This window comes from Manacus vitellinus, unplaced genomic scaffold (genome assembly GCF_001715985.3).
Source record: "Manacus vitellinus isolate BGI_N305 unplaced genomic scaffold, ASM171598v3 scaffold_3_pilon, whole genome shotgun sequence".
Classification (NCBI taxonomy): Eukaryota; Metazoa; Chordata; class Aves; order Passeriformes; family Pipridae; genus Manacus; species Manacus vitellinus.
Genome location: NW_021940535.1, coordinates 35,791,292 through 35,863,380, shown reverse-complemented (window position 1 = coordinate 35,863,380; position 72,089 = coordinate 35,791,292). Strand labels below are relative to the sequence as shown.

The window sequence follows — 72,089 nt, the reverse complement described above, 5'->3', positions numbered from 1 at the left end:
ATCATTTTTATCTATGAAGAAGTTAAAAAGACATTAGGAGAAAGCTATGGTTTGCTTAAGCAAAAATTTAAAACCATAGTTTAGAAACATAGCAAACGTGTTTGTGTCCCTCCCCCCCAAAAAACCCTATTTGTTCTGTGCATTGAATATTGATCATCAATAAATATAATTAAAATAAATTTTAAAAATGTGAAAGAATTCAAAACTATGTTATTTGCAAACACTTATTTATGTGGTGACTGTAAACTGTGCCATGACACCACCTCTGACCAGGGCATCCTCCCAGGTATAGAAAAGTCTCACAGATTTGTTCTGCAGAATGACATTACAACACAGCCCTTCTTATGCTAGTCCAATCGTTTAAGTTCATCTAAACTTACAATAAAATTATGTCTTGACTATTTAAAACACTATTTTCCTTGAGGCTGATAAATACAATTTTTTTCCTCACTCATCGTGCTGCTGTAAAGGTCATTTTACTAATCCATCTCTCTGGATCATGTCTCCTCTCTTTGAATACCTCCCACAGTTCCCTGAAATAAACAAGGTCTTTGTCTTCTCTTTCAAGGTCTGTGTTGGCCTATTCCCAGTCTTACCTCTCATCCTGCATTCAGCACCCAACTTTCGAATTCCACAATAACTCAGGGGAATAAAACCAAAACAACACAAAACCAAGCACCAGCCTCCATCACCAACATGCTAAATTTTCAGGGAGTAATTTCATATCCTCTCCCATAATACTTTGCAGTGCTTCTCCCAGGGACAAAAATTCCTTTACAGAAATCTTGTTGTTCTCCTTTAAATATATAACAACAAAAAAAACACCTTAGTGTATCTCAAAATATCTTACTAATAAAGGAGATTATTTATCCACTACTACTTCCTAGGATCCCAAGTCCATGCATCCACATCCTGCTGTTGACTTTGGTCATAAGCCGCTCTTGGTCTCAGGTTTAGACACAATGAAAAAATGATGATCAGCTTACTGGAGAACATGGCTGTGCATGCATTACAGCACAGAACTCCTGATAACCTGGCCCAAATACAGCAATACTCTGGGATAAAACCCTGCCTGGTGCATAAGGTGTGTCCTTCTTCCCTGGGCCTGAGCAATCTTCAGAGCACCATGCTAAGCTTTGGGCCTGAGTCCTCCGGTTCTCACGGTAGGGAAGGATGGGCTACCGTGGCAGCTCAGAGAGACACTTAAAATCTCATACTGGCAGATTTTTCAGATGACTTCAAAATCTGAACTGTTGTTCTTAGCAGTAATAAGTACGGGAAATATGATGAAATATTTTGCTATTTAAGAGTAACTGAGGAGGACAACATTTAGTCACTACAAACTTCAGATCATTTGACAAATCCCGGTAACTTGCCTCCAGTTGTATCTGGATCATAAGTGTTGGGTCTAGGCAAGTTTGGAGCACTGGTTGAAACAGAACATACCAATCTTTTAGAAAGGATGTCTCAAGCAACAATAGTTCTGTTAGCCTGACACTCTCAGTAAAAAAAATATCTGTTATGTCACTGACCTAACAATGACCTACAACAACAGCAATGCTTTATCCCTAAAAATACAACTGGTAAAGATATTTTGCCAAGCTCATATGATTTTTTCAAAACTGTAAAACAGCCACGTAAGACATTTCTGAAAGGCACACAAATTGATTCTACACATGCTGGTTAGGGTGGAATCATAGGAAGATCAGCATGTTACTTTCTGAAGAATCTAGAACTGTAACCCAGCAGGTCTCAAAATGTAAAATTAAATTTCAATGAGGATTGCATTTCTAAAAGAAATCTTTGATAATAGAAGAACTTTTTGATAATAGAAAGGTCTTCATAGATCAATAAGAATACAAAGTAGGTTGAAATCCCCATTACCAGCAAATTCTTCAAAATATTTTCCAGTTACGGTTAGAATAGACAGTTCTATCAGAACCATCTTTTTTGCATAATATAATAAAATATTTCTCCTTATATAATATAATATTAAAGCACCTAAAATATATTAAAAGTATCTTTAATAGCAGTAGTTCTCACATACAACAACATCTTAAAATCAAAATTAACTCTTAAAAATGGTTCTTATTGAGGTAACTGACTTTGGTCACCCACAAACATTCTGAACCCCTTTTCTACAATTTTTGTGGAAGTAAATAGAAATGTACTAGGGAAAAAAACCAAAGAATTTTTAACATTCACAAAGGAGCTTAAGAACATAAAGCATTCATATAAACATCACACTATGCAGGCAATTTCGTAAATGGTGTAGAGCATAGTATTGTGTGATTCCCAAGGAGATACTAGAAAAAATGTACACATATTCTCTTTCATGTTTTGTTTGTATTTGTCCCCAGTTTATACAATATTATTTTATTTAAAGTGTCATAGTGTTCACTTTTATAACACAAAAAATTATGACAAAGGCAAAAGAGGGACTGAATCTAGAGTGATGAGGGTAAAACAAAGAGCAGAATAAAACGGTGTTACAAACACAGATAAAATGCACACCTCTCTGTCTGCATAGCCATGACTAAAAGCATTTATTTCTGGAAACATCACACAGCAAATGCAACTTACACTGAAACTCACCTTGATTTTTCAGTTTGAGAAGGTTTTTTTTTGCATGGCAGAACATATGTTTTTGCTCTAGTCTTCTATAAGTGGGAACTATTCAGAAGCACAAGCTAAATACTGACCTTAAATACAAAAAACTGTTGACATGATGGCAGGCTGTGGCTTTAGAGTGTAGACAAAGTCAGTTTTACACCTGCTTCTTTGCACAGACTGATTCTCAGTCAGAGGAAAGGGAGACAACTTTGGCACAAGGGAAAACTGGGATTTGATGACTCCTTTCATTATTTTAAAAGCATGCTAATCAGGGACTACATTTGTCTTCTATGCCTTTCAAGCTTATTCCCACAGTCAAAAATGCATGAAACTGTCTTCTGAAAATAAGTCTTCCGTAAACAAAACAGTCTTATATATTTTTAAAAATTATTAACTATCTCTGTCATGTGGAGACTCATGAATACTCATCCTGTCACAGTCGTTATGTTTTGCTTTTTTAAGTGTATTTTTTTTTCCATAAGAGTTTGATGTGAGAACAAGACCTCTGTACAACAACAACAAAAATCTACCAGTTATTTTCAATTTTGGAAATAAAAAAAAAAAAGAATTTCTTTTAACAATTAAGCCAACATGTTACTGTGATTTTCATATTAAAATTAGCTGCCTTATCTGTGTTCTGTTCAGCAGTTGGCTGCAATTTAGTAACTAAAAATAAAGGGCTGAATCATGATGCGTGGACATTGGCCAATAAAAGCAATAACACAAGGCAATTGTTCTTAATCTATATGGTACCCAACAGACAACCATTGGAGACCAAATGCTTCCACACCCCAGTATACAGTGCCCAATGGTAACAATCCCAACATCCAGCAGAGGCGGGTGCCTATGGTAAACCAGCATTTGCCCCAGCTAATTTGAACACAACTGGATCCAGTCCAGCAAAGAAGCCTGTTCATATAAAAACTTTACTGACAGGAACATTCTCACTGGATTTTAGCAAAACATCTTACACAAACATAAAGTTATGTATACATTTAAGTGTTTACATGATCAAAACTGTAGCTTGGTTTATTAGTCAGATCTGTGAAATTCTTTTAAAATTGTCTGAGCTGCCAGAGACAAGAAACAAAACACATACATTTATGTTCTGCAGCTTCTCAAAATACCTGGCAAACAATGTGAAACCTCACAGAAAAAAAAACAATAAAACAAAAAACACACAAAAAAACCCCCAAAAACAAACCATCAAAGTAACTTTGTAAAAAAAACATTTCATCAACAAAGTCTTTAGAAAGCAAAGTCTCTGCTTTCCAACTCTGACTAGAAAGTACATTGTGCAATCATTATTCAACCCATGTAATCAAATTAAATATGGGAATCATATGAAGCGTTAAAGGCATACATAGCAGTTTTCAGACAATTAACAGTTTTATACACATTTACTCATTATTGCAAACAGATGAGATCAATGTCACTCAGTGAAACCCTTTCATACTAATGAGGTCCTGCCTCAACACATGAAAAGCATGCATCTATAACATTTAATCCTCTAACACACATGACAAGCAGAAGGCATGGTTTATCCCTGTAGGCAAAATACTATCATCTGGAAGACGAAATATAAAACATTTAAAATTACCAACTATCTACATCCAGGGAACTGATCTTCAGCAAGAATTTTAAAATGCCCTTTACCAGTAACCACTCTCATGGTATTTTATATTAAAGTAGAGTGAGCTTGAACCCTTACTGTTTATTATAGGTAAAATAGCTCCTTAAAAAATATCTTACTGGTCTCATTCCAAGAATGATGAAAAGATATAGAAGATATAGGTAGTAGAGTCACTGATGTCAAGTCAGATCTTTAAACAAAGATACAAGACAGAAATTGGAGAGAAAAAGAAAAAAAATCAGAGCTAGAATGTATCTTACATGATCTCAGATGAACAAGTGACCAATTATAAAGATCAAGAGAACACCTAAAGGTAAAGAGTGACCCCCCTAAAGGATTAGAGAATTGCTAGAAATGTCAGAAATGCAAGAATGAACTAAGTATTTTTCCTTCCCAGGCCAAAGCTTTGAAAATAGTTAAAAATGCCCATGTTCTAGTAAAAGGATGCAAACCGGGATAGTGCAGAACATACATATCCAGCTCTATCCTCCCCTTAGAAGAATAAGCCATTGCCACTTTAAACAATTCCTTACAACAAGGCAACAAATGTTTCCGTAGCTCAGCCCCCCTGAGCCCTCTCTGGTCCATGGCCAGGCTTGTTGCCACTCAGAAATTATACCCTTCAGCTACTGGACAGTGTAGCCTCCAGCATCAGCTGCGTGGCTGCAAACCCCCACATCCTCACTCTACAGAAAGGGGCATGAATATTTCTGATCTTAGCACCACAAATCATACTAATCTCATAAAGGAGATGAGGTCAGCCTTCTGACAGCACAGCCAAGGGCTAGAAGTTGAACACAGACCTTGATGATGAGCTCCCCAGCACTCCATAGCTCCCTTCTGTGATGGGAACTTGGAACATAGTAAAATATTCTGGGTTGCCTCCGTCTCAGGGCTGGGGTTTCAGGTCATCCTACATGGTAAACATTAGTGCAGTTCTGTGACAGGCACTCAGCCTTGTGACATACCTTGAGCAAAGAAGTTGCCTGAGTAGCACAAACTCCTGTCCCCATAGCAGAGAAGAATCCCCAAGTTAGGTTTCAAAACCTGGATTTCTCCAAACAAACAATATTTGCTATAAGGACACCACTCAGAAAAGACAGGGCTTCCCTCCAGGAATCCTATCAAACTGAGGATCTCCATATACAGTCATCAAGTTCATGCAAACTACAGTGATAAGTTTGCAAAGTCCATTCCATAGACATTTTAGAAAATCCTCCACCTACACCAAAAAAAAAAAAAATCCATAGAAACAAACAAACAAATTATTTATTTCTCCAAACTTGCATATATAACACACAAATAAGTATTTGACACATGCTTCTTTTTCCCCCATGTAAAAAAAACCAAAACAATTTCTGCTGAGAAATCTGTAACAGAGAAATCTTAGATGCTCTTTTCTGCTGGCCTGTGATAAAGCCTTTCCAACACTGCAGCTAGAAATAGCCCTATTCTCACCAACTCCTACACTCCTAAGCCATCTCCCAGTGCTCTTACCCTGGCCTGAGACCAGGTCACCTGGCAGTTTCCATCTGCCAGACAAGAAGCTGGGAACTTGGCTTGCTCTCCTCCTCCACAGTGTCTTGGAAACCCACCCCAGTGCAAACCTGTTGCACATGTATCTGTAATGCCAGTGATGAAGATATCAGCTCCCAGTAGCAGAAGGTGCTGAAGCTCATGCCCAAACCGCTCTGTGCTTCCTGCAGCTTTTTAAGATTGGCAACTACAGTTGCAGGCCACGTGCCTGTACATACCCACCTGCTCTCCATGGATCTCTTCATTTCTCTTACATGAGCAAACAGAAAAAGAGATCTGATTCTATGACAGAAAGTTACTTGGAGGCAATAGCCAACTATGGGGCAAATACTGAGGACCTCTGCTAAGGGTCTGTTGCCCTGGGGACAGAAACCAAGACCTTGGAGGGCAGAGAGGGTGATTTTCATTGCTTTGTTTTATTTGGAAGCTCTTCTATCCTGGCATAGGAAAGAACTGAGTAAAAGAAGCAGAAGAAAAGTAATCGAGACTCCAGAGAAGCCAGCCTTGGAATAGTATAGGAACTTTTCATCAGTAACTGTCTGAAATTAGAAACATAGAGACAAAACAAGACAAATCCAGAGATTGCCTCTGGAAGACAGTTGCCAGACACAGAAATAAGTTAGGACTGAAGCTGCTGAATTATTTTTGAGGGATTTTACACTCTAAGAAAAAGTAAAGAAAAATTATTATAGCCCATATATGCTAATAATGTGCAATACCCAAATGGAATATGTCTCAGGAAGAGATGAGCATGCAAAATCACTTTTTAGTGGTAGAGTTCAGAACAAATAAACCCAAAGAGCAGAGGAAAATCATCAGAAAAGTAATAGCGGAAATCGAAAGGGCTTTCTTCAGTGAAGGACTATTAAAATTTATTTTTGTCAGTAAGGAGTACAACACTGAAAGGAGATTACCACATTGGGAGAGAAAACACCACCCCTTGCTGAGAACCATGAGAAAGTCCAATGAATGGAGGATTTTATCTCTGTATATATTCCACTGAGTTGCTGCTACACTGGATCTGGATTCCAGGGATGCTGCCAGAAGAGAGTAAAACCTTCCATGCCTCTATAATGAATGGGTACTGTTATTATTTAAGTAATAAAAGTGACATAATTCTTGTTTGTTTATGGCTTACAAAGTATTCTTGTAAGTCAGTACTGGGAAACACACTTGCAAAATGTTTGTTTGAAGAATTGGTAAACACGCATGAATTGTGATAGGTCCGGCTGAAAGAAAGCAGCAGAGGGCAGTGTGATTAGTTTGCTGAGAACAAATCTCTGGGTATTCTTTCCATTCCTCATCACCACAATACAGGTAGTGAAGGGATGGTGCTATGCAACTGGGAAGGTAGCTGGAGATCGAGGAAGGACAACAGTCTAAAGGCCAAATAACTAAGCTGATATTCTAGAATCACCACATGCACATCACTCTAAAATTTATACTAACATCAACTGTGTTTGATACAGGAGGAAAACTGAACAAGCCTGTCCCTAGCCCCATGCATTCAGTTTACCTTCAGCAGCGTAACATGAAAAACTAGTCAAGCACTTCAGGGAGAATGAAACCTTTAGACTTGGAAGGTAGAAGCACTTAACAGTACCAGTTGATGGAGGAAATCTAAATGCAAGTGAAAGAGCTGAAGAAAACAATCCAGAAGAGAATTGTTTCCATTTAAAATGTGTCAGGTTGTTAGGACCTGCATCGACAGATGATGCATAAGAAGGCAAGAAAAAGAACAGGAAGGAAATAATAATGAGGAATAGGGAAGAATTCATTCAGAGTAAGATACCTTTTCCCTCCACAAGATAGTCTGTAGTTGCTTGATAGAAGGTTTCATTATATTTTCTTTGAAACATCTTGTGTAATTTGCTGATCTGATTTGCTATGACTGTTTCTAATGCACAACACAGGAAACTTTATCATAAGAAAATAGCAATAGAAATTGAATCTAATGATTTCTGGGGACTGAGGGACTTTGAAGTAGGATCATAAGAAAATTACATGGGAGGGAGAGGAAAAAACAAGAGAGGCCAAGAGTTACCATGAAAGGCATTAATATGCTATGTTATAGTATAAACAAATCAACATAGCATCTGGGTTAATTAAAATTATTAAATAAAATATTCTACTAATTCAGATTCCTCAAATAAAGGGGGGTTCTTGAAATTAAAAACTAAAAAGAGGAGTTGAGTTGATTTTGTTTAAAAAAGATACTGATCATCAGTGATGCTTTTGAACAGTTTGCTTCTTTTATGATTTTAGAAAATCACATATGTTAATTTTATTACACCTAAAACTACCACTTTTCACTGACATATCCCTGAACATTGTGAATAATTCCACAGTGTAACTGTTAGCGTGTACATTTGTCTGAATAAAACTGGACATCTGAAAATATACTGCAACCCCATCTAGACTAGGATCACAGTGAGTACCTAGAACTATATTTTTATAGTAATATGGACCTAAAAGCCACAGATAATAATAATACAGAATAATGCACCAATACCTTGTCCCCATTGCAAAGAACTTCCCAGGGACAATACAGTATTACTGTAATGATCAACACCCAAGGAGATTTTACTTTGTTTGTAGATCTTGTTAGGAAAATGCATTATGAAAATAAAAAATAGATTTTACACAGGGGCTATCTAGGAATATTTCACACATTTATCTACCTTTTAAGTGTAATAATTCCAGAATTTTAACTACGTTCACTCCTTTTGCCACAATTTTAGCCAAAATGGATGGACAGGCACAATCAAAGACACCAACCATGATGTACAGGTAAGCTAAAAGAAATCTCAGCTTTGCAAAAGTAAAAGTCTTGGATAAGAGAAATTTTGAGGCTTGTTACAACTTTACAAATGCTCTTCAATTACATTTTGCTAAATCGTAATTCCCAGAAGTAGTACTTTAGAGCAAATACTTTTAGGAGTGATATCACTCCATAAGCTCGCATACTGAGGTTTTTTTCCCTGACACATTACTTGGCATGAAATGTTTCTAGGATTGCTACTCAAGTACCTTGGTGAAAAAGATAGTGGTGCGCATAGCTGAAGTACCTGTAGGCAATCTACTTGATGATTCACATGTCCTTATTAAGCCTCTCCTTGTCACTGGGAGTGTGTTCTAAAGCAGCAAGATTCTGCAATATTGATTTTTTTAAAAATCACGTTAATGGAGCAAAAATTCAAATAAAAATAATTATCTCTCAGTGCAGTGTCATGCTAAGGAATTTAATTCCATTATTATTCAGACAAAGGGCTCTTTTTCTTCCATAATCTTATTTCCTCTATACAAAAGGTTTACGTATGACTAAAATAAGTACCTATTGAGGAGATATGATTCCTGTTTTGCCTAATATCTTTGATTCCAAAACTGAAAAGCATTCCTGAAACAAAAAGCTGCATTATTATTGTCTCAAGAAGTGAATCTTTTTGACTGTGAGTGTCGTGTTCAGAAACCTCTTTTATAAAACAGAATCTAAGTTTATTACCTGAAACATAAATAACATGGGTGTTAGCAAACTATTCTCCCTCTCTAAACAGAGGTTTTTTATGCCTAGTTAAAAGATGGGTGAGAAATCAATTTATGATCAGTATTTGACATTTGTCCACAGCAGAGAGTCACCATATGACTTGACAGTTGCCGATTCTGTGCTTAGGGCTGAAAAGATATAAAAAGAGGGGGATTTGTAGGTCAAAAATTAGTTCCCTTGCCACTGCTTCTAGAGAAGCTGGCAAAGCATATGGCCCTCTGAAATGTCTGTTCTGTGCTTGGAGGCTGCAGACAAATTTACATCCAAAGAGACACTTTTTCTTTTTTAGCTTAACCTAGTCTCTGCTTCAGTGTCTGGATTTTGTTCTATTGTCACCAATCCCCAGTAAGTAAAGATCAATCAGCAAGTCTTTTGACAAACTGACAGCATTTTCCTCTGTCAACGGAGTACTTCTGGGATGAAACTCAAGCACCTTCTCAAAGAAAGCATCAGAGATAGCTGTGGCAGCAACAGTAAAAACTGCCGCCTCAAAATGAAAAAAAAAACTGTGTCCTAAAAGAACATGCATGTTTGTAATTTAAACTGCACACAATCAGATTTTACCACCCTTTTACTGGGTTTAAAAATAGCACCGTTGTCTTTGTAGCCAGCTATTGCAAACTCAAAGAAATTGTACATTCATTTAATAAACAGGAACAACCTTTCAAAATATAAAGTCTTTACCAAGTGTGCAAGCATCCATACCCTGCCTCCCTCACATCATCCATCCACCTGAACACTGTGCACATGGACCAACTTATTAAAATTTCAGAGATGACTGTACAACCACCCTTCTGCACAGAAATCGAGCAGCTTAAATCTGCAGTGTGCTTAACACCTTCAGCCTTCCCAAAATTCCTGCTCAACAATCGGCGTGAATCGCCTATCCCCACCAACGCAGACTGTCACCAGCCCGTGTAACAGATAAGTGAGGTTTCAGCAGCGCATGGTAAGCATCAGGTACAGATACAACAGGTTACTGAAACAGGGGGAAATAGCCGTAACCCGTGAGCAATACATGCACAAAAGAGCAGCTCAATAGCACCGTAGCAACATACCCACCCTCCAGACAATCGCAAGGTTTTTTGACTTACGACGCTTCTATGGCACAGAGCACCCCATGTATGTTAATTACCAGGCATTTGGGGGTGGGGGCGAGAACAGGGGGTTCGGGTGCCTTAGGGGAGCCGTGTGAAACTTTTCTGACGGCGGGGACCGAAGTTGAGGACGGGGAGCTCCGGCAGCCCCACCGCCCCAGGGCGAAGCCTCCGAGCCCAGCCGGCCCCGCCGCCCCCACCCCGCTCCGGCCGCAGCCGCCGCCGAGCCCCGCGGTACCTGCGCTGCCGCCGCGCGGCAGGGGTTGTCCCAGCAGCTCCATCTGCACCTCCTGCGCCGCGGGCTGGGAGGCGATTTGGACATGTCTCTCTGGACCATTGGCGAGGAGAGCGGGCGGCTGGGCGCCGAGCCCCTCGGCGGGACAGAGCCGAGCCGAGCCCGAGCCGGGGCGGAGGCGCCGCTCAGCGCCCGGCCATGCCGGAGCGGGGGCGGGCCGGCCCTGCCCTGCCCCTGCCCAGCCCTGGCTGTGCCGGCGGGGAGCGCGCTCGGCGCCGGGGGACGGGGCAGCGCCGGCGGCGGGCGCGGGAGGGCAGGGGGCGGCGCTGGGGAAGAGAGAAAGTGACAGCGAGCATCTCCCTCCCGGCAGCGCAGGGCGGGGGCGGGGCCGCGCTCCCTGCAGGGCTCCCGCCGTCGGCCCGCTGGATGCGCGGACGCGGCGGAGTGGCCAGCGGGAAAGTTGGAGATGGGGACAGGGGAGGGGTCAGGCCCTGCTTGTCCTTTCAGCCCTGCCGGACATCTGGACACTGGCCGCAAGGCATCGCCTACCTCAGCCCTCGTCTGAGCCCAATCCATGGTTTTAGTGGGGAAACCGGCACTTTCAAAGATAAAGTTCTGTAGATCTGTCGTGTTGATACGGTTTTTGCCTGTACTTGGACCTTTCTGTGCACATATCAACAAGGGATGAGTGAGATGAAACCCACCTTCTAATTTTTTACAACCTATAGCAGCAAAATCTCAGTCGTGCCATCGGTACCCCACAGGAGGCTTTTGAAAGACCTGTTCAAAACCTGACCTGGGAAAATCACCTTCCACCGCTGAGATGATCTGTCATGCCTAAGAAATCTTTGTGACACACAACTTAATGACTGTCCTGATAAACACTAAACCCTCTGACCCCATAAAGCCCACTCGTAATCTTGGTACTTTTCCTTTTGATCACTGGGTTGGACCTAGCTGTGCTCCACGCAGCATGAGAGGGAAACTTAGGTTTACAGTATCCCTTCGTGATAGCTTGTGAAATCTCTTATCAGCTGATTGTAAACAGTGAAAAGGCAATAAAGAAACTAAGTTGACTAATGTTATATACTTAAAATCACAACCATTACTAAAAGCAATATAATAATCACTTACAGGAAAAGAAACCAGTAAAGCAAAGCCAGCACAAAAGCCAGATCAGTTTCAAGACATACTTTCATGCTTTGTCTCAATTGCATGGTTAATTTATTTCATTTTTCATAATAGCTAATAGATTTTGTGTCTGAATTAGCTTACTCCTATGGATTTTCTCATATGAATAGCGAAAATCCTACAGGAACTGCCCACTTTTTTGTGAAGAAATTGGCTTTCTCTGCAAGCGGAAGCACTCCAAGGTTTGAAGAAGCTTGAGAACTTTCACTTGTCCAAAAAGTTTCACATTTCATTTTGAAATGTTGTAGTAGTATTCTTCAAAAATAATTTCTAAAATTTTGTTCTTGTCCATGGTAAAATAGAACCTTAATTTTAAGTGAAAAGAATGTCTTTTATGTGCTTAACTTTCAAAAGATGCATACTTCACCTTCTAATAGAGGCCTCAAAGCACTTCTTTCTTTGTCACTTCAAATTAGATTGTTTTAATGGAATTACTTTTTGTGACCGTCATCATAATTAAGGAACTTACTGAAAAACCTGAACACAGTATTCCTGTTAATAATTGCTGAGTGGGGTGTTGTTATCGAAAGATGTTGTCTTTGACTTCTAACACCTTGATTGCTTTGGAACCATTTACCCATGGCACTTGATGATCTGCCATGATTCAGTACCTTTACTTGGTAGATTTTCAGGCATCTGTCAGAGATTGCCTGCTCTCTTTCACAAAGAGAAGGGAGTGGAAGTTATTTAATCATGTAACAGTGGTCCTTCATATTCCCTTCTGGATTTTCACTTTTTAAAGGGTATATAAGCGACAGTATTTTTTTTTCAAGCATACCATCCTTCTTTAAGAGTAGCAGTGACCATTTGGGAAATATTATTTTTTTCTAAAACCATAAATTGCACGTCTGGATTGAAAGGGTATTTCTGCTCCCTTATAAATTAGAGCTTGAATATATCAAACAAAGGTAATTTTTTGGTGTGCTTTCTTATATTTTTATGATTAATTTATCTTTTTTTCTTTACTTTATAAAAATATAATGGCTATGATTTTGCTTGTTTATATACACACATACACGGGCTGCAGAAAGCAGGAAAAAAGTTTTTAAGGCACAAATAAACAGAAGGGAAATCACTTACTGAAAATAAATATAAATATTTATGTTGTACATTTTTCTCTAAATAAACCCACAAGAACCCCCTCAACACACACTAATCACATCTGAATTTCTAATAAGTTTATTTTGCTCTTCTTCCTGAGGAAAAACCTTCTACCTAACTGCTCTTTAGCAGCAATTATAGTTTGTTACCTTGATGTAATGAGTGGCTTGAAGATTAGCCTAGAAATACAATTGTAAGTGTCTTACTCTGCTTCACTCCTTTTGTCTAGCAGTTGACCAGTGTTCTCTAACCTTGAAATGTGCGGTGAACACATATACATATAGTCATCCCTCTGCATCCTGTTTTTGGCCACATCTGCTCCAGGATAAGGATCAGTGTGTAAAAACAATATGCAGAGGTCCTAAATTGCTTGTTCTTTCTCAGGGGGAAAAGCAACATGGTATGCCTAGCCACTTCTCAACAGGAAAACACACTGCTGCATTTATTTACACTTTTATCTGCAATGGAGAGGTGTTGTGCATGCTTATTTGCACTTAGCTAAACATGTAAATTTTAGAAAACCAGACAAAAATAGAAGCTGTTTTGTTTGAAGTTGTTTGTTTGTTTGTCTGGTTTGCTTTAAAAAAACAACCCCAGACCCTAGGCTGACAAAGAAGATAACATGATTGGGGTGCCAAAAAATAAGTGGGTTTGTTGCATGAGAAATTAGATATTATTTTAGAGCAAGGAGGACTGCATTACTTTGCAGGTTTAATTGTTCTTTACCACCAAGATAAGATTGTGGTGCCAGCACCATGTCCTAACCTTGTATGCATGTACAGCAAGTATAGGTTTGGTTTAGTCTGTAACTATCACTTGAATGTGCAAAAACAGGCCTAGGAGGGTTGGCTGATATTTGTGCAAATGCAGCTAAAATCTTATAACTTATAACCAAACGGATTTCATTTAGAACTTACATAAATACAGATCAGTGAGCTTACAATGACTCTTATGAAACTACTAAAATGTTTCTAATTGAGCATATGTTTAAAGCCCTGATACAGCAAATTTCTTTAGGACTATCAGTTAAAAAGAAATGCTGGCCATCTATTACTGTGTGTCACATCCTGCTTAAAATCCATTGTAGATAGAAATTCAATATCGTAAAAAGAAGAATTCACTTGATTACCTGCTTTTAATATCTGAAAACAGACATAGTTCATCTTCTTCAATGATAAACCAGGAGCTGGCTGTCACAATTGCAAACTGAAGGGATTTTTCTTATTTTTGTACTTTATCTTTCACACAAGTCTGAACAAAACCACTCCAAACAGGCTCACTTATGAATCCGTTATCAGTCTGTATCAGAGCACAACATCATCTGGCTGAATTTAATGAACTGATCCATTCTTCCACCTTGTGTTTATTATGTTTTATTATTTCGGATATAGGTGTCATGCAGCAAAAAAGTCTTTATTGATATCGTTACAATATATTCAAGGGAAGGTGGGATCGGAAGGAGTAAAATTTCTACATGATGGAAGATAGAAGCAAGATATAAACACTGGCTAAAATGCTTTTAATGCACAGAAAGGCTCATGATACTTGAAAAAGCCACAACAACTACTAAGCACATATTTTCATCCCTTTGCAAAACATAACCAAAAAAGGCACACTCCTGCTTGCAAGCTGTTCACTTTGTTAGAGGCAAATTTGCTGTCAATGGGTTGTATACAAAGTTCATGTTTGATTAAGCACTTCTGCAGAAGTTGCTGGTTTCAGCTGATATTTTCTTTCCTTTTTCTTTCCCCTCCTGTCATAACTGAGACTGCATATCTCCTTTTGTATTCCCAGTCCTTACCAACTATGGTGTTCCTATTTATAGCATTATTGCTCTCTTATTATTAAATACTTGAATCACAAGAGCACAAAAATCTTTATAGCACTCTCACCCACAAATATGCTCAGCCCGTGTGACTTACAGACATGAGAGAATACTTTTAATAGACCATGCGGCCTATGTCCAAGGGCAGCATCCGAGGTCTCCTCATCTCCTTGAGGGTTGCCTTTCCTTCAGCCTTCATTAAGCCCTGAGCTCAGCTTGGGCTTCTCTGCTTTTGGGAAGATATTTTTTTTTCCACCCAAAAATCACTTATTTGTGGCACTGAAGCAAAAATTCATTCACAATAAATGGTGTAAGAAAAGACAATGACAACCTCTAATCTGTGTGAGGATTGGAAAACCTTCAAGGTGGTTGACAGTTAACTCATCATTACCAGGTTGTTGGCAGTGCTAATATGCCTAGGAGTTTATAAATTCTTTGCCAATTTAGACATGCACAGATCTGAAGTGCAGATCGCTGATGGCACTGCTCCATGTTACCATCAAGTCGATTTTAACAGTGAATATTTGCCAGATGTCATTCCCCTCCCTCCTTGCCTTGGCTGTGTTAACCTGATCTTCCATGGCACACACTTGTGTCTCTGAGCATGAGGGACTCCACTCCAGAACTAAAGGTAAAATGCAGCAGAAAATTAACTACCTTTCCATAAGGTATGTCTGCTGCTTTACCTCCACGAGCCATCCTACCATGAAGACCGAGTAGTGCAACTGCCAGGGTGAAAGGGGGAGACAGCAGGAATACACAACTCAGAGCAGGGCTGAAAAATTCCTTCCTGGCAGCACACCAACCCTTAAAGCAGCTTAGCTATAAACATTAAACTGCAAACAGGGTCGGTTTTGAGAACATTACTGCAGAATAAGGTTCATTTGATTTCACAAAAGTAATTTTTGGTAAGTACTTTGAGTTTATGTAGCAAAAGGAGGGCAAAGAAAGACAAGTCTTCAAACTTTAGTTTCTTCCTCCTTTTTCTCCCTTATTGCTAAGCCTCTTTTACTCATCTTTCCCCCAATTTTTACAAAAATAAAGATTTTAATTTTGTAAGAAAACAATTTTCAATGAAGCACCCTTCAAGTTTTATAAGAAAAATCATTCTGAAAAATAAGATAACAGCAGTCACATTAATACCATGATGTAAATTCTTTAATAGCCACAGTCAATTAATTGCCATCAAAACTATCTTATCTATTTCCAGAGAAAAATTTTGGAGGGAAACCTTTGTTCCTCTGAAACACAAGATGGTGCATAAAACTTCACCATCTTCTCTGACTGTGGTGCCCTAAATTTTAGTGAGATAAGTGTCATTGAAGTGTCCTTCAAAAAGCCTAAGAACCAAGTTTTTACTGAAATAATAATTTTCTATTGTAACATTGCAATGGTATTCCATATGACTTCTCTAGAAAAAAATACCAAAAGCCTAATAGCAACATTTTGATCCCAGTGCCAAGAAGAAAACAGTGGCAGTATCAATAAAATTTACTCTATATTTTGAAACTAAATATATACTTTTATACTATTTTGAAACAATGTGTTTTAAAATACACTCTCAAGTACTTCCTATGACATGTTTCTCAAATCTGTATGGTTTCCTTGTATCATGAGATACTAAGAAAATGAATTTCCTCTCAAATTTACCCTGGTTTATTTTTTGGAGGAAAAGCTCGAAATAGACATAGTATCTTCTTTTTTTTCCCTTCATGATGGAATTACACTGATAAAAATAATAGGAAAGGGTCAACTTTTACAATGAGTATCTATTAAAAGAAACAGCTAATGTACTGGTGTCTAAGCCTGTGCCACCCAGGACATTAAAAATCAAACCATGCTGTACTACTATTGTAGTCAGTGCATAAGCTGCTGCTTCCAATGAAAGCTATGGTGAAACACATCCGTATTCACTCTTGGGTTAGTTTTCTGAATTGATATTTCTGAAAAAGGCAGCAAAGAACACAACTGATGAAGCATTGCTCCTTCAAGGAGGGCATTTCAGGCCATCAGTGATCTCATAAAGCATCTATAAAAACCTGAATCTTTAGTATTACTCAAAATAATCCCTTAATAGGAAATCTGATCAGCACCTGCTTTTCCTTATGGCGTTTGTGAAATTCTGTGGTCACTGAAGACACGTGTCAGTGACAGGCTACATCACCTCTGGTGTGCCATCTGAAGTCTGCCCAGGTGAATTCAATAGGGAGAGCCAGCTCCATGGCAACAAATACTAAAGAAACAGCCTGTTAGCCAGAGACCTAATTCTACAAAGATACGTGGAGCATATTCTAGCACAACAGGAAGAAAAATACATTTCAGAGAGTGATAATGAGCAAAACCTTAAAAAAATTTCCTCCTGAAGAAAAGAAGCGTATCATGGTCTCTGGTAATCAAACATAAGGGATTTTTTCTGGGAGCAAAATATATCCAGGATGAGATTTTACGGCCTTTGTTTGGACAATATTCAAATAAATTTCACACAGTTGTTTTGTTTCCTTTCTTTTCTTTTTTTTCCTGGTATAATCAGTGTGACTCTGTTTATACACTCAAAGCTCATGAAGTCCTACAATTTTTCATGCTCACCTGAAGCATCAAAAAACAGAACTATTCGTGTTCAGCTATTACTTAAGATCAAGTTTTCCAAGATTTGTGAATGAGCTTTATATGAAGGCACCAAAAGGACTCCTGAAAATCATTCATGGAAGTAACTTCATTGGCTTCATAGAACCTTTCATGAGTTACAAGGTGTTCTACTTTAGTCTTGAACTGGGTGCCAGAATCCCACACATGTTTTCTCACATATTTCAGTATGGCTTATAAACGCTAACGAAATTCTTACTTCATGAAAATATTCCCTAGCACTTTATACAAATTAATGCAATATTTACTGTAGCAAATACAATTGTATCTTCCAAATGCTTACCTACTATTCAACACATAGCAAATACCCATGTTTTCATTTCTAGAGGTTGACACAAAATATTTAGAATAGGTCAAACACACAAAAAAAGACATGACTGTGTATTAAAGTAAGTCTTGTAACAACTGAATAACACATTGGTGAATGGCTGCTTGCATAATTAATAAGGCCAATGTCATAAGAATTAGGTATTAGTTTGAATCTCAAGGGTTTGCAGTTCGGTTCACTGTGAGGTTGTTTCTCTCAGAAAAATCTCTCTTGCATGGTCTTACAAAAAAACAATACTGTTTTATTTAGTTTTGCTATATATGTCACCCAGCATAAAGGAAACAATGACAGTAAACACAGTGAGATAGTCAGAACAGAAATTTTAGCTGTTTGTAGCCAAACCATTGTTTGTGAATCAACTCCTGAACTCCTGCTGTTTTAAATCCAGTATGCTAATTTAACACAAAATTAGTTCTTGGTTCTCACTTGTATGTTGAGTGTAATAGTTCTCCAAACAGTAGCCATTTGGCCATCCTTTTTTTGCTGAAGCAGCAATGTCCTAAAGCAGCAAAGTGGCCAGCTGAGTGTGTCCCACTCAGTGATTCCAAATTCATTTACTGTGTAGTTCCTTCTGGAAGAAACATTAATTTGTCTGCAGTGTTTGTTCAGCCACTAGTGTAAACTAAAAGGGCTTTTATTAGGAATCTTTGCCAGAGTAAGTGTACTGGATAAACTTTATTTTTTTCCCCTAATTAGACAAGATTAAAGCTGTAATAAGGGCTTTTACATGTCATTTTCACCAATTAGCAATGAAAACAGACTTCACACAAACTATCTACATGAAGATCATGTAAAAGAAAGAAATTTCTTATATCCTTCTTGCTCTGAGATTTCAGAAACAGAAGATTAGATGCGGTTCGTAAGCGCTCCTTCACACTGCAGACTTAGATCACTAGCTGAGTGTCTGCTCTGTTTTTCTTGGATTGTACATATGCTGTTGTACAACAAGCTTATAAACTCTTTTTAATTACCATTCATGTTGCTGTTTGCCACTGAAATAAAAGTTTATTTATCACAGTCTACTATACTGTTTATATATAATCTCTTCATGTGCATAGCTACATTCTCTGTGTTGTGAGAAAATTCACCCCTCTTCTGTATTTGCTACTGTGCTTCAATGAGAAAGGGAAAAACCAACCTTAAGAGAGGTGTCTCTCATGCACAAAGATGTGTTCCAGTACATTTAATGTTTTAATTATTCTGAATGTCTTATAGAATTAGTAATTTTGCAAATGTCTGGCACTGTAAAATTTAAATTTTTAAAATATTTCTCTATATAGTGTTGATTAGAAATAATACTTTAATTAGCCAGTGAAATTATAACTTACAGATCAGGAAAAAAAGTACAGAAGAGTTCAGTGTTTCCAAGGTGAGAATATTCTGGTTTTTTAACCAAAATAGCCATTGGATAAATTAAAATGTCCTTTAAGAAAAGGAATCAAATTTCAGGATATTGCAAACTTCTTGGATTATTCAACCATCAGACTAAAAATCAATATTTACTCTTCCTCTCATTCCTAGTCCCAATAAAAAGTGTTTTCAGTACAGACCATTCATGATCAGAGGAGCATAGAATAACAGAATGGTTTAGTTTGCACGAGACATTTAAAAGTCAACAGATCCACCCTCCTGCAATGAGCAGGGACATCCCAACTAGAACAGATTGCTCAGAGCCCTGTCCAATCTGACCCTGAATGTTTTCAGGGATGGGGCATCCACTGCCTGTAATGGTTACAGGAACCTCCTGACAGAGAAATGATGTGACTCTAAGCAACCTTATAGCTGTTTCTTTGGCAAAAGATGTTATCTAGTCTTTGTTCACAAGTGTATCTTGAGAAAGAAATGCGACATCCATCGAGTGCCTTTGAGATGACTTGGCACACCAGCAGAGCTTTTCAGGTTTGCTCTTTATTACTGCTGAGTTTCAATTCAGATCCCATTTTAGGAGAGTAATCCTATTTTTGGATCAGCCCATACATTTTAGAAGTACCTTAAATTTCAGAGATACTACACAACATCTTTTAGAAGAAATCCAATCTAATTGTTAAAGAAACCAAAAAAATTCAATTCTAAGCAGAAAAACATGACAAAAGTATTGAAAACACAAGCGGTAAACAAAGCTGATATAACACACAGAAAAATGTCCTTTTTTGGCTTTTGGGTAATAAAACAAATATCAGATTACAACCCAAAATATCCTTAAAAACAGAAACAAAAACTCATTCAGCGCAGTTACTGTTTGCTCAGTTGGTCTATACATCAAATTTTTTTAATTATGAACATCATAAATATTAAAAAGATAGATTGGATGTAAATTTAACATACAAGGGCAAAACTATAAATGTAGAATATTTTAAAAATAATTCCTTTAACAAAATAAATCTTGAAAATAAAATGTCCAGGAAGTAAAATGATGTATTGCAACTTACCAGTGCAAAGGAACATTGAGCATTCATTAATATTTTCATATCTTCTTTACTAAACATATGCTTCAGTAAGGTAAACATGGAAGAATAAACTTAGGTATAATATTATGAAAACGTAGTTTGCTTGTATTTTCAGAGCTCAGAGAGTTAGAAGTAGCACTGCATTACATTTAAAATTAATGATCAGACTGGGACCCATTTGCAACTAGTGTATAGCATCATTTTATTAGAAAATGAAAAACACCCTCCCACTCCAAACTAAAATGAAATCTTTCAAGGTTTAGTATCTTAAAATTGTTTGCTGCTACCACTGTCATTGCCCAGACAGGTGGAATCAAACTTCTTTAAAATAATTCAATGCCATTACTTTATAAATGGGTTTAGCAATTGTACAAAAAAGGAGGACTTGAATTGACTGCCCAACTTTATTGGCAAAAAAAACACATAGTAAACCCTACTTGTAACCCTTAGTTCAGGTTCACCTACCAGTGATCCAAGACCAAGTTTGGCAAAAAAAAAAAGGAAAAGAAAGATGGAAGAAAGAAAGAGACAAAATAAAATTGCTGGTAAAGTAAAAACAATGAAGACCTTAAAGACTTGAGAAGAGAAAGCACAGACAGAAAGACATTTGATAAAAGGCAATTGTTTTCTATAGAATATAAAATAGTTTCCAAGCAGTTTTAATATTTACTTAGCCATTCAGGGTAGCAATAGGAAAATCAGATTGTTAACATGGACAGGCCATAGACTTCATTAAATTTTCTCATTTCACTGGTATCAGAGTAGTCCTGTAAGTTCTCAGAAAGTGTGAAGCCCTCAGGCTGCGCAGTACAGAAGACGTACATCTGCTGCAGAAGTAAAATCAGCAGCTTTCATTGTTTGTTAGGTGACAGGGACCACATGACCTTTGAATCATATCTTTGTCAGTAGGAAATTACTGTTCTCTGTGGAACCTTTGATTAACAAGAACCAGCCTTGTCAAGAGGCATTTTCACAACCTTTATTTCAACTTCCCTTGCTCTCTGAAGAAAACCTCAATATGTTAATGCTGTGAATAATTACATCTGCAGAGAGATTGCATTTTTGCATTTCTAGCATAAAACATTTGAATTATTAAGTGTTTGTCAGTCAGTGGCTTTGCTGAGAGCAAAACAGTGCAGATTGGGAATCCAAATTATTTCATCACCTTCTCCCCTGCTTCAAATTTTTTTTTGAAACGCTACTGCTGATCCACAAAGATTTATAAAGCCTAGGGTAAACGAAAGCTTGCTCTGGAACAGTGGCTCTGTGACAACATGGTTTAGCAAAGTGTGTAAAGGTGTCTTGCAGCCTGTCCCTGGCAGCCAGAGGTCTGTGCTGCAAACAGCTGAAGTGAGCTGGCATGGAAAACAGGAAAGCATTGGGGTTCAGCCAGGGCTGCACATTCCGCCTGAGCAAGCTGGTGGCTGGCACATACTGCACTCTGTCCTGATGTAAGCATGCTTCTTCTGTGCTAGCCAGCTCTTATAAAACTACCTTTGATTTATGGCTTCAGCCTGTGTCATCCTTGGCTATAGTGAGATATGAGGTGAAACTCATGGGTTAGCTAAATGTAGGGCTTTCAGAACTAATCTAACCCTTCTCGGGTTCATTTGCCTTATTGTTTCAGAGGGAAGATGATTTAACTGAAGGTTGCTCCATGTGAATATGACTTCATATATGGAAACTCTGAGGCCAAAATGCCGTAAGATAAACATAGCAGAATGTCATGAATGGGAAGTGATGCCTGGCTACTCTCTGGATCCTGTGAGTGAGTCTCACATGCAGCTTCTTTTAGCACTAATTCCCATGCATTTAGAGCACGGACAGGTCAGATTCCTGTACTGGTACTTTCCAGATTGCACTATCTAATTGAGAGAAACCATACAAACTTCTGATATTTCCTACAGCCTAAAAAGGTGTGCAGTAAAATCAGTTTGTACAAAGAGCCACGTAACTGCAGCCCTTTCAGCCCTACAGGAAATAATATACAGTGCCAAAAAGGCAACAATCAGATATACCACAAAGCAAGGACATCAGGACTGACTGGACTGATAATAAAGTTTCTTGAACATCTTGCAATTAATCTTAGCTTGGAAGGATTTTAAATTTTTACTTTTATGACTAGTTCACTTTCATTCTAGTAAGTATGTATATGCCAGGAGACCTTTGTTTCCACAGTTCCTCAGTTGCTTTTCATTAAGTTTAAGAGAAAAACGTGTTGAGAGCTGTACATGCCACTTAGAAAAAGGTCAAAATGCCGAAAAGTTACACTGTGCTGAGAGGTACCACAGAAAAACTTTTAGCTGTAAGCAGAGCACAATCAAAAAATAAGATTCATTGACACAGAGATTAAGTATGATTCTGTATTTCAAGGTTTGGAATTCATCTGACTGCTTATACATACCTACCAGGTTGACATATTGAGTACCAAGCAGCCGTGTCTGTGGTTTTAAAATGCTGTTTGGTCCAACACCATTGAAGCCACCATATAGAAAGAAAATAATTTGTTAATTAATAAATCTTATCACTTCCTTGAGGCTAAAATTCCACAATCTGCTCTCTGGTGTCTCCTTACCTTTTCACCAAAGCAGCAGTTTCTCTACTGCTCCATGTTGTTCCATATTATTCCATGCCCTTGTACTTTGGTATTTATTCTGATTGTAATTTTTGTTATCAATGCATTTCTACCTGGCAATTTTATTACTAGAGTCTTACAGCTCTTGTATCCTGGTTATTTTAAGCATACATTGGTTGTAGCACTTACAGAGGCTTCTCAGATTAACAACACACATGCTCAAGAATGCTGCTAGTAAAAACACTTCATATGATAACACTTCCCAAAATAACATTTCACCAGTATTACTTGTGAGCAACAAAACTATTCTGAGAGACTTGTAAACATCATACCTGCATTATTAGTTGTGTCACAGACAATCATATCACACTGCATCAGGTCTAGGCATAATTTTTTAAAATTCAGTATTTTATTTCAGCTCCATAAATATAAGTGCGGTCTAGTAAAGGATATCTTAGCAAGCAGGCTAGTAAAAAAGTAGTGATAATTAAAACAAAAAACCAAACCAAATAAACAAACACCCCCCAACAACAAACAAACAAAAAACCCTGAAACAACCTTTCTGTGACATCAGATGTCCTAAAATGACTACAGCCAAGGAGGTATAACTTACTGGGATAACTTATTTGTTATTTTGATCGATGAACTCCTATAGAAGAGCCTCTGAATTGAGGCAGAGGCCAGGCAAGCTCTAGTTATTTAAATAACAATTTAAAACTATCAATTATTCTCAAAAAACTCTTCTTATGTATTTTGTAGGGATGAACAATTTTGAAATGATTATCATAAACCTCTAAGAGAAAAAGAAAACAATCACAATATCAATACGCACTCTTATATACAAAGTCATCTCATTTAAGTGCAATGGGGAGTGTTTCAAGCTACTACAGAATGCACACTTTAAATTGCAATTGTCTTTAAAATGATGAGTCATTTGTGATCCAGCTAAGACAGCTCAGTTTGTAGAGTTGCCTGCTGGGATAATGAGACAGGATATGGCCACCTCTTGCCCCTGATATTTTATCAGGAATAGTTTTTAAGTGCTTTTGTCACATTTCATATTAGCATGAGTGCAAGAAGCGTAGTTCAAATTAGGTCAGGTTCTCTGACATTGCCAGATAAGTCACTCCAGAGAAGAGATCAGATTTTTCTAGTTTGATTGTTGCAGTGCTCTGGGCTTCTATCAAGTATTAAAACTGCCATAAAATGAAGCTGGTTTATTGCAGTTCTTTAAATTTGCTAAAACTATTGTTCTTCAGAGAATTTATAACACTGACAGCTATTAGATAGCCCTTTTTGCATAGTAGCCTGAAACCCAGGTCGAAATATTGAGTGTACGTCTCTCACCTATATGGATGCCACAATGTCATACCATTATACCAAAGAATCCAAATTTGAGTCCTAATCAAAAAACCTGAGTGACATGTTTATCTAATTCCCATTCTGATACAACTCCCCTGTACGTTGTAGCTGGTGGTGTTTTGGGACCTGGGGAAGTAACGTAGCAGTGCATTACCTAGTCATGAGCTGGACACTCCAGACAAAGCCACTACTATCACTCTGATATTGTCTTGCACTACATAGTGACGAAAAAAGCAGGGAATGCTATAGCAACACTTATTACCATCTTTTCCATTTCTCAGTAGTAATTTTGCATGAATGCAACCTAGCTTACTTTGGTAATAAATAAATAAATAAATAGATACAACTCTCACTCCAAGATTTTGTACCAGCCACTGTTTTAAATACACAAACCTTTAAAGGTGAATCTGTTCAGAGAGCTATTATTATTTCCTTGCAAAATGTAATCGCTGAAGAGACATGAATTAGCCACCTAAGCTGCTGGACCTCTATAAGATCTTGAGTAGAAAACAAGCCTCACATGACTGTAATCTATTTTTCACAGCAGCTCCCAAATCTTCTCTTCTGTTATTTTAAAAGCCTCAGACAATTTGATCTTGCTAGGAATTCCCAAATGAGAAGCAAAAATGCAGTTAAAAGAGAGGAATGCTTTAAAATGAGAAAAGATAAATATTGCTTCAACATTTTTTGAAGGTCTAAAGTCTTTTTCTCACTTGGTCTTGGTACAGTAAAAGAAAACAAAATAGAAAACAAAACTAAACTAAAAAAGCACCCCATAATCAAATGTCAATATTTACTGCAAAGCCTGGTTTTGTGTATCCACAAATTTTAAGGATGACAGCCAAATGTCTTGTCAATTCACTGGGAGAGCCCACATAGAAACAGCCCTTCTTTGTTGTGATATCTAGTGCATATTAAGGGAGTAAACTTTCCTGCCAGAAAAATACCTCTTAATTTTCTTTTCTACTATCTTGCATCTGGCCCACGCCATAAATAAGGGGTTAGTATGAAGTATACAGTATTTGTGAGAATGCATTTACTACCACTTTCATTATCTCCAGATTTTCTTCAGACCATAAATGTGTTCTCAGGGCCAACATGCAATATACAGGTAGAGTCACCACTAAAATTGTTAGTATTTTTGTACAATTTATGATATGCACTGTTATTTGGTATGATTTTATGACCAGAAAAAAATTACAACATTTAGAAAAGAGATATTAGTTTCTCTAGAGCATCCATATCATCTACTTCTGTTTTGTATTGTTTATGATTAAAAGATGTTTATGACTAAAAGATGTCAAGAAACAATATTTAAAAAATCCCATGGATTGCAAACCAATGAGCTTATAACAATGAGAAGGATTACACTTCTCAAGGAAATGCATTTTAAAGATTTCACATTAAAAATTTACTTGGGATTAAATATTATTGAAACATAGCCTTCCTTGGGTGAATAGAATTATTTTAGAATTACATTGCTATTTACAGCACAAGAGATTGTCTTTCATTGTATCACAGTAAAATATGAATCTTAGGGTGAATAAAAGAGCTTTCCCTGGAGGAACCACATGTTGAACATTTTGGAAAAATTCAACAGGAGTAAATATTACTGCAAATCCAGTCCAGTCCAGTGATTACCCTCCACTTTACCTTGTAGCACCTTTGTGAAGTGCCAACTAGTTGTAATTGCCCAATAAACCTTTGAGAAAGTGTGTGACTAAAGCACTAAACGTATCTGAAACAACACAAAGGTGTATATTTGTGAACTTTCAAAGAACACTGTTAATGAAATTATTTAATTTTAGTTTTCCACAGTTGAAATATTTGGTATGTAGCTACGATTGCAACTATATGTACTGATAAATTTTTGACAGCAAGAAATAAGCAATTCAATTTTTTTTTGTGAATGGATAAATTTATGAACTGAGTGCTACATTTAGAAAGAAGCAATGTTTTCTCTTAATTTTTTAAATAATCTTACCATTTCATTAGTCTCATAATTTTCTACAACAAAGTAAAACATCTTTTCCTGTCTGTATAACTACAAAGTTAGCTAGAGACATCCAACTCATCTGAGAACATGGAAGACTTCATAAAGAAAAAGTGATTTAAATTTGCTCAGTCTACAAAATACAAACACAGTATCAATACAGCACAATTCTTCATTAGAAGTTAATCAAATAACTTAATCTTGCTATTATATTTTAGATAGCACTTCCCTTCTAGGCTTTTACCAGACTAGATGGGCCTCTCAATTCAGGAAGGTAACTGAGGTGCTGGAGAGTGTCCAGAAAAGGGCAAGGAAGCTGGTGAAGGGTCTGGAGCACAAGTCATATGAGGAGTGGCTGAGGAAGCTGGGCGTGTTTAGCGCAGAGAAGAAGAGGCTCAGGGAGCAATAGAGACCCTATTGCTCTCTACAACTACCTGAAGGGAGGGTGTAGCCAGGTGGGGGTTGGCCTCTTCTCCCAGCCAACAAGTGACAGAACGAGAGGGCATAGTCTTAAGGTGTGCAAGGGGAGGTTCAGGTTGGACATCAGGAGGAATTTCCTCACAGAAAAGGTGATTAAACATTGGAATGAACTGCCTAGGGAGGTGGTGGAGACACAGTCCCTGAAGTGGTTTAAGAAAAGATTGGATGTGGCACTTAGTGCCCTGTTCTAGTTGGTGAGGTCGTCAAGGGCTGGACTTGATGATCTCAGAGATCTTTTCCAGCCTGGTTGAGTCAGTAATTGATTCTGTGATTTTTTTAAAATTTCACTTGAACTTTTAGTTTGCATTTTGAGAATTGGAGTGTTGGTTTGGATATTGTCACATTTGAGTAGTGTTGTAGAAGCCTGACTTGCATTTAAACAAACTTTCCTGAGTAGGAAGATAGTAACTTGGAGCTGCTTGTTGAAACTCAAACTTCTGTTAAATCTTTGAGAATCAGTGTGAACTGCATCCTACAGCGATCCTTTTAGTTTACTTTTCAGGGGCTGTGTGATCAAACAACCCAATAGTCTACCGTTGCTTCCTCTCTCAACTAAATTTTCCAAGTTAGGGATAACAAAGTTGCAACATGCTTTATGAACAGACTGGAGGAGCAGCACTACCCCCACCACGGCTCTGTCAAAGAACAATCAGCCAGCGCAGTTGAATTTCCACGACTTAAAGCAGGAGTCAGTCCTGAAACTGCTAAAGAAATGAACCAGGGGCTCTGAAAACTGTTCTAATTAAAGGGTCTCTGATTTATGACATTTTTATTTAATTAAATTATACAACCAAAATGTGTTGAGATCATCTTTGAGATATATTCAGTGCATCATTGTAATTCAGTCACATTTATCTTTAATTTCTTCCCCATTTCTCTTAAGGTGATTTCTGAAATATAAGGGGCTATTGCTTTAAATGGGGACACATTCACTTAGATAAAGAGACATCTTATTAACTTGGCTTTTTAAAGCTCATGTTCCAGAGTTATGAGCAACTTTGGAAAGACAAGAAGTGCTATCCAAATAGAAAATTTTATCTGATGGGTACATTTTGGGATTAAAAAAAGCATTTAAAGCTCATAGTACAATCAAATCTGTGCAGCATAGGAAACTGAACAAGTTTATTGATAGCAAGGAAACTGTTAACCTATGAAAAGAAAATGTTATTCTTTGAATTTCAGTTTTCAAACAAGCTTATTAATGAGACAGTGTTTGGGTACTTTACATATTGACATAGTTTTGGCAGAAATGAAGACAGTTGTAAGTAGAGTTTGCAATTTTTATTTAATTTTTTCAAAAATGTTTATTTGTTTAAACTTTTAAACATAAAAATCTGCAGCTCTAATGTTTCTTGTGCAGCATAAACTGTACTAATTTGAAGGGATGGGGACTAGCTGGGAGTGCTAGACAGAATGAAATAACTATGCAATATCTGTCTCATCTCATCTCCCTTTTCTAGAGTCTGTAGCAGTAGTTTGACAGAGAACACTACACTGTGGGGGCTCTATAAGGCTCGATAAAGAGGACAAAGTCAGGGTAAAGTTGTTATATATGCATAATTTTTAGAGTTACATAAACTTGTTAAATAACTCCTTTCAATTTGTAAACTCCCTAAAATTCATCTTCTGTCACAGTCTGAGCAATTTAGAATGTATCTTTCAAGGGTTCAAGACCTAGAAATTAAGCATTTTCTACAGCGCAGTTAAGATATTGCCTAATGTGTGAACAGTCTTCTGACAAAAAGTATGATCACTGCCTTTCCAGAGATGGTTAAGAGAGAAACACAGATCCCTATGCTTAATCTAATGCATGAAGAACTTTGCTGGAGATAGTAGCTTGTTGCTTTCATCAGAAGGAGGTTGAAATTCCAGTCTCCTACTCCCCAAAGGACTATGTTTACATCACACTTAATGGCAATGCAGAGGAGCGACACTCCTCTACTCTCATTAGAATTCCATAAGAATTAATTTAAGGTAGTAGGTCAGATAAAAAGAAAAGAAGGAATGTGACTTGCAGGTGGGTTGTGCTGCCATTCAGAGGGACCTTGACAGGAGAACGGGAGTCTCATGAAGTTCAACAAGTGGAAATGTTAAGTCCTGCCCCTGGAGAGGAATAACACCACGCACCATTACAGGCTGGGAACAAGCCTGAAAGTAGCTTTGCAAAGGAGGGTTTTGCCCTTATTTACTTTAAGGACATGTTGCTGGCTCATGTTCAGCTTGTCCATCAGCATTGCCAGCAGGCTGAGGGAGGTGACCCTTCCTCTCTACTCAGCTGTATGAGTAGATGAGACGCATCCAGAGAGCTGGGCCCAGTGCTGAACTTCTCAGGACAAGAGACACTTGCACATATAAGGTCAGCAAAGATCTATAAAGATGGTTAAGGGCTTGTAGCATTTGCTGCATGAGGAGAAGCTGAGAGAGTTGGGACTGATCAACCTGAAGAAGAGAAGACTTGGGTGCATGATATTGATGAGTATGGATACTTGAAGTTAAATAGTTCTTGTGAAGAAGATGGAGCTAGGCTCCTCTCAGTGGTATCTAGTGATAGGACAAAAGGTGATGTGCACAAATTGAAAGAGGGTGACTGAGCACTGGCACAGGTTGCTCAGAGAGGTCGTGCAGTCTCCATCCTTGGAGATCGTCAAAGCCTAGCTGTACAAGACCATGGACAATCTTCTCTATCTGAGCCTGCTCTGAGCAAGGGTGGTGGGACTAGAGAATCTCCAGAGGCATCTTTCCACCTCAGCTCTTTTCTGATTCTGTTACTCTTCAGCCTAGAGAGCAGTTTATCCCTTGTGGATTCTAGTGTTTGCTTGAAGAAACTGTAGGACCTGGAGAAAATGCGCAAACAGTCCCTGGAATTGGTACTAGCTAGTTTTGGACTAGCTTTTGAGTATTCTGATCTGCTGTTAGGTTTTATGCAATTTGGCAGAACTGCTTTCTTCAGCCAATATCTAAAAGGGAAGAGTGACCAGATTCAGATCTTCGATGGAAATGGTGTGTGCTCTCAGGAGAGGATTAGATCCAGTTCTCCAAACGCAGACTGGTTGAAGGATTATCCCTGCAATCTCAAAGGCCTGTGAACTGTAGTGACAAAGGTGAGACTGAGATATTTTGCTCTTTTTTGCATTAGCCATACTTAGAAACAGATGGTTTCTGTACAGGATATTTGGGGCTTTTCACTGACAGTTCTTTTCTGTTCTATTGCCCTTGCGCTTTCTTGCAAAGTTTAGTGCAGAGGTAAGACCATACACATAAGAGAGTTTCTTTTGTTGTATATAACTACTGATAGACAAATTGACAAACTTACCAAGCCCTTTCCAAAGTGTTTGGAAGTCTCTGGGGTTTGTATTCTGTTGATCTGTAGTAGAAGTCTTTACATTTTCTCATCATTCTGCAGAACTCACCTGATGGGATAACGTGATAGACAAGGCATGGCAAAATCTCATTTAGGAAGGAACTCTCTTCTTCATCAGATTTTCCCTGAGAGAGTTTGATTGATTATTTTCTCATTTAAGTAGGTAATATGGAACACTGTATAATTAGAGTGAAAAAGATACATGTAGCCAACATAGTAAAGACAAGCAACCTAGTGCCAAACTGTTACATTATCATTGATGATTATTATCTACCATCACAGAGATACCAAACACTGCTTCTTCCCTGTCACTGCATGGGGATTTGTTCTGTCTCATTTGTCTTATCTTCATAGACCTAAAAACTGCAAGGACCCATTCACACTGTAAGGTGCAGTACCATGTCATTTAGAAGCTTACTTTCAACTCCTTTTTCTTTTCTTCACCTTAGAGCAGATTAATTATGGTAGAAGTATTTTCAGCAGCCTATCCGTCACCAGAAAACAATAACACAAGGTAGCTAGAACTGTAGGGGCAGACTTACTGGAAGGGTATTACATGATCTGGTTAAACTTAACAAATCAAATTTGCTTCTATTTTGTTAAAAATCAGTTCCACAATGGATTAGCTAATGAAGTGTCATTGCAGTGACTGAAGGATGTAAACCAGATATAGGTTTTTGAGTTGGTCTGCAGAAGAGATGTTTATATCTTACATTTTAAGTAGACATAGGGGATAAATGAACATGCAATGTGTTTTTCATCAAACTTACTGCCTAAGAACTTTTAGTACTTGAGAAACAGTGCTGGTTGCCAGCTGTATTTCAGATGATCTTATCATGTAGATCTCAGTAACAGAGGCACTGTGCAGACTTGTGGGTTTTGTTATAAAGAATGCAAAAGCCCATGTTTTCTTTTGTTTAAAATATCACAAAGCAGAAATTATTGCTTTTAGTAAAATTTTGCTGATATAAAACTAACCTGAGAATTCAGAAATGGTTTATGCATTTACAGGCTACAAAGTAAGCACTGATTTTAGGAGCATTAGGGAGCAAAGTCTGAATCTGATATCTGATGCTATTTTGTAACCATAAGTATAGTGAATGCGAATGTGTCTTCTGCCAAGAATCTGTGTGTCTTACCATGTGAACCACCATCTTCACTGGGGAAAAACTTGGCAATTCTTTTTAAAAGGTGGTTATTCCTGAAATATGTAGGACAAGACTGCAGAGAGAGAGACTATTTACTATTCAAATAGCCATTTTGAACATACAAAAATGTAATTCTTGAGAAAGCCAAGGGTCTGAAGGTTTGTTCTTCCTGTCTGACATACCTTTTGTGCTGTGAATTCTGAAGGAAGAAGGAAAGATATGGAATATCTCTTATATGACATTAATACGACATATTCAAAAGCAACTCTTGATATTGCTGTGGTTTGCATTCATACCAGAACTATAAACTGCATGAACATATTGCAAGCTCTTATCTACTTCAAGTCCTTAGAAATTTTCAGTTTATATTGCCTAAATCAAATAATTATCCATAACTAGAAACCATTTTTCTATGGCTTTTTCTGCAGTACTAGTAGGCTATAAAAGTGAAAGTGGTTAGCAATTATTTTACTGAGAATTTGCAAAACGTCAGGCACTTGCCCAGTGTCAGCAAATATGTCTCAGCTGGGAAGGAATAACTTTAAAATAGGTGATTGAAGATGTGCAGACCTGATCACTTGTAGTCTGGTGTAAACTGACTGGTGAACACCAGTGTTGGTATTTGCACCACAACACCACAACAACATGAGGTTTAGAGAATTTGTTGTGGGTTTTTTTGTTATTTCTTTATTTTTTTGTTTTAAAGCTGGAGTATGCTTTCTGATAACCAAAAAAAAAAAAAAAAAAAAAAAAAAAAAAGATAGGAACCTCTTCTGACAAATTAGATTTTTTCCAAGATTGAAACTTAACATGTAGAAGGAATTATACTGGGGGGAGGAATGAAATGAAAGGAAGCAAAGGAGACAAAGAGCACCACTTCACTCAAATGAAATATATAACAACTACTTCTAGAAAATACTTCTATTCTAGAATTACTTCCATGAAAGAGAATTAGGGTCAAGAATAAGGGGTTAATTATGTGCAATCCAACCTAAGAATTTTTATGGTGTATTAAAATATTACATGATAGAAAGGAATTTACAGCAAACAGTCATGTGCCTTCTTAGTCCACCCTAATAATGCCAGAAACACCAGATACTCAGCTACTCTGTTGTCTAGAGAGAAAACAAATGGCATATTTTTGCTAATTACAAGTAAAGAAAGCCAAATTGAAAACTAGGTTTTATGGTAGTAGAAAATGATAGAAAATGGTCTGTGCTCTCATAAGCTTATTTTGCTTCTCATTACTTGAGACGGAACTGAAATCCTGCGCACAAAATTATACTGATTTCATCAACTATGAATATGTATTTTCCAAACTATATGGCTATGAACATATGGATCATATTTTTTTCAATGCCTGTCTCAAGTTTAAGAGTTCTTAAAAGTCATCTGTTTAGTAATATGTGAACTATTTCCAGTATTAAAGCTCAACTTCTCAGCCATAACATTTTCCAGAAACATTTGAGAGAACTGTGGGGTTTGTGTTTGCCAATGAGAATGGACTACCATGAGGAAGGAGTAATATTTTTTATGTATTTTTTGTTTGTTTTGTCACTTACACGTTCATCTACAAGAGCTTTCTCTTGGACACTTCCTAGTTCTGGCTTTCTTGCTGTGTATCTCTTTTACCCTATTTGTCTTAAAGTGAAAAGGGAGATGCTTTACATTTGTGCAGGATGATGAATCACTGTGCAATTTAGAGTGTGTTACCACTTGTGTTCATTTCTTTACCATATTAAAGAAGAAACCTTATTCTCCATTGTGTCTTTTCCTCTGAAGCCTTGTGCAAAGTGCACAAAAAATTATCATTAGTAAAGTTCTGGAGTATAACAATAATTCTAACGTGCTTGGGACTCCTCATGTGGATTGTACCTGAGAAAAGAATTGCATTCATGGGTCTAGCTCAGTGTGGATGTCACATTTTCTGAACGTTGCTATGCTGTCCTGGGCATACTACACTATCATACATATATTGTCTGCTTGCAACTTTCTAACCTTGCTGATAATTATAGCTACTTGCTACTGAGTCACTGTACCATGTATATAGCTGATATTAGGTTGTATACTTAAGTGCAATACCCACCCACTTCTGGATTGGGATAGCAGCCATAAAGTAGGTGTACTCTTGCTTCAGAGCTCATACTACACCTTTGCACAGTAATATGTAGATGGTCTTTGAACTCCTGAAATTAGGACACACTACCAGTTGTTAATGATGAAACCACCCAAGACCACCACGACACCACCAACACACTTCAGTGTGGAATCAAAAGACTGATTTACTTGTGTTCAGTACAAACAGCAGTGTCTCTCCAATAAGAGGTGTATTGCTGGTACCACTGTGTAGATAATATCTCTTTCTGTGTGATCCTCAGTGAAATTTCCAACATTCTGTTTCCCTTTCAGAGCATAAGAAGTCATGAATAGTTGCAACACAGTGGTCCAAAACCACCAGTGTGGGTGGCAGAGGAGAACAGTTCATATCATATGGGTTATGGCATTTGCATAGCAAGTCACAGGACAAATATTTGAAAGTCCTTGCCAGAAAACTTAAAATGAATTTTCCTCCAAGGTGGTGTGCTGGCAGATACAATGACAGGGACACCTGGGACACTCTGAAACAACTGTCAGGCCTGAGCTATGGCTGCTATTCACCTTCCATGTGCCCCAGAGAGGACAGCCTGGGCATCTACCCAACACACCAGTGCAGGCATTGTCCTGGTGCCTTCCCTGAAGCATGAGAGTCCATGGAGACGAAGTTGGTATGATCTTAAATTAAGACTGGAATATGTCATAATAATTGACTACTCTACTCCCCTTTGCATATCTCTTGTCATCTCTCTGGACAGGTCAAATTAGGTCCTGCTGACCCCTGGGAAAAGGATGAGAGAGGGTTCCCCAGCCAGCTACAGTGGTACAAAATGATGTCGCATGTAGAGACATCTATAGCACTGCATTAGCAGTTGGTTGGCGTTATCTTGGGCCAGTATGTAAATGGTTGCTAGGTGCATTTAGGGTGACAGGTAATCCTGTGTTTGATGCTCTCTGGCAGTGTCAGAGTTGAGACCCTGGGGCAGAGAGACTGCCTAGACGCGCTCCCTTTAGGTGCCCTGCAGCTGTAATGTGGAGTTGGAGCACCCTGGGAATCCCTTGGGTCGCCCTGGCTGCTGGGGTCCTGTGGATTATTGCACTACGGGAGCCTGCACTCACAGGGGTATCAGTCAGACTGTTTCCATGGTATCTTTTACATCCAAAGCCAAGACAACATGAACCGTCTGAGCATTTGCCCTGAAGTGAGCTGTTGCAGGGTCCTACAGAGACAGCTATAAACCCTTTGATCATCCTGCTGCAACTGCTGAAGTGCCACGCTGAGATGCCCCCCTCTAAATTCCCCCTGCCTGCTCTGTTTCCTGTCACCTCTGCAAGGAGAAGCAGCACCAGCCCTCTAGATTCCTGCACCAGGATGCTGTTCTCCACTGACGGAAGCTTGGCAGTGATTTCAATGCATCCAGACGTCTACGCAGGGTCTCCCATTGTGCTTGGTCCTGTTATCAGGGACATAAAAGGAAGGAGGCACTTCTTACATTCCCCTACGTGACCCAAAGCAAAAGTTCCATGTGTGGATTTTTTTGTTCTTTTGGGGAGAAAGGAATGTAGGTGGGTCTAGTAAAATAAATTGCAGGACTTTTTGTTTTGATTAAAGCTATTGTGTAACAACTGCTTGTATTTTCTGTAGTCACATTCCTACAGCTACACTCACAATAGAAGGCAGCTTATTTTCAAAATGAGAGGAAGACTTGACAAAAGGTTACAATTAAGAAAGAAAAGCTAACAACATTGATAAAATATGCCCTTATTATAAAATTATTAGCCCTAATCCATACTTCAGACAGCTATAAACCTGGTTTTGGTTTCCAGCTGCAGGCTAAAAATTGTTACAATGATAATGAGCTTTCTCAAATGCAATGCATGGTGATAGAAAACCAATCCAAATATAAATAAGAAAAATATTTTTCTTAAATGAAAGAGGTATTTTTTTCTCCAGAGAAATGCCACATTCATGTTTAAAGCATAAAATAGAGTAAAGGAATAGACAGCAGTATTTAAAACATGCAGATGAGCTCCAGAAGGCATTAGCATAGCTGGCTGCAAAGAAGATATTATTTATCTTAGGAGTCACTGGGTAATGTGTAACATATACAGAAAAGAGAGGTACAAGGTCAGCTCTCATGCTTAGAAGTGATGGTAGTTTGGAATTGGAAATATTTTTTATGAGGCGTTCTGCCACTTAACTTCCAGGAAAAAATACTGTGGCAAATGAATTTTTTCAACCTTTCCTTTTCTCTCTAATTTTCTGTGTAGGAAAGCAAGATATTTTCTATATTTTTATCTTGAGAGTTCCTGAAAACTAAGAATAGATGAAAGGGAGACATGCTAACCAGCTTCTTCCAGAAAAATTCCTATATCTACAGATTCATGTATTTTAGGGTTTCAAAGGAACATTGTGATTATCTAGTCAGAACTGCCTGAGAGGCTGTAAAACCACACCGAGTAATCTCTCCATCTCTACATCTGTTTGAGTAATTGCATACCTCTTAGAGAGATACCTAGTCATGATTTAAGGTCTGCAAGTGATGAAGTTCTGCAGTCCTTACTCAGGATTTGACTCAGTGAAAACACTGGCATATTATGCTCACTGTCAGTTAGGTTTGAAGGAACAGAAAGAAATTTAACTTGCTTTAAAACAGTTCTGTTTCAAATCTGTATGAACAAACTCTGCAGAACTTAAAACAAACTGAAAGAGAATGCATAATAAGAACACTTGTGCACAGCCTTCCCTTTTGTAAGGACACAAAAACATATTCTTTTTCTTGGAATTTTTAAAGAACATTGACTGAAAAGATGAATTCTGCAGGTGGATCTCTTTGGTTTTAAACTTTTTTACTTTTCTATTTTAGTGATCTCTAGGAAGAGTTTCCAGCCCTCTGTATGACATATTGTTCCTAATATACATTCTAACCTTTTTTTACCTTCAGTATCTTTTTAAAGACACCAATGTAAAGAGATTTACAGTAGAGGCACTAACTGTAAGTAGTGAGATAAGTTCTCTCACAAGTGCCATAGGATTTCAAACTTCCATAAACTAATGAGACTTCAGGTGTTTGGATTTGACGCCAGAGCAAAATAATGACTGAACTGCTCACTTACTGACAAACACCACAGAAGCATAAGAGCTCTGTTGCAGAAATAAAGACTAACTGGCATTCTGATCAACATATCTGTACCTGTGGTGGGAGCTGTATAAATATATTTGGTTGTTAATGTGACCAAGCTACCTGAAAAATACATATAGACAAAAGATAGCATTTTCTGAACAGATGTGGATACAATGTGTTCACAGATCATGTCAGGATGTGAACCTATGCTGATATGCAACTTTAAAGTACACAGTGCCAGAAATTACTTTCCCTATTTCAGACATATTAATAAATAGTAGAAAAATATTTCAGAATATAATATTATCAAAACATGCTCGTATTGGTAATCTTGTTTTTTGTGGTAGTGAACATTAGGTCTACATAAACATTCAAACTATGGTAGCTCTTCTCTTTGAAATAACAAATGTTTCCAATATTCATTCACACCATCTGATACAAGAATAGATTTTGCTTACGTCCAATGATGCCCTGCTATTGCTTGAATTGACTGCCACAGCTGAAGGTCATGGAGTGACTCGGTGCCAATAAAAACAGATGAAATACTGGGAAACCACTTTTTAAAAACCTTACCTTGCTAAAAGGAAGCCCAATTGCCTGAAAAAAATGTAAACTTTGAAAAGATAAGCATCAGTCATGGCTTCTCAGCTCACCTTTCAAAGTTACATCAACAGAAAAAGCAGTCAAAATATTTGCACACCTAAATAAAAAAAAAAAAAAAACTAGGATTTTACTTTGGAGCTTAAAAATAGCTCAGTTCATTCCCCTAATCAGATAGAGACTTCCTGTGTGACTGGGAGTAAATTGCTTGGGACAAGGTTTCTGAAGGCATGTAAATGTCTACATTTAGATGCGCACTGGAGTATTTCCTGCAGATTTTCGTAACTAACAAGCACTGAAAATCTGCCTTTACATTGATCTTTAAGTGGTTTTTTCCTAATGGTTAGTCTGTGAGTTATTAGGATCATCATGAATGTGGGCTATCATTGAATCATAGAATATTCTGAGTTGGAAGGGACTCATCAGAATCATCGAGTCCAGCTCCTGGCCCTGTGCAGGACACCCCAAGAATCACACCATGTGCCTGAGAGCATTGTCCAAATGCCTCTTGAACTCAGACAGGCTTGGTGCTGTGTTTTCACTTTATATTTTTTGGATAAGTAAGCTTGATGCCTATGAAGATTTTGAGAAGTGACAGGTTTGACAGTTTACTATAGGAGTGTAGACTGTTCCCACCTATAATATGAGAATAATTGTACCTTCACTAGGAGCTATCAAATAAACACAGGACACATTGTGAGAAAATTATTTTGTGTCATGATGTAGCCATATTTCAAGCTTGACTTAAGACAAGGAAAAGAAAATTTCCAGTTGCTGCATAAAGAATATGTTTTTTTCTATAACTTGCTCTCCCTATTTCCACAACTCATCAAAGAAGAAAGAAAGAACCCAACATACAAAAGTGTAAACTAGGTAGGGGAGAAGTCCTCAAATCAGAATTTGATAGCATGTAAATACCTGAAATCACACAGCAGAGTGCTGCTCAGTACATCCTGGTAGTTTCTCAGCACCTCAGAATTAGGGCAGATTTTGTATATTTGTTTCAGATTCTTGCATACTAAATTAAATGAATCATCTCAACTTATGTAGAATTTCCTTGAAATCAAGAGGACTAATTACACAAAAATCACTCACGATTGGAGGAGTTGCAGTGAGGCCACATGCACTTAAGCCAATTGAAAAAGCTCTTTCCAGAATGCACATTGCATATGTATGAATAAGCTAATTGCTGACAGGAAGGCACTAGTGGTGTTTATTAAATGCAATGTCTCAGAAGCAACATTTGGCTCAAGAAATTCCTTCATTTAAGGAGCTTGGAAGGGATATCAGTGAAAAACAATTAAACCTATTTCTTATAATCCTTCATAAGCATTTGCTATGAGCAATCATCAGGGGTGAGATAATGCAAAAGGCAGTTAGGTCAGTGCTTGACTGTCATAGTTTCCATCACAACTGTATTGCAGTTTGAAAAGATTTCTACATCATAAACTTTTACACTTGTAATTTTTTTCCTACCACGGTGGACCAGTAAGATATGACTGCTGAGGATCTTTATGTTGACGAAGTAGACAGTGCAGATATTATGAGATTGGTACATGCCATTTAGCAGTCTAGTTTCCCTATGCTTTTTAGATTTATAGAAATGCTTTAATTTTTTGTACTAAGAGGCAAAAAAACCATTTCTTATCCAAAATATTCAACTATGGTTAGTCCACTTTAATTATTGTATACAAAAGTGTTTTATTCTTTTCTTCAAATCAGACTGGCAGAGATCATTTAGAGCATTCAACTAGAATGGTCTCAATAAAAACTAATCAAAAGCTCCTGTGAGTTTGAGCATGGGATCTGGTAAACTCAGTAACAAATAAAACATAATTCTAAACATTCATGTTCACAAAAAAAAAATAATTACAAAATCTGAACAATAAGTTAATAAAGTAAAATAGTTATCTACTCTTCAGATATAAAATCCCAGCAACTTAATTTATATATCACTATAGCAGATATGATAAAATTATGAACAATGCTATCCACTGTCATAAGTGGTACTTCAAGATTTCCAACAGAAAACTTATATTTTAATTTTCTGTTCATAAATAGCCAAAAGTAAGAGGCAAAGCCAGCCTAATAGTAATCCAAGGTTCTGTAGGAGAAACATCAACCAGGGTCGCCGCGTCTGAATATGAGTCATTTCAGGAAGCTAAAAAAAGAATAAAACACCAGAATGAGAGCCAGATACATTCATCTGTGGGAAAAAAAGTTATGGGAAAACAAGGCAAACTTCATTTAAAAAAACAAAAACTTTTCAAAATGCTGAGCTTCTGAATGCAGTTATTAATGTGTAGCATTTTCTGTACATTGTAACAAAGCTGATCTTACAGTGAAATATTTAAATTAACCAAATATATGGGCATTTAACCAAATACCCATTTTGGTTCTTTTACTAGCACTGACAAGAATTATAAATGAGATTCTGAAATTTGTTAGCTTCTCAATAGTTTGTAGCAATTTCATATAGCTGTCTGCAAGGAAATGCTTATTTAGTAAAATTAGTGATTCCCTTTTGTGGGAATAAATTAGTTGGAGTATTTTTTGTTTGAGTTCTAAATATAGGGTCAATCATGCTCTTTCTGAAATAATTGGCAACACTCCTATTTACTTGGGCTTTAGTAAATGCACAAGAGGAAAAGAGGATTTTTTAAATATGCTTGAAAAAAATGTGTTTAATATTTTTTTCTGTGAGTTTTAAATCATATAATCATACTAAAAACTACTTCATTCTAAAAACCTTCCACTCTACATGGTCTCTTTTATCAAAGTTTTAAACTAAATGTATGTCTAAACAGAGCCTGTGAAAATGATGCCTCAGGCTCAAATTCTCTTAATATTTTTGCTTTATGTCTTATAGACACCAGGGGAAACACTAATGACTGCTAATACTTTCACATCAACTCAGGAAATAAATATAAAGCAATGGTCTGGTGCTGACCTCTGGTTTTGGTTGGGATTTTTTGTCTGCTCCACTCGCAGCCTGCACTTGAACAAAGCTGCTGAGTTCCTCTGCTCTTTGGAACCTCTTCACAGTAGCTGTAACAGCAGCAGCCACTGGGAGACAGTGGAGTGGTGCTGACCAAGGAGGCTAACAGGAGTGTTTGCTATGCTTATCATTCCCTCTGTTCAGAGAGGGGGGGTCTCTGGGGCTGCTTCTTTTGTGCTCTTCTTTTTCTGGAAGTTGTCATGGGCCCAAAAGAAAACTGTAATGGAAAATCAGCCGCCCCTTTAAAGTTTTGTTTGAAAATAACAGGCAAACCCAAATGCCCTGGATCTTCACTACAACTAGGCAGTGGTTTAAATTATGGTACAGAAACTCATGTAGTTATACTTGATCTGTATTTAAAGATAATTGGAAACTTTTAATCCAAAGCAAGTGCAAACACTTCAAAGTTCTGGATGTAAATCAAAATCTGAACTGACATTTTGTAAATGCCCAGAGCACATGCTTTTTGTTGTGTATTTAAGCAAAAACTGGTAATTAGGACCTAAGCCTGAATTCAGAGTTCCAGTCTAGACATTTGGTCTTTTTTATTTATCCTTATAATCAGTCTCTTTTGTCCTCTTCTCCAGTGCCTGAGTGAACAAGTTCTCCAAACTGGAAACTTTTCCTCCTCCCACTGCAAAATTTAGTCTTTTCTCTTATTGCTGTCAGTGACAATTTCTGAGTTATACACAGTAAATTTCTAAGAGAGTTTTTAAAAAGAATTCTCATCAGGTAGTGCCCTTCCCATGTCCAGTGCTGCTGTCTTCTCCCTCCATCTAACCTATGTGCGTATTATCAACACACAGACCATTTCTATAACCATACCTAGTGTGACATCCCTGCTTATCTGCAAAAATAAAAGCTGATTGCTGTCACAATATCAGCTATGGTTCCCCAGTTCTCTCTGAACAACAAAGTGTGCGGTACAGCAGAGTGAATCACATTTAGGAAGCATAAGCCTATTCAAACAGCAGATGCAAACCACTTCGAAATTGAGGGAATGTAGCACCACATCAAGGGACTACTCTATTCTCACTCCAGCTCATGTTATCATGACCACACAAAAGATAAGAAGAAATAGGAAGCAGCATGCTGAAAGGAGGCATGAGGGGTCATGTACTGGCTAAAGAGTTCTACCAAGCTGGGGCATATATGGCATGACTGTTGCACTGCAACAGCCAAGTAAATCACTTTAAACACTTCTCCTTTATTTTCAAAATCAAAAATATTTGTAAGGTTAGTCAGAGTAAACATCACTTTTGCATAATTTCTTGGTGAAAAACGATGAAGGATATAAATGATTTTATCTTTTGATTTTTTCAATTTCTAAAATGATTAGTCTACCCTGCTTGCTAAAGGAGCTAGAATGCCATTTGTCAAAATGAAAAACCTTTAATCAACCACAGAAATAATTTTGTGCTAACTTGACTGCAGCAACTGTTTCACAGTGCTGTTCTGTCAATAAACCTCCACTCATACCCCTCAGTGTTCCTCAATGCAGAAACCAGTGAGGTTGTTCAGTTCTACTGAACTGCTGCTCTGACAAGCACATGAATATGTGAAAGCCCATGAAACAAGTACCAAAAATTACAGTCAAGCTTTGTATTCCATTAAGTGTTTGTACACCATTGGCAGGAACACTGATGATTGCTGTTTGTAGATGAAAATGCAGCAGAGAATAGAAGCTACTTCTGAGCAGAAAGTTGAAAAATACATAAAGAATGGCTCATTTTCTTGACATGTACTATACAAACATACAAAACTTTTCAGATCTATAGATTCCCTTAGTGCTACATGAATAATTTTTTAAAATAAAATAATCCCTGGGATATTTGACACTTCTGACAAACATAGATGAGCAAACCAAAGAGAATATAGAGAGAAATAGATACAGAGATACAGAGAATATATAGAGCCTATTAATAAAAGGTATTGAGAGAAATAAGATCCTCCCTTCTCTCTCCCTTCTTTCTCCACATCAAGACCAAGATCACAGTGACAAGCTGAGAACAAGGGAAAACACGTCCCTGTCTCTGCCTGGAACTGTATTATCTCTTGGGATTTACTGCTGGCACAGTGCTTTGAAGACTCAGGGAAAAACATGGTATTGTTCTAGAAGCTTGTGGATCCCTGATCCTACAGTGATTGCAAAATATGTCTATATCATTCTTAGCCTATTAGTAAAACCATGCCTACTCAGTAGGTAGGCAGCCTCATTTCCAAATTTTGCAGTCTCAGAACAAGCTGCAGCTTGGTACACAGTGTTCTTGTCTGTTATTTACCACCTCAGTCAAGACTGTTGACACATCCACAATCCTGAGGCAGTTCCCTCTTAAGCTCTTAGGAGCACTTTATGTTCACTTTAGTTACAATATCAAAAATAGGATAAATACTACCAAGGTCTGAGGTCAATTATTATAAGCAGGATTTTAAATAGGTTTTAATACTGGAATCAGGTTTAAAGTATTATGCTTGAACCTGGTAACTAATGTCTCAGGCATAAGGTGGAGGGTAGTAGTGAACACAGCTGAGAGACAGCCAGGCTTGGGGAAAACAGTAATAATTTATGAAGTGACATTTTTTTTTCTCCCTCTTCATCTAATCACTCAAAATATTCCATCTCTGTTCAGGAGCTTGTAGGCAAGTTCACAACAACACATGAGAGTGAAAGACCATGTGACAAAGCTGGGAAGGCAATCAAGTTCTGCGCTGCTACAAGTGTAACAGTTAGCCATCTCTTCAATAAATGATGGGGCCCGAGGCATCTGCATGAGCTAGGATACTTCTGCATTTTTGTACAGTCCTTAGACCTTTCTCCTACTGCATATCTTCACACTTTATTTTTCTATATCACTGCTATTGAACTGGGACTATGAAAAACATTGGGCAAATACAAAAAAGTTGAGGCAATGTGATGGCTTATGAATCACTTAGGAGCTCAGCCAAACCTAAGACAGAAAGGAAGAGTGCAGGATAAGCATCTTTGCATTTTAGTTCAGAAACAGCAAATTCGTATTGCAACAATGGATGAAAAATATATAAAGAGAAGGGCACAAAAAAGTAACCAGCTTCTTCAGGATTTTAAAAAACCCTGTAGGTTCAAATGTTTAAGTTTTACTAAGTAACTAAAAATATATTGTTTACCTTTCCCCCTTTAAAAGTCCTTTATGCCTTTCTCATATATTAGCCTCCTAATGGCCTTTATTTCACCTTTTCATTACTAATGACACCTAGCATGAGAAGGACATGAAACAAAACCAGATTATCGTTCTAAGTACCGTACATGCACAGGGCAGATGACATGCTCTTCCCAACAAGCCTATGAACTCTTTTTCTCTCCAAGTTCATCCACCTGCATTTGTCTGACACTCATCTATGATGTGTGGCTAAGTTGAAAGGAAAATATACCCATAGACTGAAGTTCTCACCATTTCTGCTAAAGATAAATACAAGAACATTCCAGCTGTAACAGTAAAAATCCAGTTTTGAATGGATGGGTCAGTTGATAGAGAAAGGCCAATATAAAGTCCTAAGAATGCTGTCAGTGCACTTATAAAATTCATCAGAATTGCAATCTTCGTGGGGAGCCCTGTACTTAGCAGCACAGCAAAATCTCCTGCATAGAGAAAAAGACAGAAAATTTATTATTTAGCTGATAAATGTATTTGGAAGATTCTTGGTAATAAAACATGAAGGAAAATAATTCAGACATGCACAAAGATAGTAAATGGCGTAGGGCTGCCTTTAGCTTTCTGTAGAATTAGTTATAAACTCATCTCATATGAAAAAATACTCAAAACCTCAAAACAACAAAAAAGTAATATTTACTTTATTTGTTTAGCTGTTCCTAAAGATAGCATACAGTATACAGGAGCAGCTTTCTGTTAGTTCTCGATGTTCCATGACATTTCCAACTTGGATACAAGTAAAAGTGAAGTCACATGTTTTCCCAGAGTTTCTAAATCTTTCTCCACTGGGAACTTGCCAGATCCAAACATGTGGGTATATTTGCAGGATGATGTTTGAGTGTTTTACAGGTGCTGCAAGTCAGAGTAACCTATGCCAGTTTGATTCCAGTTTGAGATTTCATAACAGGCCCACAGAAGAAGATTTTAAAAATTCTACTCTGTGACTGTAAAAATGCCACTGACACTAGGGCATTACTGCCCCAGAATTAAGAGGGTCTGTCTTTGGAGGTAACTGTTGAGTATTTAAATTTTCTTTGCTATGCAAACAAGAGTCACCAGTTTTACAGCAATCCCCCATCCCATCTTTTTGTTTGGGGAAGTTTTCTACATAGTTCATGAATTCTTCAGTCATTTAAGGATGGAAATGAGAATCTGCAGTTCTCATCTCAAACTTTCCAGTTTATAAGTGTTCATCAACACAATGTGAGGAACAGCTTCAGCTATGCTGAAAGTTTTACCACAAGAAGTTAATTGAGGACAATACTCAATAGAACAATCTTCCTGTCCTGTCCACTGGTAAAATAGGTCATATACTTTCTTTTAGTACCTTATTATTTTTGATTAGCAGCAGGAAGGAGGGTAACATGGGGAATATTGAAACTGCTGTATACTGAAAGTCTTGGATAGCCCATTGTGTAAGGCATGTCCATTATGCACACATGGCTCTTGCTCTCAGCTTATAATTTTTTGTCTCTGTCCACATAAGAATAACAGGTCACCCTTGGCCTGATGTCCTTTACATTTGGAGAAAGTGAGATGGGATGGTATCCAATAATGAGTGCAGAAGCCTTCCCTGGGTTTGGGAAGGGGAAAGAAAGTAGGAGTCTTGCACATTAATGTTATAGTTCATGATGTTATAAGCAAGAATTCCCACAAATATCATACAGGAAAGAACTCTTTGGGAAACCTGGAAATACAAAGCCAATCAGGAAAAATACATATATATGTATTTCTTACCCATTTCATGAGGAATTTCATGGCATAAAATAGCAACAGTCGTTGTCACACCTGTTTCTGTTGAGGATGAGAATGCTGCTCCTATCACTAGACCATCAGCAAAATTGTGAAGACTGTCACCCACCAGGACCATTATTGCTAACAAGCTGATTTTCTTACCTCAGAAAAGATAAAAAAAGAAGCAAAGAAATAAAAAGCCCAGAAGTTTTAACACAAACAGATATTGCAATTTTTGTTATTTACAAATGATTTAGTTTTTTGGTGACTTTGCATTTAACATTATGATAAGTCATAATAGTCAGAGGAAAATTGTGTTTAACTTCTTTTCCCTTGTTACTGCATTTCCTTCAATACATTTAAAATTAAAAAAGTGGCTTGCAGTACAATTCAGAGATGCAAATACCAGGAAGCAATTTCCTTATTCTTACTAGGTTAACTATTAGACAAAATGTTAAGTTTGAGTCTAGTCTCAGGATACATCCTAAGGGTTTCTATTAATCATTCTTTATTTATCAAAATTCACACAAGTTTTCCTAGATGTTATTCCTAGATGTTATTTTTCTGGAACTCACAGGATTGCACAGTTATGCTGAAGATGAATATTTGGTCTCAGGCAGCTGATTGTTTTAATCCTGTAGAGCTTGCTAACACTGAATAATATTTGCAGAGTCTATTTTTTATGAGACTGCATTTCAGTGAAAGACAGAGATGAAAGACAACAAGCCTTAGAGTATCACTATTAGTACAGGGTTACAGCATGCTTATTTCCAAAGTTTGTTCCAATCAATTAATGGTTATTATGCTTATAATACTCCTATCTGGAGCACCACTGATGGGTGCAGGTGGCTGTTTGTCTTTCCCATTCTGTTCTGTGACCTCATTTTAGCATGGAACAATATACTGGCTGTTCATGATCAGACATATGACATGAGTGGAAAGGTGCTACTAGGGGTGCAAGCACTGAAATCAAGCTAGAGAATTAGGGACAGTCTCTCTGTCCAGCCTGTAGCACAGACAGCTGGGTGGCATGCTGAATGGATTCACAGGGAGAGAGTTTATCTCTTCAAGTAGCAACAAGGCTCCATATAGGTTCAATGTCTAAACTTAGCAACACATAATGGGTTCCCCTATCCTGTAGTTTGTTTTATTTATTCTATCCACAAACTCACAAGCAGGACTGCCTAATGTTTCTCAGGAAACTCATCCAGCTTCCCTCTACACAGAATGGACAGAACACTTTGAAAAGGGTTGGTTTCATGCCTGAAGAAGCAGGGTCGTGATTTGGGCCCTAAATATGTATTTTCCTGACTTTTGATGACCCCCATAGTCATAATATGACAGACTAAGGACCTAAAGTGGAGTTGCACAAAACTGCCTGAATACAGTTATTACCAGGTTTCACTTCAGTAATGTTTCTGAGAGATGACTATTTTATAGTGACAGGGGAGATGTTTTTCTTACAGAAACTGGCTAGAAATGAAGTCTTCAGACTATTATAAAAAAAACACACAGCACATAAAAGCTTAACAACCGTATTCAGAAAATCCTCCCTAGTTGCCTGGGAGCTCTGTGGGTTCAGAGGAATTGGCAGGCTTGCTAGATTTTCCTGCCAGCTTGCAGAGCCGGACGTGGATGTCCCCAGCTTGTACAGTTCTTTCTAAACACTATGGGCAGTTTATAATCAATAGTGCAGAGCATGAATTACATAGAAATAATAGATTATTGCACTACATTAAGTTTGTGATTTGTAATAAGCATCAGTAAGGACGAAATTGTGGCCTGCCCTGAGATCTTATTAGTCTGTTTTGTTCAAGTATCTTATTGTTGAAGAAGATATACCATGATTACTGGAACTCACTCCAGCATGTTGTGTGTAATGTAACATAGGGATCAGGTTAACATTATGGTGCAATTGCAAATGTAAGCTTCGTGAACTTACTTGACAGAAAGTTAAGGAGATGCATGTATAAACAAATCTGAATGTTTATCTTACTTTACTTTCAGCCTATTTTAAAGCAGCTTTGTTACTGGCAATTATCTCACTGCATTGTATTCCAACAGAAACTATTAACTATAAACTTATTATCTTAACTATTTCTACAAAGCCTCTTCTTCTTAAAAAATCTTATTTTTTATTTTTTTTTCTGCTTAAATAGAGGACCAGAACTCATAGCAAATTCTGTTTCATAAAAACCCCAGAACTAATGGGTGCAGGACTTCAATCATAGATTACACTTTTAAAGTTTTGAAAAAGAGTTTAAAGCAAACATTTATCCATAAATAGATCTTTTTCCAATGTTTCAATGCTCATACTGAAAAAATATTTCTTGTAAATATAAACTGTCACTGAGTATACCAAATATAAAATGCTACTGTTTGGTCTTTTCAGATATTGACAGAATAATTGTGGATAAAAGAGGAGGGGGCCTGTGAGACATCTTTCGCTTCAGAAAGCTTCTTGCTTTCTGAGTCACTCACTGGCTATCTAAGGTGACTGACTCCTTTTTCAGTCCTACTTGACATACATTTACAGTGAAGCCTCCCAGTGGATGAAATGCCAGGCTTCTGCCTTAAAGCTGCAGATTCCATTCAGTTTTGGGGAAAAAGCACCTAAAAGTTTAGCTCAGTACCAAGGTACTCAGGTTTGTTTATGCACTGAGCCATTTAAAAGAACTCTAACAGTACAAACTTTTCACAGAATCACAGAATATGCTGAGTTGGGAGGGACCCACAAGGATCTTTGTGTCCCACTCCTGGCCCTGCACAGGACCATTCCCAAGAGACACGCCATGTGCCTGAGAGCATTGTCCAAATGCTACCTGAACTCTGCCAGGCTTGGTGCTGTGATCACCTCTATGGGGAGCCTGTTCCAGTGCCCAGCCACCCTCTGGGTGAAGAACCTTCTTCTAATATCCAACCTAAACCTCCCCTAACACAACTCCAGGCCATTCAGGTCTTATTACTTCTCACCAAAGAGAAGAGATCAGTGTCTGCTAAAATTATGTATTCACAAAAAACCCCAAACCCAAACAAAACAAACCCCAAACCCCCAAATAGCCCCTCCTTTCCTACTAAGATTTCATTTACTGATTTCTAATATGGAGGTAAGACTGAGGTATCAGGATAAAATGATACCAAAGAAGATTATTGAGAAACTATCACAAAATTAGTTACTTAGAACAAATAACATTGAGATCACTAGAAATTAGTGTGTGCTTAGCACATAATGATGACTGAACTGAGTGGAAATATCTAGAGATGAACTACGAAGTCACACTCAAACTGGCACTGGATTGTGTACTACTGGAGACATGAGACTGAAGAAATGAAAATCCAGATTTCTAATGCCTCAGAAATGGAAATTAAGTCCACAAGAACAGAGGAGAACATTAAAAACCTAGAAGATAATGACATAATTAAATAAATCACACTACTGGTCTGAGATCTGAGATCACAAAATTGAGGGGAGTTGATTATAGTAAATAAACTGATTTTAATTAAAATATTATTCCCTCAGGTGAATGACTGCAATTCTACTGAATTTACCAAGATCACAAGGTACAGTCAAAGGTAGAATTTGATTTATACTCTATTTTCCTATTTTTTTTTATTAAGCAGCAACAAACACAGAAGACGGGAATTATCTGAAATTGTATGAAGAAAACAGATTTTACTAAAACTGAGAGCCATCAGATCCTGTAATTTCACACCTGTAATAAATCATTACTGGTTCAAAGAGGCTATTGCTTTACTGTGTAAGAGAAGAAGGAAGCAGAATTATATTAGTATAGTGAGCCAACAAAACAAGCATTCCACCACCTTCAGAAATAAAAGCCTGAGCTAAGTTTATAATTACAAAAATCTGTTTTGTATTAATTTTTTAATCTTTCCCTTTAAGAAAAGGCTTTAGAAAAATAGATTGCAACAGTGAGACAACAAACACTGAAGCAAGGACAGTATAAGACTAACGAACTTCACAATTACAGGGCTGGCAGCTGAGAAGGTCTTTAAGTAGAGATTAAATTATGTAACCAGGCGCCATCAGATGTGGCGACGTAGCACATAGCAAGCACAGAGCTAAGCCAGCTTCAGACTTTCAATTCCATCTTAGGTCTGAAGGATTTTCCTGTTACTTGTCTAGTCTTTTTATTGATACTAACTTTTTTTGCTGATCGCCTTGCTCTCCGGAGGAACTTCAGCAGATTCAGAATCTTCTGGGCTTCTCTAGTTAAAAGTAAAGATAATGGATCAGTGTTAAGGGGCTCTTCCAATTCCTGCTATAAATACTGGAAAATGTCAACTAAGTTCAAGCTATTTGAATAAAAGATAGTCAATTGTTATTTGCACAGATATCATTAGAATAATTTATTGACCACTGGCAGTGTGATTGGTACTGCAGAAACACATGAGAAAGAAATCTCCCTTGCCCAGAAAAGGTGACAGTCTAATTCAGGTAGGAAGATATTCAAGCACTGTTGTTGCCCAAGAAAACCATATTTCTGCTTGAATACCTAAAAATCTGAGCCAAATGTAAGACTAAAAAGATTATAATTCAAATTACACGCTTTGATTTTGTCAAGACTAGAACTGTAGTTTCCTGATGGAGAAGGTGTCCATAGGATTTCCAAAGATGATCATAGATAGGTTTCACCCCCTTTCAAAATACAGGGGGTTTCCTTCAGTGTGGTGCAGCCTCCAGTGCCCTGACTCTTGGCTTTTATCTGGGGCTTTGTCTTAGCACTAGACATCACTGATTGGGCATAGCAGCACATGAGTAGACTTCACTTCAAGGAGCGAAATTTACCCTTATTTCAAGTGAAGAAAGAGGCAGTATCTTCATCCTTATCCTAGAGAGTTAATTTGATGCATCTGCCCCAACATTTAATTAACAGATAATGCAACTGTGGGGAGAGAAGGGAGAACATGAGCAATCTCTCACTCTCCCTACCTCCCTGGGGCTTTGTTTTCTGACTAGAGAAATTATTAGAAATTCATGTGAGGGACAGATAAGTCAAAAAACTTGTTTGCTTGAAACAAGAAAAACTGAATTTATCATTGCTACTTTTTTTTTCCCAAAAAAGTGGGAAAACCTATTATGGTAGCCAGTGAAGAGTCAACAACAGCACAAGAGTTCAGTGTTGGGACAGCAGCTACCACTCCAAAAACTGTAGCAGGTGTGTATGTTGAGTAGAAAATAGAATATATTAATTGGCTGGCATTAGCCTGCTTGTGATGTGGGATATGTGCTGTAGAAGTATGAGGAAAGAAGGAGAAAGAATGTTTTTCAAATTCTGCATTTTAAAGGAAAAATAAATGTCTTTAATTCCTGTGATTGCAGCCAGTCATATGAATTCCAATAATTGTTCCACTTCTCCTATAATATTTATTCACATGCCACTTCTTTGAACTCTGAGTCAAAACTGCAAGACTAATCACTGACCTGAAGGATTTATAAGTTTTTCTTAGTCAACCAGTGTTTGTCTTAGTATTACTCACATGATTCCGAAAAATTGGCTGCTCTTGTACAAACCAGTTAAGCCAGGATAATTCATGTGATCTATATAGAACTTTGGGGGGATCTTGCAGCTGAGTGGAATGACATGATCATTCATTATCATAAACAGGAAGCTATGACGTGGCTCACAAATTAGTAAACATGTTTCACTCGTCTGTTTGCTCTGTTTTCAATTGAGAGTTTCCCAATTGTGTTTTAAAGATTAGCAGTGACTCATGAGGCTCTTGCCCATCACAACTAAATTAGTAAAATGGAGTTCACATTATGGATCTCTGGAGGAACTGATTTAAATAACCTATGTACATAGGTACTGCATATAAACTGAGAAGACTTGTTGGAAAAAAAAAGAAAAAACAGGTTAAGAGTTATGAGTCAATGTAGTTTGCAAGGATTTATCTGTCTGGATACTATCTATAGGCCAATATAAAACCATGTAACTTTTTATAAGTAAGCACCATTCCCATATATCCAGCTTGCTTATGCTACCCTTAAAATCTGTGGAAAAATGCTCAAGAACAGTCCAAGGTTTAATCTGCTCATTAATTATGCACTGAACTCTCACCGTAGAAAATCATGAAGTTTTTCCCCTGGACAATCTGCCTTTACATATAATCAATTTTTTAAAAGAAGGAAAGAGGAAAGTCTTCAAGAATTTTATTAACAAAATGTAGCGCAGGAGGTGAATTGTTATATCAATCTGAGACACACTGAAGAAAAGTTATTGTAAAATATCTGCACTTGAAATCTCTGTAAAAGCTCATTACAAACTTCAAAATCTAGAGATTCCTAATAATCATGTCATGTAATAACACCAAATCAATATAAACTGAAAAATATTACTGATTTATTACATTAATTTGGTTCATTTTTTTGAGGAATAGAGAAAGAAGAACATAAAATCAGGGAAGTATGTCATATTGGTAACCTACCAACTGTATGGTTGAAGTAGATTTGCCTCTGCCTGAATGTTCATTTAATTCAGATTCCACTGGAAGATCATGGGAATGTCCCCAGTGCCCATTAACTAAAGAAAGGCCCTGCTGAATGAAGATGCTTTGCAATTAGTTCTGAAACCCATGAACACACGTGTAGTATTTCTCAGCCTTTTATGAAAATTTAACATTTTTAAGAATTAATTTTTTCAAAATGAAATCTATTTTAAAAGATTGTTGGCTGGCATCACTTGTTTCCTAATGCCTATTTTCTTAAAAAACCCTGAAGAGTGAATCAGATAAACCAGTGACAACCATATGGGTGTGATACAACTTAATTTTTTTTTTAAATCAAATTAAAATTTGAAGCCGAGATGGATATAAAAACTAACTCTGAGAATTAATCTAGTTCTCAGTAGAAAAAATTAAAAAAATTGTGAGATAGTGATAAAGCCCTTCTCCCAAATAAGTAACAAAAAGGACTTCTTTTTACCAAAAAATAAACCATCACTGGCATCAAAATATTCTCATTCTATTAATCTCACACAATATTCTTATGGCTGACTCAAAGATAGTGGGAATAGGGACTCATTGCTGCATATCTAAATCAGGCCATTCTTTGCACACCCTGCAAAACAGAACAAGCAAAGGTTTAGCCTTCTTAAGCAACATTAAGATTGTGTCTCATGCTGAGAAACCTAATGAGCCATCACATTTTGTGGTACATTATATCCTTGTGCATAATCATATTTTTAGGCTCCATCCACACTGAAATAAAGTAATAGAATTACTATAAACATGTCAGTGAGCAAGGAGATAATATAAGAGGTTGGGCCCTACTGACTGCAACGTACATATTAGATTTTCAAATCATTCAGATCAAAGACAATTTGGAAATTTTAAGATTTTCAAGATCATTCTTGAAAATATCTTATGCTTACATCTATGTCTTTCTCCTTTTCAAACAGGGCCTACAGTAAACAACCGCCATTGATATTTTGCATGGATACATACTTTTCACCTGCTCCTATGTGAGTCATAAATGCATGCTTATGGAACATATTCGATCAACTGTTCCCTTCTTGAGTTATAAATATATTGAACACATTCATGTAGCATTGCACAATCCACAGAGCAAAGCAAAATAGAAATTGAAGGTCAATCTGGTAGGAGCACTTAGGAAAGCAATTATCAATGCTTCATTTAACTCACACAAATTATACTTATTTTCCACAATCATTTTAACACTTTGTGCACTGTAAAATCTCAAAATAGATTTTTAAAGGATAAATTGTAGAAAGCTTTACCTGTTCCCGTGGTGTTACCAAAAGAAAGAAACACTTTTCTATCAGAAAAAAACCATGAATTCCTCCAATTATTCCCAAAAGCTTCCAAATATATTCTTTTCCCTCATAGAAATGTTCTATGTCTTGTGCTTCATGTTTATGTAAACCAAGAGTCTGAAATAAAAGAGATAGAGTTAAAAAAAATGAAATGGTAATGTTTTAATTTTTGCTAGAGCAAGCCACAATGTGTTAATTCAATTTATTCTCAAAATTCTCTTCCCTCAGTTCTTTCAAATTTAAATTGTGTTTTGAGCTAATCCTCTGAATAGTAGATAATGAAATTAATTATTAGTAGACTCTGCTATATCTTTCAGTGGTGGAAATAACATAATAACATTATGTTTTATGAAATTGCCCTTTATGTATGTGTGTGTCTGTATATATTATATATATATATATATATATATATATATAAAATTTGGAGTACATTATTGTCTATGAAGTCTATAAAAATTACTTTCATCATCTTAATATGTAAGCTTCATATTGAAAACAGACAAGGAGCTACTGGAGAGGGTCCAGCAGAGGGCCACAAAGATGATAAGGGATCAGGAGCATCTCTCTTATGAGGTGAGACTGGGGGAGCTGGGCCTCTGTAATCTAGAGAAGGATCTAGATCTCCTAGATCTAGATCTAAGAGAGGATCTCCTCAATACATACAAATATCTCAAAGGCTGGTGCCAAGACACAGTGCCAGATTCTTTTCAGTGGTGCCCAGCAATAGTACAAGGAGTAATGGCCATAAACTAAAACACAAGAAGCTCCACATCAACATAAGTAAGAACTCCTTTACACTGAGGTGGCAGAGCACTGGAACAGGCTGCCTGGGGAGGTCGTGGAATCTCCCTCTCTGGAGACATTCAAAACCCACTTGGATGCGATCCTGTCATCTGCTCTAGGTGACCCTGCCTTGGCAGGAGGTTGGACTAGGTGATCTACAGAGGTCCCTTCCAACCCTAACTATTTTGTGATTCTATGAAAACAATACATAATTTATTAACGCATAACTAATGCATAAATCCATTTCTACCAGTGGGTGTACTTCCATTTTTTCCCCAGTGGCACAGCACGGCAGCCTTCCCTTTGCTCTGAAAGTGAGTTCTTTAAAGGCTCTGGATACATCACTTAAAACTGGTGAAAGAGAATACTTTCACACTCCAGAGGTGTTTCTGAAATAAATGCATTTGTCTGACGTTCACTGAGAACTGCCTTCCTTAAATCATTCTCCCAGTTTTGCTTCCAGAGGTGATGCATTGAGTACAAAGAATATTTTGACCAGAATCTCAAGTGAAGCTGTGAAGCTCTCTTTCTACAATCACTGCAATTCTACTCATAACATCTGTGTCATATCGGAGGAGACTTAGTCAAAAGTAAATGAATACACGATGGAAAATTTGGTTCTGTTTTGCATGCTATCCTGCTCTTAAAATTTATTTTATGAATTTAGGACAACATCATAGCACCAATTTTATTACACTTATAGGTTGACAGCTCTTGGTTCTCTGGAAAAACACGTGGAGGGGACTGTGGATGCCTCATACAACCCTTGAAAAATTTCTCTTGAGACGTGTTACAGAATATGCCTCATGAAAGAAATTAATGCACATCTAGAAACTTGCCTTGCACAAGACTTGTGGGGTTTCTGAAAAGTTTGTTTTGAAAACAGGAGCCTTATTTTCTTTGAATTCATCATTCATAGATTTCAGCTTCTTACTACTTGTAACGTCTCTCTGAACTACAGAGTGCAAATGTAACTGGAGTGCTGGGTAGATTTAATGGGAAGTTTATTTATAAACAGATGAGCATTATCCAGGATTAAATAAAACTTTTCTGTGTGTACATGCACACACGCATATGTGTCAACATTTTAAAAGCACTGAAGTGTCTATTACTTACCTGAGGAATAAGATGTAGCAATGCATCTCCAGAAAGGGTTCCAACAGCCAAACCGACAAACAGCTGTAAAACGAGTGTATAGATTTCTTGACAGGAGTTAAATAAAATGAGAGTTGTACCAAACATAGATCCAATAGTAATAAGTAAAACAGCAACAGTGCTGTAACCATATTCTGTAGGGGAAAACAAATGAAACAAAACAAGGGCGCCTTTAATCATCCAGTATTTGTATTTGTGTTTGAGTATTTGTTTTGTATTTGTAATTGGTTTTGAGGGTGTGTTTTGACACCTATGCACAAGCACACAGGAGAAGTGATTCATTGTTCCACTGTCTGATTTCAGCTGGGATTGAGTTAATTTTCCTAGAAGCTGGTAGAGTGCAGTGTTGTAGATTCAGTATGAGAATAATGTTGATAACACATTCATGTTTTGGTTGTTGCTAAGTAGTGCTTACCTCAAGTCAAGGACTTTTCAGTGTCTCATGCTCTGCCAGTGAGGAGGGGCAGAAGAAGCTGGGGGGAGCACAGCCAGCTGACCTGAACTGGCCAAAGGGCTATTCCATACCACAGAATGTCATGCCGAGTATATAAACTGGGAGACTTGGCTGGGAGGGGATGATTGGTGCTCACAGATGGGCTGGGCATCAATCAGCAGGTGGTGAACAATTGTGTTGTGCGTCACTTGTTTCTCTTGGGTTTTATTGCTCTCTATTTTTTTTTGTAAACAAACCAAGGTGTAAAACCTCAGATGGATGTAGGGATCTAATTTAGGTTCTAAGCATAAACATTTTGGTCCAAATTACATTTGCAAATCTGCTGTGGACATGCATCCCTTTAGTTACCACATCAGGACCACCAACTTCTTTTTCTGAGGTTACTGGGATTTTTTTGAAGGTTACTCATAATTCTTCAGTTACACATCACTCACATTTCCAACCTTTTGCACAACATAAATCCTGACTAATCTGTATGAAATCTTACGATGGAGGTAAAACAGTGAAGAGAAACACACATAAAGGAACTAATGCCAAAATATTCAAAACTGTCACTTAATGTTTCACACTTTAAAAGCACTGCAAGTGCTCAGCACCTCATAAAATCAGACAGTAAATTTCACAGACTGCAAATCCAAATACAGGGTATAGTAGATATTTATGGAAGGTCAGGCCTTGGTGACTTAGTCAAAACAGCACAGTCTGTCAGTAAAATAGAACTGAGAATAAAATTAATGAGCCCATGCTCAGGTCACTAGGTCACACATAGGTCAAACATGGAGTTCTTTATCTGTATCAAGACAGTAGAAGTGTTCCTGTGGTCATGAAAACCTTCCTTTGTCAAAAAGCAGAGAGAAAGGGCTGCAGAAAAGGCTCTTATTAATTCCATTATGCACTTGAATAGTTCAGTTTTTTTCATCTCTCACATTTATGAGATCACTAAAATATCATTGATTAGGGTGATGGCTTTAAACTTGGAAGAATCCTACTTAACAGTGAATTTTTCATCAACCTTGCATTTGACCTGATTAAATTCCTTTCTTTTCTTTCTTTTTCTCTTGATTCCCAAACTCAAAAAGGGTCATATCTCTGTAGCATAGAAAAATCAAAGCAGTAAAAACTACAAAGTGTTCAGGTAATGAGAAGAGAGAATTCTTTAGAAAGGACTGCTGCCTGTTGAAGACCATAATGATTTTTCCTATTCTGTATGGTTTTTTTCTCCTATAACCATTATTGGAATATCCATGACAGTCCTTCCACGTTTTTTTTTAATTTATATGCTGTTCCATAAGGATCGTTGGCCAGCAGGCCATGGGGAAAGTTCAATAGCGCCTAAAAGATGTAGATATTGAAAACATTGATTTGTAGCCTAAAAAGTGCTGCTCTAGATGCAGGTGATTATGGTTAGATACCCTTTTCTTTTTGTTCATTCCTGACTACCAAAATTAATGTCCCCTGTAATACACCAGCACACCTTGGTTTGTAACCACTTCCCAGATATTGTTGGTTTAAAGTAAAAAAAAAAAACAACCAAATAACAACACATTAAGAAGCCCTTAATCAAGAGGGTTGATTACAGGAGAAGTGGAATCAACAGAAGAGATGGGGCAGAAATCACTGGAAGCAGTGACATGTGAAGGTTACAACTGTGACTGGAAACAATCTGATTATACTCTAACTCAGTTCTTATTCCAGCTCTATCACACAAGTCTTGCTGCCCTGTTACTGTTCTTTTGGATATTTTCCTCCCCACAGTAACATTCTCAAAGCTTCTCTGCTGTAAACTATGTGAAAAACCAGTAACATTCATGCAGAACTTGTCTATATCAAGCATTTGCCACATCATGGTATAAAATGCCAGGCAATGTAACCTTGAAGATATACATGTAAGCAATGCAATGTTTCCAATATAAATCTGGTAAAAATTTCACAAAACAAGTCCTTACTGCCCAGCAACCCACAGATGAGGACCTGTTATGGCCCACTTGCTGCCAACATTGAGTAGTCCCCAAATGGAGAGAATAAAGCTTAAAACCTTACATAATGAAGTAGAATTCCATCTAATATAAAATTAAGACAGTTGAATCCCCTCACTTTTCAATATAATACTACTATCTGAGATGTATGTTATGAAGTTATAAAGCGCATAAATTACAGAGTGCATAAATCTCCTCATGTTTTGGTTTATTAATGAATGAAATGTCTCCAGAAGTTAAGTCCCTGCACCTCTTTATCCAAATTTATGCAATACTTTGTTAATAACAACATAACTCACTTTCCACAGTTGTTGGCGGAAGTCTTGTCTGCTTGAAGTCAGGAAGCTGACATGAACAACTTAAAAGTTGCTGAATGATAGCTGGACTGATTTGCTTGAAGTGGTCTTTGGAAATGGAGGAAGAACCATTTTTCAAAAATATCTTCACAAGTTCATTGGCAGAGAAACAAACCTTTGTAGAAGAGTATACAGAGTTACTGAACATGTTGCATGTACCTGCATTTAATGTTGAGGATAAATATGGAATCTTAGAGGAACACAGGGTGGTACAACCCAGAAAAAACTTGGGCTTTATATACTCTTTTTTGATTAAATTAGTTTAATTACTTCAATTAATTCCATTTTTTTCCAATTAAACTTGATGCTACTATATATTTCAGAAAGACCAGAATCTTTGGAATGAAGCAGGGCAATATCTATGGAAGCTAGTTAATATCATAAGGATCTGACAAAATAATCTCTCTCAACCTTTTATTGTCATATGTGCTAAGAAAAATATTTTACAGAATATCACAGAATATGCTGAGTTGGAAGGGACCCACAAGGATCATTGAGTCCAACCCTTAGCCCTATACAGGACCATCCCCAAGAGTCACACCATATGCCTGAGAGTATCATTCAAACACTTCTTGAACTCTGTCAGGCTTGGTGCTGTGACCACTTCCCTGGGGAGCCTGTTCCAGTGCCCAACCACCCTCTTTTTAATGTTAACACAAATCATATTCTTAGTCATTAATGCAAAACTTCATTGTTTGCAATAATAGTGCTATTAATATAAGATATTACATCAAAAGCAATACTTAGATTTGTTCTTGTGCTGGATCTTCAGTAAGATGTGGAAATACATTGGAGGTTTTTAATTCTTTAAATAATGGCATGTCACTTTAAGGTCAGCAAACTAGATGTTACATGGTCTAAATTTGGTCTAAAGATTGTTTAATAATTGTATTATTAGAGGTACTTCAGAATTCCAGCTGCTTTTTGTTCTTGTTTAGAATATCTCTTTGTCAAAAGAAGGATCTTTTTCTTGGGAACCTTTATATTTTGACAAATTTTCATGAAGAATTGCTTTTCCACCTCCAGGATAAAACTTCTAGTAAAAACATGACCAGTTAGCACTAGAACACACTTCTAGTGGAAATTTCTGTAAACGCTTTTAGAGGAGTCCAGATCAAATATGTTATCTTACTTAAAGGAATAATCTTCATTTCTTAATCTCATCTGATGAGTTGTGATTCAACTTAGAAAAATATTTTTTCTTTCATTTAAATTGGTCTACATCTGAGAATCAAGGGATTCCTAAATACTTTTTTCTAATCACTGAAGCTTACGCTTCTTTTGAAATAAAATTGCTATTTAAATTAATTTTTAAAAGAAAAGTTGTTAAATATAGTTACTTTTAAATAACCAACTAAAACCCAACACCTTCCTTCCTTTGCTGATCCATTAGTGAAGTAAAATATGCCTTAAAGTTCACTAAGAAGCTGAATTAATCGAGCACTGATAAATTTATTCTGAAAACCACATTAAAGTCTTCAAGATAACAGATGATTTTGTCACCTGGACCTACTGTGTTCTGCCTTCAAGCCAAAGGAGAGCATGAAGACAATGAAGGAGCTACCATATTGGAAAAGACCTTAATTTTGCCTATTCTAGGCAGAAGTTTTGATGCTAGAAGTAGGGAACATCAACATCTGGTATCAAGTTGGTGGTTATCAAGCTGTTGGTTGATTACAAGCAGCATTGCTGACCAGTCACAATAGGAATGATATTATTTAACACCTTCACTAACAAGTTGAGTGATGGAGCAGAGTGCACCAGATAGCACCGACAGCTGAAATCCAACTGGACAACTAGTTGTATGCTGACTGGCATGGCTGCTGTTTAGAGGGTTCTTGACAAACCAAAGAAATGGGTTGACAAGACCTTCATGAAGATCAGCCAAGACAAATTTATTGTGCTTCAAACGGAATAACCCCATGCATCAATGAAGGCTGGGGAAAACTGACCAGAAGGAAGGTAGGTTTGTAGAAAAAGCCCTTGGGGTGGGTTCTGACAGATGGCTTGAACATGAGCCACCAGTGTGCCCTGGTGGCAATGACCACTAACTGCACACTGGGCTGCATGAATTGTCCCTGGGGGACACCACTTGTGACCAGCTGCCAACTGGATGCAGCACCGTTCACTATCACTTGCAAGCCCCAGCCTTTTAAGCTTTCTAACATAGAGAGGCAGAGCACTAACTCTCCGTTAATAAAGCAACTATGTGTGTACTCCTGGAGGATGGTACTGAAGAAACAAGCAAATAAAATTTGCATATTTTCATGTGAAAAACTGAATGGATGGATGATTTTGGTTTGCAAAATCCATGTTTGTTTCATGAGAAATAGTAAAGGAATACAGATATTGTGACACAGTTTAATGGAACTTCAGATCATTTGTCTTATTAGATCACCTGCTACTTTCTTGTGTTATACACATTTTTTAAATGTAGAGACAATGACAACTTAAAAAGAAAGCAATGGCATTTTTCCTGCGATAATGTTTCAAATAATGATTCCTATCTAAAAATTAGATTACAGATCTTAATGTAGTTAGCAAACACAAGCCATAAAAAAGCAAATTCCTTGTATGTAGCAGAATCTGTCACTAACGGAGCACAATTACTATGATAAGTGCAGAAAACATGGGACAAAATCAGCAACACAACAGTGAAACACGAAGAGTTCTAATGAAATATGTCAAGGAAAATAGATATAGTTAGAAAGAAGAGGAATGGAAAAAAACCCCAGAGAATCTAGGAATTAATACAGAAGAGCAATTATCTTCTCTCCAGATGTTTCTTAGTGATTTTTTTTTCATATATACAGAATACTTGGTTCTCAGTTGACTGTTCAGATAACTCCCCTAGATACTTATCTTTTGAGCTACAGTCAGTATCAGAAGTTCAAGAAATCAAACACTGAGGTTCATAAATTCTTCTATTACTGGAGAACAATTTTTCTTCTTTTACAGACAGTGTTACAACTGATTTCTGTCCTTCCTAGTTTAAAATTTATATGAAACATATTTAAAATGACCTTAATTTAAAGTTATTTTGAGACCCCATTAAAAGCCTCATCATGTGATCAGCATGATTCTTTTTTGTGGGCAGCAGGAAATAAAGAAATCTATTGATAGAGTATGCATTTCACATTCCATAAAATTACACAGATAAATATCTCTCTGAATGGCATTTAACCAGATGCAATTTGTCTCAGTTCCACATCATATAATGACCACACAGCAAAAGTCAATTGCACATCACTCATTCTCCTAAATGGAGACTAAACATTGTCACTGAGTTAATGTAAATTGTAAAAAATTGTAAAAAATAGAAATGTCTCCTTTGTAGTATATATTTCAAATGTATACATCAAAATATATACCATTTATTTTTAAATTCTTAGGATAAGGATAAATTCACCTGCACTGAGTCTTCAAAGTCCTCAAAGGGGATACTGGGTAGTAGCTAGGACTCTGTCTTACAGACTCTCTACTTTCTAAAGAAACCTTCTGGATTCCATAGACAGCTATTAAAAGAGTTTGGAAATGCCCAATCTTCAGTTTACAGAAGCCTTTGAAAAGCAACTTTCATAGAAATAATTTACTTTGTTTTCCTTAGTACAAAACAACCCTTCTTTCTACCAGGTCACTTAAGGGGGTCTAGAAACTCTATGACATAAGAGCACAAGAAATGTCTCATAACTGTGTGAAAACACTTCAGTCATATTACTACAGTCATCTGTAACTATTCTGTTAGCCCTTCCCAGCTACATTAATCACATGGTAAACATCCAGAAAGTTCTTTCCCCAATTAATATTTAAACAAATATAACTATATAAAAATATATTTCCATCAGTATCAACATGACTTTTTGAAACTAATACATTTTACCTCAGAAGTTATGTACTGTTTGCAAAACAATTTGAACTTTTGTCACTGAAATTCTGTGACCAACACTATAATAACAGAAAAACAAATTAACCTGGTCCCAATCTGTGTTCCTTTCACGATCTTCAAAATAGCCTTTCAGAGAGTCTCCTTTTGTATGGTTTCCTTTGAATGGACTATTTTTTCTTCCAGTATCTCTGATTGCCATACTGTAACGTCTTCTTTTGTGACTGTGGAATTGTCCATTTACAGTGCAGGTCTTTTTGGCTGTAAGCACATTTAGTAGTTGTTCTAGTTCTAGTAATTCATTAGAAAACAGATACGTTACCATGGGAAAACACACATTTAAAAGATAAAACCAAAAAAATTATTAAAATTTTGTTAGTTATAACATTTATTCTATTCCTCATTTAATACTCTTTTCTCAGTTTGGTACTGGAGGCAATTTATACTTAACAACTCTAGAAGTTCAAGACACCTAGATAGTCAGCCTTTCTTGTTTTACATGCCCCACTCAGATGTTTTGCCTATGACTGACTCAGAAGAAAACAGATGGGACTGAAAGGCAATTCATCTTTCATTTATTCATCAATCTCTTACAAAGTTATCTAGTTATTGCTAAAGAACTTCACTGTTCTTAAAATTTTCCTGTGTAAATGGAACTCCACACTAAGTCATCATGGCCTGGTATTCAGATCAGAAGACAGATCCTTCATAGGGTGTCCTGAAATCAATCTTCAGGACACTGTGCTGCTCTTGCATTTCAGAAGTGGAACACAGGACAGCAGATTTTCACTCTTCTTTGGTTAATCAAGAAGCATGCCTGCTCATAGCACTGAAATAGGAAGGAGGGAGTCAGGATCCCTAATCCAAACCTGAGATAATGCAGGGATGTACGCCATGACATAGTTTAAGTTCAAGGTGTGCTTCTGGTGATGAAATTCTTGGTTATTTGAGGGGGAGTACCTTATCCTATCTTACTTATCACCTTCCTTACCCCCTCATTTTTAAATAAAACCATAGTGATAGTTTCTGTAAACCTTAGTTTGTCCATTAGAAATGAAAGCAGCCCACAAACTGATTTCAAAGGAGCTTAGGCCAATGAGAATAAGAAAGTTTCTATGTGATAATCCTTTAATGTTGCTAATCAGAAAATATAAATGCTATACTCTTAACAGTAAATCTTACAAAAAGGCTTCTGATATGATGTTTGACTACTTTTTTTTTGGCTACTTAAGCAAACAGATCTGCATATCTACACTGAGGTGTGAGTTACTAAGACATCTAATCTGGTTACGGTACAAGAATTATCCCATCTATCCCTAAAAGAGTCCTGCAATGTATGAAGATCTGCATAAAGACTTAATGTAAAAGAAGTCCCAGTGAACTCTGCCCTCACAGCTAGATTGCCACCCTCAGAGCTCTCTTGGGTAGTTCAGACGGTGCTGTGCAATTCATTTATAAATTATTGTTGAATAAAATGTAATAATCTCAGTAGCAATTTGCTTTATACCTCTCTGACAATTATCAAAATAAGGAGTTTCTCTTCCAACCTTCTTTTTAAATTTAGAAGAGACTACTTAACAACTTTAAAATGAGGACCTAAAATGAAGTGCAAAACAGTCATTTAGGCACTTAAAGATAGTTTGCACAAAATCTGTCTTGCAAAAGGCAACTAGAGATTAATAAATAGCTTACCTGTCACTTGGAGCTCAGTGGTACTGTTTAGAGAACTGAAGATATATTTTATAAAGAATTCTGGGGAAGGCAAACTTGCTTTCCCCATGCAGACTCCCTGGAGAGCCAGAGTAATGATTAAAGCAGCCAGGCGTGGTAGAGTGTTTTCATCGGCACCATCTCTGTCCGTTATATCAGCATTTTTCTCCAGAGTGCTCACATCAACACACTGAAATCAGGAGAAAACAGCATGAAGACAGCCCTGGTCACCTTCATTTAAATAATCGGAGTGACAAAAGGAGAAACTGGGGAGAACATTTTCACAGACAGCCAGAGTAGAAAAAATTAAGATTGAAGTTGTAATTGACAACAGGTCAGTGAAACAAAGGACATTTTCATGAAAACAGACATAGAATTAAAAATCCTGAACTTTTATTCTGTGTCTAGTGGGGAAGAAATACAGTCCTTCATTCAGGTTATTTATGGTTAGTGTTATTTTCACTTAGTGTTATTTTCATGCCATTTCTATTATTCCAGTGTCCTCAATTACATCTACATCTACTTCCAGAAAGTGGCAGAAAAAGGAGGAATTTTCATTAAGGCACAGGAAATTGACTTAAATAATATAGATTTTAATTCTTCATCTTCTTCATCTTAAACTTCAGTGAGAATTCTCTAAATGTTTTTAGTTTCCTATATATTAAATGGAAACAATATTTTGTTATGGAGTAGTTATCTGGGGACAATATGGAAAGATATAATTTTGCAAATAAATAGTGACCAAAAAGGAACAATAGTGAGTGGTGTACAACCATGCGTGTGGATGTCTGCAGGTCTGTCTCCATTACCTGGAAACTCATCCCTGTTTTCTTCCATTTTTGCCTTTCTTCTTACTTTCTTTCTTACTTCACACATTAGGGTTTGAAAGAATACAAAAACAATACAACAAAGGCAAAAAATATTTCTTTCTAACTCATATTAACTAAACTAAAAAGACAACTAGATGAGCAAGTACAGCAGTCATTTATTTTATTCATACTCATCTCTCTGTCTGTAGGCCATAAACACTGCAGAGAGGATGTTGGCTGGCATTTCTTTTCCTGTTCATTCATTACACATCAAAATTTCCCCAACCCAACATTTAATCCCTCATTTCGAATAAGATATTAGGTGTTATGAATGAGAAGAGGATATTTTCTGTGAAAACAAAACACATAGTCACTAAAAATTCTTTTCTTCTATTACTACCTTGCATCATTGGTCCTTTTTCATAACTCAGGTGCTGTGATTCTAAGTATTATGCTATTATGTTTTGAGTACCTTTCATAAAAAAACCCTCTTTTCCCTCAGGTCAGTGAGTGGTGAAGTTTCAGTTACTGGACAGGCTTGAGAACTGATTATACTGCCAGCATAAGCAAACAGAATCCACAGTAAAGCACTTTCTGGGTTGTTATTCTATCCTGACATTCCAAATACACACTGATGCCTCTTTACAGTTGCTCAGATACCATTGGAGTTCTTGGAAATCAGCACGTTCACCAAGACTCAAAAACAAAAGTAGTGGTCAATGAATAATTTATGATGGGAAATGTTTACATAAAGAAGACAGAAAGAGGAACTGGAAGGCCTCGATATTCTGGACACAGCCAGCACTCCTACCCATCTTCTGTTTGTGCAGAAAACTCTACTACAGTATAATGTAAATTAAAATCAAATTACATGAAAAAGAAAAGGGCAAATTCAAGCTTTGCAGTATACAAATTTAACTTAACATTATGAACAGATCTAAGGGGCTGCAAACAGGAGGTCAATCTGCACTTCAGGAGTTATCTTAACAGACAAAAAGCTATTTTATTGCCCATTACAAGGAAAACATTTTTTCTTAGATTTTGAACTCTAAAATATTATTCTATTATTGTAGACGTAAGGAATAATACTTGAGGTAAGGAATAATAAACAGCAATAAGAAAACTCACTGCATGTTTCCTGACTCTAGTAAGGATGATCTTAGCTGAAAATACTCAGTATGCTTTTTTTTTTTTTTTCTAACTTTAAGCTTATCTGTATCAATCTTTCTACAAGGTATATCTGTGCTGGTAGATAATTAGTCACAAATGTATGTGTTCCAACTGAAGGAAACCATCATTTGGATAGATTCCTTATTCCATCCTGCTTTGGATGGACATGGAAGTGTAGAACCTGGCAAGGATTTCATCATAGCATAATGATTCGTTACTTCTCCTGTACAGCCAGATCAGTTGTGGAGCTATTCTGCTTTATACCATTTAAATACAATCACTGCTAGTGTATACATATGTGTATATATATATATATATACACACTATAAAATACTAAGAGATGAGAAAGTATTTTCTGTCCTTGGAGCCAAGTGCAAGATCTTGCATCTACACAGTTATGCTCTTTTCCATCTGCTTTAAGCTGGTCAACTGCATCTAAATTACCTATTGGGAATGGTCCCTGATATGCAGCATCTCCCTAACCATGTCTCAGCAGACCCTGTGGAAGTGCTAGGTAGTCAAAAGCAACTCAAGGAAAAGGTTAACATTAAACAGCATGTATAGCAAAACACCAGTGTTCAGCCTGTGCTCTCACACTGTTATTTATGGTTTTCTGGCAGACCATGATACTGACACAATGTCTGCACTAACATATAGGCATTATATCAGCAGTAAATATGAAGCTATATTTACTTATGTTTTCTTTACCTGGGTTTCAGAAGTTTTAAAATGTTGCCTTACTGCAGTTAAAATATCTTCAGTTTCATTCCGTGAAAAATAATAACAGTCTTCGTCATGTCTTAAGCTAAGCATACTCTGCAGGTAAAATTTATAATCCTTGTTATTCAAGCTGAGTTCTGGAGAACATACATCTCTGCGATGAAGAATGTAGTAGAGAAGAATAAGAGAAATTCTCTCAAATACTTCTTCACTGAGATGGTCTTCTAAATCTCCTCCAGCTACTAGCAACAAAGCATCTGGTTCAAGGCACTGTGGAGAAATAAAAATACATAGAAATTCAACTCAAGTAACACACTGTCAGGCATCTGCAAATACAATTAGGAAGGACAGAAGGAGAAATCAACTTTTATATTCAACTACACAGATGCAGGCTGATGGAATGGCAGGAAGAAGGTACAGGTAATTCATTGCAGTTCTGTGGCCGCAAGATCACACTCTGGTTTTTTGTCCAGTGCCACTTTTGTTTTTAAGAAATATCCCAGAGATGGGGCTTTGAGCAACCTGGTCCAGCGGAAGGTGCTCCTAGTCATGGCAGGGGGGTTTGAGGTCTCTTCCAACAGAAATCATTCTATGAGTCTACTCTGTGGGTCAATGATTTGATGATTTAAGACTCACTACAAATTAGGACTAACTCTGATCAATCATTGTAGAGATTAAAAGCCTTCCACTGGCTTCAAAAGATTATACTTCTTGTTATAAATATATTAGACAAGGGTTATTAGGTAAGGCTATTCATATTTTCATCTGTGCATTCTACGTCGTAAGATGAAAACCATAGTTAACTCAGGGTATGTAAACAGAAGTTACATCATATTTGATGCACTGTTGAAAGAATTAATTGACCCTGTAATCACACAGCTATTTTTATGTTTTTCTTAATTAATTCTGTTAACTGCAACAATGCAATACAGTGCAGAGAGCCAGCACAAGGTCTCAACACCATTTAGTCCTTCAAATACATTTCAAAAGGGACTGAGATTATGTACTCACCCTGTCCAGACTTTCTGTCTGAGCACAGTTTTTTTAATACATGTATATATACACATGTATATTTACATATGTCTACATAAACCTCATTTTTTTTATACAAAGACAGTTTCCAGAAACTTTTGCCAGCTCAAAACCAAGTTAGTCTTTAAAATTAGACAAGAAGACTAATAGAGGTCTATGTTAGGCTGTGAGAAATAAGATACTGAACTCCAGAATAAAGAATCTTCCTTGAAGAGATCCTGTAATTAATGTCATTCACTGTTTATCTGTTTTTTTCCAACAGACTCCTTTCCAAGGTGTGTCAGCTAATCTCAACCATTATGGTAGATTAGCCAAACTGTACATTTCAGGGAAGAAACTACAACATATGAAGGTACCATTGAAGGATCAACACTGCACTCTAATAAATTCATGCATACATACAGAGTCTAGTTTTTCAGAATAAATTGTTTGTGGCTACCAGCATGATATGTTGGTCAGTGTGGCTCACTCTATATGTTAGTTCATTTTTCTGCACTGAAGTTGGGTCAATGAAACACACAATGGTGTGTTCAGAATCCAGTGTTCCTTGGAGGGACTGAGAGAACTGCTACTTTTTAATATAAATAATTCTAACAAAAATTCTCAAAATACTGAGTCTAAAAAAAATCCCAAGAAAAACCCTGTGGATATTAATATCTAAATTAACTATTTATACTCATAAATTAACTAGATTGCAGTATACTCTGGTGTGTCCTGCTTACATTGCCTACCAAGGTCTGTAAGTCTAACTTTTTCGAACACACGTCTCTGAGAATTAGTATTTGGGCTAGGAGAAATATGGCTGTTCTGTTTTCTGTCCCAAAGACCTCAAGTTAGTCAACCAGCCTTTATGAACACTCAGTACAATAAGCACACTGCATGTAGTGGAAGATTTTCAAAGATTTCTGTAAGAATTCAAAATCCAGGGAGGGTAAATTGTAATCAATGAAGCCATTGTTTGCTCTTGCAAGGAAGATGACTAAAAAGAAAATTGCTAATTGGAAGGAAGCAGGTGCATTGTAAAAGATGCAGTTACTCCACAGTATATGCCTAGCCATGGAGAGTGACTCTTGAAGAGATATTAAGAGGATATAAATTGGTTCATCAATGGTTTGGTTTTGTTGTTTTTTTTCTGCTACTAATATTTTAAAGGAATAACATCTGCATGTCCTTGATTTAGAGATTCTTATTTGCTATAAAAGAGAAGCCCAGAACGTGGGCAGTGAACTCTGAGTTTCTTTTGTTTAAGGGGCCAGTTCAGAAAAAATTGTCTTACCAGTGCAAGAAATATGTAACTTCTGTGTGCTTAGGAAATAAAGAAGTGTCAGATGCCACTCAATAGCTGCCAGCTCCTGGCCAAAGAGTCTTGGGGCCAGTATGTAAAAACAAACCAAAAGAAGTCTGAAAAAAGTGTTAAAATTTCACCGCTTTTAAATGCCCATTAGAGACATCATTAAAAATAATAGTTAAAAAACTTTGAAAACAAAGTCGTAGTATAAACAGAATCCTGGATTTAGAAGAGAAAGTTGAATCTGAAATCAATTAGTGATTCCCAAAAAGTATGAGAAAAAAAATGCCAAGTTAAGGTGGGGCATTCTGTTTCAAATTTTGATGATCTTGAAGGATAGCACTTCTTGCAGAGTTTTTGCTGTCTTGGTTTACCAAACCTTGTTAAATCATCATGGAAGATTTAAGCACAGGGCCATGTGGGCTCCATGTGACTGAAGATGCCATGTCTCTCATGGATTTCCTATAGGCAACTGTGTTCCTGTGGCACTGGCACAGAAACACTGGCAGTACAGGATGTGTGCAGTGTTTCTGACTCAGCCAACACCGAGGAGCACTGGATATGGTGAAAGTCCTCAAATTCTTCCCACGGGAAATTTCCAAGATGAAGCCTAAAGAGAGCGGCCACACTGACCAAAGTAAGTCCCAGCTAAGTTTCCCTTAGTTTTCTTCTATCCAAGGTCATAGTGGGAGGACTCTCCACAAATACAGCACAAATACATATGGAAAAAATATGCCAAGCAAGAGAAGAAAAACAAAGAGAACAAAAAAAACCTAGAACCCTGTTTTGTGAAATTTAGGAGGAACCGTGTTTAACACATTCTCAACTTTTGATCTGAGTCTATATCTGATACATATCTGTTGCCCATATGTGCATAATCTCCTTCATAAAAAATATATATCCATTTAGGCATCTACGTTACTTATGTACAAAATTTTGCATTTGGGTTCATATGAGAAATGGGAGCATTTATTGAAAGGGTCAATTATGTAAGTAGCTGTCTACTGCACAGGATAAAAAGATCGCCAGTTCTTTGGCTTGGCAGATTGCCAAGAATAGTACCTCATGAAAGCCTTCACCTTTATGACCACCCTCATTATTGTGGTATAAAGTGAGACTCTGCTCTATGTAGGTCACTGAACAACGGTGCCAGAGCCAGAATAATGTCATTGAAAGCCAAGACCGACCAAGCCCTTTGTCGTCCTTTTCAGCGAATTGCCCACTTAGCACTGTGTCTGTCCTTTCTTCATTGAATCATGAATCAGTTCTGCAAATATTCTCAACTCAACTAGACAACCAATCCTTCTGTGAAACTGTACCCTGGACTATTTCCAGTTTTAATTTGGATTTGTAGATTCATTGTTCTGCCTTTGATTTTCCTTGACCTGAACTGCTTACCAAAACCCTCCTCTAAATCTTGAATGATTCAGTGAGGTGGCACATAAATCTGAGACAATCCTGTCTGGGTTTTATTTTTATGAAGTAAAAGCAAAAAAAAAAGCAGAACTGGTCCCCAGTGTTTACCTGTCTCTTTCCACGGTGGAAATCTTGTGCCTAAAATTCAAACTCATGCTTTATTGTTAGATCAGATTTAAGTAGAAAAATTTTGGTTGGAAAACAAACATTTAAAAACTTCTAAAGGAAAATTATTAGTGTTATGTGACTGAAGCTTGGCATTTTTAAGGAATGCATGCCATGTTTGGAATATCTCTTCATGAGCTTAAGCAATAAATAATAATTCAAAATTAAAAAAAGCAGGGACAATTTTTTTTTTCTGCAACAACAAGATTTTTACATGTTTAGGTTCTGTATTCAGGACAGTATCACTCTAATAAATAATGTTAGAACTCACTGACGATGCTGTAAAGATATCCTTCATTAATTGAAGCACTAACCATATTACAATCCTCTTGCATGCCATAAATCCGCTGTGGGCATTCAGCTCTCTCCAGCAACATTTTGACCAGTTCTCGTGAATGGTTCATGTGGAGCTCAGTGTTTTCAGCTGAAAGAACGCGTAAAACTTCCATCAGATAGCCTCTGCTGGGAGCATAGCTGCCATCCTGCCCATGCTCTTCCCCAGGCTGTCCTTCAGCAATGAGCACGCTGAATATGAAAGCAGAACATACCACCCCAAGAGCTGAAAGCTTGGTCAGAAAACACATCTCCTCTTCTTGCAGTCAGGGATCTGCACTGAATGTTGGATTGTTGTTTGCACTTCAGAGCTTAAACAGGAAACCTGAGGAATCTGAATGGTAAAGGGGAAAAAGAAACCCCAACCCCTTAATTAGTGTGAATGCAATATGTTTGAAAGGATTTATTAATTGGTCGGCTAAGCTGATTTGCAGTGACAAGCTGGTTTTGAACAACAGGGAGCCTGTAAGGGCTTTACAGCATGGAACAGCAGGAAACTAAGACAACCATGGCCTTAAAACTTCTGTAGAATTACCAACAAGAGGTCGTCTGAAAGTGCCCTTCCCTCCTCTTAAAAATAAAGTGTATTTCTTTCACTTTAGTGTTATGTTACTGTATTCACTAATAATTCCTTTTGGTAAGAACAGGAAAATACCATTGCTTTCACTTTCATTCCATTATGAAACAGGTTTCTAGTAGCAAAAATAGCTGTAAATAAATATTAGCAGTGTAATACTGATATGAATGTGCAGTAATTATGTTACATAGCAATGATAGAGAGCAGGTTATATTTTCAAAACACTTTACCAATGTTACTAAACTCCAGCTGTAGAGCACAAAACAAGAATGAACAGGACATACTTAAAAATTAGTCATGTTTTGTGATCAGATGAAAGAGTTAAACGCTGAGGTCTTAGTTTCACTCAAAGAACTCAGTGAGTAAACAAGACAAACACACCCCAAGCAACAAGTTTAACTTGTTAACTCTAGGTGCAAAAGACATTTTGTGCTATAAATCTGTCTTGTCACTATCCTTCCTAATAAACCACCACCTCTGCTTTAACACTAATCTATCTCAGTAGCTAATCACAAGAAAAATGAGTTTCACCTCTGTTTTCCACAGAGGTTTTGATTTTACTGATGGGCATATGCTGGCAGTGACATGCATACCCAGATAATAATGCACATGTGCTAAACAGCTACACATACATTCACTTCTTCTATCTGCAACATAAGACGTGTGTCTTATTTTTAAGGAACCCCTGCTAACAAAGTATTTAAAATGAAAAAGAACGACTGAATTCAAATAGGCATTCACTCAGATAAAGGCTAAATGTTAGGAAATCCTTTGGTCTTTAGATATATTTTACTGTTAGCAGTTAGGAATATGTATCCTTGTTACAAGGATGTTACAAGCTTTTATTTCTAAATGTTATTTTCTTACCTTCTGAAGGGAAAAAGAATGCTCGTGTATCTAGCTTTGTGGCCTTCTGAATCCTCAGAAGTATTTAGCTGCTGGAAGTCCAATGTTTTTAAAATTCCTTGATGGTGCTCTGGAAGTTGGAGAGGATTAGTTTATTGCTGCCTTGAAAAGTTTTCAGTTGCTATGGAGAGAGCTGCTCTTAAGGTAACAATGGAGGTGGATAGGAATTAGTACATGTTCTTCTTGGCAAGTTCTAAGCATCGCATTGTTGAAGGTATTTCACATATTTTAGTAGTTATCATTTTATGTAAACAGTATTTTAGCAGTGCGAGATGCATAAAATTATGAAAGAATGTATTTCATTACGGTGGATAATACATGCAAGCACTCAACTGTTCTCTACACTACTAAATTATCTGATCAAATCTACAACAACCCCAAATTTCTTTTTTTATTAAAATATTACTACTTTTCGAAAATGCGAGAACAGAATAGAATAGAAATCTTTTCAAGCACCTCCATAGAAAAATTATATTTTTTGTTTGCAAAACACTGCCTGTAGAGAACAGTCTCTTTCATCCCCACTTATTCTGTGCTGCATTTGCACTAACTAAAAAACTGGGATAGCTCAGACTGCGGTGAAAAAAAATTTCTTTCACCCACTCAGATTTTCCAGAGGGATGCTGTTGGCATTTAGCTCACCATGCCATTACAATATCATTGCGCTGGAAGTCAGTGAAAACTGTCACGGCTGACAGATTTCCCCAATGAC

At 37.2% G+C, this 72,089-nt stretch overlaps 1 protein-coding gene across 3 annotated transcripts; it reads right to left on the bottom strand.

Annotated features, from left to right (window-relative positions):
• Nucleotides 1-37,634: 37,634 nt before the first annotated feature.
• On the bottom strand, nucleotides 37,635-71,519 carry SLC39A12 (solute carrier family 39 member 12). 3 transcript variants are annotated; one of them, XM_029961967.1, is made up of 13 exons: nucleotides 71,339-71,468; nucleotides 70,110-70,228; nucleotides 69,876-69,985; nucleotides 65,649-65,930; nucleotides 62,944-63,151; nucleotides 61,340-61,542; nucleotides 57,312-57,483; nucleotides 54,544-54,716; nucleotides 52,609-52,761; nucleotides 49,015-49,078; nucleotides 44,855-45,013; nucleotides 43,358-43,545; nucleotides 37,635-39,092 (listed from the first exon to the last, which is right to left on the bottom strand). In XM_029961967.1, the coding sequence occupies exons 3-13, from the start codon at nucleotides 69,963-69,965 to the stop codon at nucleotides 38,964-38,966; spliced, it is 1,821 nt and encodes a 606-aa protein (XP_029817827.1). In that variant the 5' UTR covers nucleotides 69,966-69,985; nucleotides 70,110-70,228; nucleotides 71,339-71,468; the 3' UTR covers nucleotides 37,635-38,963. The 3 variants fall into 3 exon arrangements, with proteins under 3 accessions (XP_029817827.1, XP_008928347.2, XP_017931414.1); XM_008930099.4 differs by having other exon boundaries at nucleotides 69,876-70,228; nucleotides 71,339-71,519; XM_018075925.3 differs by having other exon boundaries at nucleotides 61,340-61,512; nucleotides 69,876-70,228; nucleotides 71,339-71,519.
• Nucleotides 71,520-72,089: the final 570 nt, after the last annotated feature.

Coding starts and splice junctions, on each gene's coding strand:
- SLC39A12 (XM_008930099.4), bottom strand. CDS start 70,145: ATGTGTTTTCTGACCAAGCTTTCAGCTCTTGGGGTGGTATGTTCTGCT. Junction 61,543..62,943: donor CACTGAGCTCCAAGTGACAG/GTAAGCTATTTA, acceptor ATGAATTACTAG/AACTAGAACAACTACTAAAT. Junction 57,484..61,339: donor GGAACACAGATTGGGACCAG/GTTAATTTGTTT, acceptor TCTTCTACAAAG/GTTTGTTTCTCTGCCAATGA.